We start from the raw sequence: 71,786 nt of genomic DNA, 5'->3' as shown, positions 1-71,786 counted from the left end.
TGGGCCTGAGGTGCAATATATATAAATATAAGTACACCTGACATGTCAATTTCCCCTTTGAGCATCTAAGCTTTTAATACTTCTTCCATGGAAATTTAGAGTATTAAATATATCTTCTGCTTCATAAGCTAAGTACCCAGGAAATAATATTTCCTGGTTCTGATGACTGAAGACCATCCTTATAAATAGTAATTATTTATCCTAGTACTATTACTAATTGATAATAACTCAATATATAATATTATTACTTTTGTGTTCTTAATTCCAATACATTATGCTTTCAGAGCTTTGTATGTAATAATCATAGTTCATTCCTTCACTGTATGGTCCTAGCCTGTGGTTTTGATAACTTTCAGCTTACTGTGTTATAGTTCAATCACCTTAGGTTTTGTTAGCTTCCATCTGCTGTGAATCTGCCGCCTTATTTTGCATATAGCTGTTCTGAGAAATATGAGCATTTCAATCATTCAAACTCTTTTCTTGCCCCACTGACAGTGTTTGTCTTACACTAATGACTTCCTCATTTCCTGAGGTATTTTAATGTCCTGTTAAACCTTTCTTTGTGAATGTTCCTGCAACTTGGGCAACTTGGGGGAGGAGCAAACACTAACATTAGAGGAAATAAGAAGTTTGAACTTCATCCTGAGGAGAGCGGATGAGGTGAGGATGTCCATGGTGGGAAGAAAGGCAAGGGGAAAGGATAAAGTTAGATTTTTTGTAGAATATATCACTCAGTCAGCAGTGGAGGATGGACTGAGGTGGTGGGATCTATGGGTGGAAGACAGGGAAGATAAGTGGTGTAGGGGCAGCAATTCAATTTTAAAGAGCCATAGAATTCAAATATTATCATAAAGAAAATGGACATTTATTGAAGGACGTTTGAGAGGGAGTGGTGTGGTCACATTTATGTTTCCATGGGTCACATTGACTGGGAAGAGGAGGATGAATTCCACATTAGTGTAGGGGTTGTGAAATCCTGGGAACAGGGAGACAGTGAAAGCAAACTTGTAGCTAATCAAGAGGGAAAGAATGCAGATGTAAAGGCAGACAAGGCTGACAGGGATGGAGAGGAGGAAAGGGATTCCAGAAACCTCAGGAAGTGGGGACTGGCTGACTGGATACGTGGGGAAGATTCGGAGATGGCTCCTGCCGTTTGGGTAGATGAAGAGAAGGGTCTTTTTGTTTTTAGAAAAAACCATCTTGACTGGGAACATTCTGAGTCTGAACATTTGATGGAGCCATAGGCACTTGGATAATTGACCAGATCCAGCCTGGTTACCACATCGAAGAGCTGGTCTTTGACATTGCCAGGTCACAACCTCATTGTGGAAGAGGCAAGAAGTAAGCCAAAGTCAGCAGAGATTAGTCCATAAATGAGAATGCCAATCAAATTTCACCAAGAACTACAATGATCAGGTTAAACCACAAGTGTGGATCAGAAAGCACTGAGCATTCTTTAAGGAAAGGGATCCCAGGGCAGGCCTGTTTAACTGAGTAGAGGGGCATAAAGCCTCAGGAGTCGTGAGTGCTCACAATAGTCTAAAATGACACGAGGGTGTCAAAAAATGTGGTGGAACTCAGCAAACTCCAACTGTCTGTGGCCTTGAGGGTTGAGCAACTCTTCACTTCTTGGAAGGCACAGGCAGCGGCAGAGCCTAGAGAGGGATAGGCGAAGCGGAGGGCAGAATGGGAGTTGGCACCATACTTGGACAACCCTCAACTGGATGTGTGAGGGCAGAGAAGGGGAAGGAGACAGAGAGCCTGGGGCTTCTGCTTGGGAGTGTGGATAAAGGGAAGTGGTGCCACCAAGCAGAGTGTAGGGAGAGGAGGGAGAGGAGGGCAGGGATGGGTGAGATGACTCTGCTTGCCTCGAAGTCTCCCTGGAGGCATCCAGAAGGTGGCTGGGCAGGTGGATCACTGGGTCACCAGGCTCTGGGAGGCTTTGGATGCTTATGCTACAGGCAAAGGAGACTCAGGGACAATGGCTGGGGAGAGAAGCCATTTCAGTCAGGAGGGGGCTTGGCCTTTCCTTTGGGGAATGGCTGATGTAAACCAAGAAGTGGCCACAAAGCCTGGCAGTGCCAGGAGGGGCCAGTCAGGGATGGCAGATGGGTGCCCGGGAAGCCCTCAGGGCAGTGCTGCTGAGACAGGCCCACAGGTCAGTGCCCTTTAGCAAACAGTTGATAACTAGCCTGCAGCCAGGTCCGTGCCAAATTCTAAATACGCACTTAGAGATGTTTACAGCAGTATGACAGAGGGATTTTATGACTGTTCAATCGAATAATGAAAAACGGAGGCCTGTGTTTGGTATGACTTCATTTCGCTTTTTCTAGACCTTCATTTGGCAGTAGTTTTAGTAAAGCATTATTTCATGACGGGCTGGAAATTGCACACCCAGGTCTGTTGCCACAGCTTTTTTGCCAAGAAGCAGGACCCTCAAGTCGGGCCATGGTGGGTCTGGGGGGCAGGCACCACATGGCACCTTAGGCACAGGAGGACCAGGCAAAGGCAGAACTGGTCTCCGGAGTCCAGCACAGTAGGGCTTCTTTCCACCACTGTGAATTCAGGTCCCCATCTTTTCCTGGCTAGATTGCTTTAAATGACGGACACCGAATCCATTCCACATTCCCAGGCCTGCCTGGGAGCAGGCAGTAGCTCTTGCTCTTCCCCAGCCGTCAGAACTGGCCATGCTGTCATTCCTTTGGGTCTGGAGGGTTGCGTGTCACTGGAACTCTGCCATGGATGGCCGGATCTTCTCAACACCATGCGCCTGTCCACACCCAACACTGTCCCCTCCCCCTTGGCCCCAGACCAGCAAAATGTGTTGACGTTTAGACAGACAGGCAACAAACACCTTCCACTGCAAAGGGGAAATACCCATTCTCTCAGCTGGTATTTAGGAATCTGAGCTCAGTGGCAGAAGCGGATATTGAGATTTGTTTCTGCAGCTGTGGGGCGGTATAAGAGGAACGGCTGCAGTCACTGGAGATTGTGCCCTTGACACAGCCTCGGTGCTCTCAAGGCTGGGCAGCGGGAGCAACAGCAGAAGTTGGTGGCAATGGGAGACAAGGAAGACCTTGGCAAGTGGGAGTGAGACCTGGAGAGAACTGTCTTCCAGAGCACATGAGAGAAATCCCTGAAATAAGCCCCAAACTATGTAGGAGAAGTGGGGAGAGGACCTGGGGAGCCACCAGAGCTGGTGGAGTTTCAGGAGGAGAAGTAACATTTGTGCTTATTACTGTCACCCTCTTCTCTGTCTGCTGGTGTGGCCTGGGCAACACCGGTTATATTGGGGAGCCTACCTGGGTTGAAACATTTTAAGAAAGTTAGGCTTCACTCCATCCCTGCTCGCCTGCCAGACACAAGGATGTTGCCATGGGAACAGATCTCCCTCTCCTAGGCTGTGAAGGTCTTGGGGGCACCTCTAACAAGGCTTTTAGGATGACTTTACTACGGATACTTGAACTTGGAGAGATGGCTTCTTGGGTACAGGATGCACACAGCAGAGAGAGCAGGGATTATCAGGGTCCCTCTTAGGAGAGAATATCAGTAGGGCTGGGCTGCTCTGGGCTGTTGCTTGGGAGATGCAGGCTTAAGAGTGCGATGTGGGCAGAACGATGCTGCCCCAGAAAGGCCCATGTCCTCATCCCCAAGACCTTGAATATGGTATGTTACACGGACAGGGAGAATTTAGGTTGCAGATGGAATTATGGCTGCTAATCAGCTCACCGTAAATTGGGAAATGAGCCTGGATCATCCAGGAAGGCCAACAGAATCACAAGTGTCCTTAAATGTGGAAGAGGGAGGAGCAGTGCCAGTGTCAGGTGAGGTGATGTGAGAAAGACTCAGCCAGGCAATGTTTGCTTTGCAGATGGAAGGTGGCCAAGAGCCAAGGAACACGGGTGGCCTCCACAAGCTGGAAAAGGCAAGGAAACAGACTCTATCCTAGAGCCTCCAGAAAAGGACAGGGCCCAGCTGACACCTTGATTTTAGCCCAGGGAGATTCGCGTCAGACTTCTGACTCTAGAACTAAGATAATAAATCTGTGTTGTTTTAATAAATCACTTTTATTGATACATATTAATAAAGCATAAATCCATCCGAAGTATGCAATCGATGGCATTCAGTGTAATCTCATGTTTGTACATTTGTCACTTCAGTCATTCTTAGAGCACGTTCATTATTCCAATAATAATAATAAACAAATAAAACTCATCACCTCTCAATCTCTCTATGCTTGCCCTGCCATACATAGCTGCTATTATTTTTCCTTCTCTCAAGTATATTTGTATTTATATTTTGTGAAAGCAGTCTTACATATACAATATCACACATATTTGTATTTTACACGAGGTTCCACTGTTATACAGCCCCATGTTACATTTCTTAGCTTTTCCTCTCATAATATACATGGACTTAGACTTTCCCTTTCAACCACTGTAATACCCATACAATAGTGCTTCTAGTTACAAACACCATGATATGCTTTCACCATTTCTATTCATTTCCAAAGATTTCCAAACAACAATTTTAACCAATTCTGCACAGATTAACCCTCACTTTCCTCCTTCTCTAGCCTCCTTCTATTTTCTTTTTTTTTTTTTTAAAGATTTATTTATTTATTTAATTTCCCCCCCTCCCCTGGTTGTCTGTTCTTGGTGTCTATTTGCTGCGTCTTGTTTCCTTGTCTGCTTCTGTTGTCGTCAGCGGCACGGGAAGTGTGGGCGGCGCCATTCCTGGGCAGGCTGCACTTTCTTTTCACGCTGGGCGGCTTTCCTCATGGGCGCACTCCTTGCGCGTGGGGCTCCCCCACGCGGGGGACACCCTTGCGTGGCACGGCACTCCTTGCACGCATCAGCACTGCGCATGGCCAGCTCCACACGGGTCAAGGAGGCCCGGGGTTTGAACCGCGGACCTCCCATATGGTAGACGGACGCCCTAACCACTGGGCCAAAGTCCGTTTCCCCTATTTTCTATATTCTAATTATTAACTCCATGAGTTTATATATTTAGTTCATAAAAGAACAAGCATAAATCTGTATTGTTTTATTTATTTATTTATTTTTAAAGATTTATTTTTTATTTCTTTCTCTCTCCTTCCCACCCCCCCCCAGTTGTCTGCTTTCTGTGTCCATTCGCTGTGTGTTCTTCTGTGACCACTTCTGTCCTTATCAGTGGCACCGGGAATCTGTATTTCTTTTTGTTGCGTCATCTTGTTGTGTCAGCTCTCCGTGTGTGTGGTGCCATTCTGGGGCAGGCTGCACTTTCTTTAGTGCTGGGCGGCTCTCCTTACAGGTGCACTCCTTGCGCGTGCGGCTCCCATACGCAGGGGACATCCCTTCATGGCAGGGCACTCCTTGTGCGCATCAGCACTGCGCATGGGCCAGCTCCACATGGGTCAAGGAGGCCCGGGGTTTGAACCGCAGACCTCCCATGTTGTAGGCAGACGCCCTATCCATTGGGCCAAGTCTGCTTCCCCTGTATTGTTTTAAACCACAAGTGTGAAGAAGTTTACAGCAGCAATAGAAAAGAACACAAATGAAAACAGCTTAGCTCTGGGTTGGAGGGTTGCATTACTTTTCATAATATTTTATTCATTTTGAAATATTAAATAGTAAAAGGGGCATGGGGTTTTATGTTATCAGAAATTTACAGATGGAGTTGAGGAACACTACTATCTACCCAACTTTGTTTGACTCTGTGTGGCTTGACACAAGTGTGACTGCATCATCTCTTAAGATGCATCAGGAGAGGAAATGTCTCAGAAGCTGGTGTTTAAGATAGGACCTAGAAACACTGAGTTTTGGGGGAAAATCAGAGAGCTTTCACTTGAACCGGAAGGGAGGTCCATAGCAGACTCTTTGTCTAGATGAAGAATCTTAGCTTGTAACAGCTGCTTGGGCAGAACTCCCTGGGAATTGGGCTCATATTCTGTGATGATTTCCCTGATGTGTCAGCTTGGCTAGATTAGTTCCCAGGTATTGAATCAAATGTCAGTCGGGGCGATTCTCTGAAGGGAGCTTGCAGATATAGTCTGTAACCAGCATCTTGGGAGGCTCCTATGAAGAGCATAACAGCTTGCACCAAAGTCCCTGGATTCTCGGGCCCCCATCCCCAAGTCCAGCTGATCCTCATACTTATGCAGGGGCTGCAGCAGCCAAAGCTAAGCTTCGTGTAAGCCAGTTGCAGAACAGACTAAACATATCACTTTCCTGTAGCTAAGACCCCAGCAGGAGACTTAACGCAGAGAGCCCTCTCTTTCTGTAGAGAACAAAAGTCTTCCCGAGCACTCCCTTCAGAAAGAACACTGAGGGTGCTACAGCAGTAGCCCAGAGGTCTCCAGCACCCACAGGTGTCCCTGCTTCCACGTTTTGCTTATGGAGGCACAGGGCCCCAGCCTGCTCATTCCAGTTAAGCCTCCAGTGCAGGGAAGTGGACTTGGCCCAGTGGTTAGGGCGTCCGTCTACCACATGGCAGGTCCACGGTTCAAACCCCGGGCCTCCTTGACCCGTGTGGAGCTGGCCCATGTGCAGTGCTGATGCGCGCAAGGAGTGCCCTGCCATGCAGGGGTGCCCCCCGCATAGGGGAGCCCCAAGCGCAAGGAGTGCGCCCTGTAAGGAGAGCCGCCCAGCGCCCTGCCATGCAGGGGTGCCCCCTGCATAGGGGAGCCCCACACGCAAGGAGTGCGCCTCGTGAGGAGAGCAGCCCAGCGCGAAAGAAAGTGCAGCCTGCCCAGGAATGGCACTGCACACACGGAGAGCTGACGCAGCAAGATGACGCAACAGAAAGAGACACAGATTCCCGTGCCACTGTCAACAACAGAAGAGGTCAAAGATGAACATGCAGCAAATAGACACAGAGAACAGACAACCGGAGTGGAGGGGGGAAGGGGAGAGAAATAAATTTTAAAAATTAAACATTTTTAAAAAAGATTCCAGCGCAGAGACTGTCCTGTGCGCTTTCAAGCTAAGAGCAGCTACTCATCTCCTCAGGGTAAGGCCATTATGCAAATGAGATCCTGACTGACAAGTGGAAGGAAGAATTGGCCCTGCCTTAGCTCATCCTCAAAAAAAGAGAACTTTCCAAATTGGGGTGACACCAGTGGGGTTGGCAGAATCCTAAGACGGTCCCTGAGATTTCTACCCCCTGATATACAGGCCCTGATTTAATCCCTCCCCTTGAGTGCAGGTGGAAACCTGTGACTATGAAGTGATATCACTGCAGTGGTTGGGTTACTAATCAACTGACTTTGACTTAATTGAAAGGGAGGATATCCTGGTGGACCTGACCTAATCAGAGGAGCCTGCAAATGAACTTCTCCTGCAGGCCCAGAAGAAAGTAAACAGCTCTGTTAACCGGCTGTGGGGCCACGGGGCAGGAATTGGGGGTGGTCCCTAGGAGCTGCGAGTGACTCCTGGCTGACAGCCAACAAGGAAAAAGGGACCTCAGTCGTAAAGCCACAAGGAAATGAATTCCACCCAGGGAGCTTGGAAGAGGGACCCCAGCCTGAGTGGAGAGTCTCAGGCCCAGCCAATGCCTTGATTCCAGCCTGGTTTTGTCCAGGGCAGAGGACCCAGCTTGCCTGTCACTGCACTGCTGACCCTCCTCCTCCTTGACGTTGGCATGGCCCTTTTCCTTCAAGACGCCAGATCAGAACTGAAACCCTTGGCCCAGGACATTTGAGCAGCTTTGCAATAATGGAGTTAGTTTTCCCAACTCTCTCCTAGGATCCATGGAATGCAAAAGAAGCCCTTCATTCGTGGATGCTGTTGGGAAGTGGCCAGGTAGTAAGGAAAGAATTTTGCTTTTCCACAGTAGCACCTACTCCCTGCATACCTCTGGGATACCAGTGGCCCCACGTAATTTACAGAGGCCTGGAAAAATCGCTCTTGTCAAGGAATCATCATTCCTCAGCTTGACCCAGGGGCTGTAGAGATTTCATCAGTTGCTTCCACATTAATCTAATAACCTGACATAGACATGAAGGGAAACAGACAACCTGAAACAGTCCAGACCCCCACTCACACCCTGCATTATATGATGAGATCTAGCAGGAATGTCTGTGATCTCCCAGGATTTATCTCCAATTCTTTAAAGTTCACTGACAGCTGAAAGCTCTTTCCTTCACGGATCAGCAGCCATAGGTTGCTAGTAATAACCCGCCCCAGCTAATCTCACATGCAGAAGACCCCACCACCTTCTTTCCCGGCAGACTGGTGCATCTTGCGTTCACGGATATTGTCCACAAGACGGTCTCATTCTGGCCATTAAAGGTATAGAAAGAACCCTGTGAACGCTGCAATCTTGCCAGCCTTCTTCCTGCTATCTTATTTCCACCATGGGAGACACGCAGGGACAGAGTGTTGGAAATGCTCCCAGCAGTTCTTTTTTTTTTCCCCCCAAATTCTACTCAATTTATTCATTTTTTAAAAAGATATTACATTAAAAAAATATGAGGTCCCCATTCGCCCCCACCGCCCCCACCCCACCACTCCCCTCCCCAATAACACTCTCCCCCATCATCATGTCACATCCATTGCATCTGGTGAGTACATCTCCGGCCATCTCCCAGCAGTTCTTTAACATAAATCATTCATCTCCAGCAATCAAGTCCAAAAAAGCCCATGGTCATTTCAGATGATAGGGCACTCCTCCCCTATCCACACCCACAGCCCATTCGTGCAGAGAAAAAACTTGGTACTAGCCAGAAAACGCCTCCCCAGCCTTTCCTTCTACTAAGTGGGTTCTGTGCCTCCCAGGCCAGGCTATCAGGATGCAAATGTTTGGATTTCACAGAATCCAGGAGGAGGGAAGACGGTCTGGGCTGGTTGCCTCCGTCACTCCCCTCTGCTGGGAGACTGTTGCATCGCAGATATGCGTGGAGAGCCCAGTGAAACGTGCAGTACCAGGCGGCCGCTGGCCACAGGTGCTGGGACGGGACAGAGGCGTCCGTTCCCGTAGGACCCCACACAACCACCGTGCACCCCGACTCCTTGTCTGACCCACACCAGTGGGGCCCAAGACAAGGGCTGTATCCAGCACTTCAATGCAAGTAATTCTGGAACCAGGGGGAACCTAAGGCTTTCCATCGAAAGTTATTCTGCTGTAACCATTACGTTCTAAAACGGTCTTTAGAAGGAACGTTTGTTGTCGGTGGAGAATGCCCTGCCTGACAGCTTCAGCAGATGTCCAAAGAGAACTCTAGGCAAGAAGCCAGAGAAGTGGATGAAGGTCCTTGCCGGAACCTGGAATCCCGACCTGAAATTCCAACCAGCCCGGGGACTTCCTAAGGCCAATGTCACCCACCTCGGCCTCTCTGCATTAGGCGGCCAGACCCACCCAAGAGTTTCTAGCAAGGACTGGTGTGAGGAATGTGCTGGCGGTGGGGTAAAGGCAGACTTCCGTTCTGGGGAACGTGGCGTTAGGGAAGGAAGCAAGTCGTGGATTTTGGTGCAGGGACAGGAGACAAGGGCCCTGCAGGGAGCAGCAGGAACAAGGCTCCCCCGGGCCTGGGAACAAATCAAGCACCTGGCCTCTGAGACCAGAGAGGGCCTGAGCCAGGGTGCAGTTGACAAGGAAAGAGCAGCAGTCCCTGGGCTGAGTCAGGCCCCCTGGCTTCCTACCTCTCCTCTCCCACTCCTAGTCGTCTGCCTTCAGGCCTGTCGCCCTGAGCCTTGCTCAGTTCCTTTGTAAAATAGAGGAGTTCACTGAAGTCGGTGAGTTTCAGTCTCTGGAGCCGCCGGCTACCAAGAAGCCGAGCTGCTCACGCTCGAAGGTGCACTGGCGTCCCGCGGCGGGCTGGTAAAAGGCAGGTTCTGATTGGGCGGGTCTGGAGAGCGGCCTCCTGTCTGCCTGGCAACGGGCACCCAGGTGACGCTGAGGCGCTGGGTCACCCTCGCAGCAGCCGCGAGCGAGCAGAGGACCTTGGACGTGGCTCGGCGCCGCCCTCTGCTGGCCAAGGCGGCAAGCAGGACGCAGGGCGAGTTCCGCCCGGGAACGCCCGCTGCAACCAGAGCCGCTCTCCATCCACTTGTTTTACACTTTGCGGGTTCCCAGTGTGACTTCATTAGAAAACCAGAGTTCCTGTTTTATAAAGCAGAGCTTGAAAACCATTGGATCAGAGTCCTTCTTGGGGGGATATTTTAACCAATTTTTATTAGGAAACTTGGACACACGACAACTTGGAACGGAAAGTATCACAACCCCCATGTACCACCAGCCACCTTCAGTAAGCGTCACCTTCTTGTCAGTCTCCAACGTGAACATAAGGGTTGTCTTTGGACTCAAACTCGGCGAGTCACAGTTCTTGCCACTCCAAGTGAGCTCGGCTCCGAGCCTCACCTGGCTGGGAGGAGCCTGCACGTGGGGCATCTGTGGGCCAGCCCTGTAGTCACCAGGAAGCGGGGACAGGAAACAAAGCAAAGCATCCAAAGGCCTCCTCCTGGGCAGCTCACGGGAGGGGACGGAGCGGGGCAGGGACAGCCGAGCTCCTGTTGAGTTGTCCTCGAAGAGGAACTGGTGAAGAGAGCCAGCCCCGAGGGCTTCGCTCCTGTGGCTGCAGGAGGCCCGAGGTCCAGGCACTCAAGGATGCAGAACATTTCCCGCCAAGCCGGCAACCAGCAGAGGGAGGTGTGAGCTCCAGGGTGGCTCGCTGTGGATTGAAGCCCCCGCACAACCGTTCCTGATTGAAATCCTTGAGATCATGGGAAGGCTGAAAAAAATACAGATGTGGGGCGCGGATGTAGCTTCAGTGGTTGAGCGCCTGCTTCCCATGTAGGAGGTCCTGGGTTCAATCCTGGTATCTACTAAAAAAGAAAAAAGGCTGATGGATAGAATTCCCCCCTATCTGCATTGGCTTTTAGTTTTCCATCACGTTCTTTCTCTTCGCCCTTCGGCGTCTGCTACCTCCTCTCTGCAAGGCAAATGACAGATGGAGAAGGTGAGTCAAAGCTTAATGAACGGCAGGCGCGGGTTCTCTGGGAGGAGCGCGCTCCGGGCGGTGACCCTGCTCCGCTCCGCTCCCACAGCAGCTGCATTTCCGGAGCCCTTCCCCGGCGCCAGGCACTCGAACCGGCGAGGTCGCCTTCCGTCTTCGCATCAGCCTGGGACGAGGCTGTTAACTGTCCCAATTTGGCCCGCTCTGAGGCAGAGGCTGAGAGAGCTGGAGTGAAACTCCCACAGGCCTTCCTAAGCGGCAGAGCGGCCAGATTTAACTAGAAAGTTGTCGCCCTTGGCACGGACACAGGCTGCTTGTTGGTTTCCCCGAGAAGGACCAGGCCAGTCTGAACAGCTGCTAATAAAGCCAATAGCTAGTCAAGCCTGGTACTTGTTCCCCGGCCTCTCCCACAGGCCGGGGCCGGCTAAGTGTTCATTGCTGCGCCTTATTCCAGTGATTGCTCAGAGAACCTTTGGGACCGCCCACTTTTGGGAAGGCAGAAAGTGAAGCTGAGAGAGCGAGGGACGAGGCTCGTCACCCAGCCTTAGGCGGCAGCTCCAGGATTCCAGGCCAGCTGGTCCCGCCTGCCCTGCCAGCCCTGGCAGCCCCGCGCCGGGCTGCAACGACGGCACTGACCATCCGCCCTAGTTACTGGTGCTCAGAGAAGAGCCTCGTGCCCGCCGCCTGCTCTGCTCCCCACGCAGGTTGGCGCATCACCGTGGCACGCGGGCGGGAGTTGGCAGCACAGAACTGGTTCACCGGTTCTTATTTGCTGGAGCTCTTGCACCTCGTATAACTTGTGAAAGACTATATATCTCGTCCTCGTGGTTTATTACATTTACAGAAAGCTACTTTTGTCTAAACTGGGGGAAGAGCTCATTTCGCCAGCGCCAGGCTGTTCTGTGCCAAGGAGGATCGCGCCACCTACTGGCCCTCGTTTGAACTACATCAGAAAGCCCCGGGAGAGTGTTGCTCGTCTGGGAGACACTCAGGAAGGCACCGCAGGTTCTGATAAAGGGGGAGAGGGAAGGCCACGCGGCCGTGGGACACGGGAACGAGGGCGTGTCGGTGTGGTGCTCCTGTTCAAGTACTTTGTCCTGTTTTTGTTGTTGAGTTGTAAGAGTTTTTCATTTAGTCTGTACACTATATGCTTTACAGAGATAGGATTTGCAAATATTTGCCTCCGTTCTGTAGGTTGTCTTTACAGTTTCTTGGGTGCAATCAAAAGTTTCGAATTTTGATTAAGTCCAATTTACTTTTGTTGCTTGTGCTTTTAGTGTCATATGAAGGAGAGACCAGGCGGAGATCAGTAACCATCTTGCTTCAACATGTGGTAACTGACTTTGGTGAGAAAACAACCCTGAGTTGGACTCTTTAGAGTCTTGTAATTATAAGCTTTTACCCCAAATAAATACCCTTTATAAAGGCCAGCAGATTTTTGTTACTTTGCATCAGCACCCCTTTGACAGACTAATACAATGGCTCATATTTTTTAAAATCCTTTCTATCAGTCTATGTCATTTGATTGGGGTGTTCAAGCCATTATAATTCAATGTTTTTACTGTAAAGTCTTTACTTAGTTCATCCATTTTACCCTTTGGCATTCCGTTGCCATATCTTACTATTGGCTATCTTTTTAACCTTTAGGTTACCCTTCCTAATCATTTCTACACTTTTCCAAGTCTCTTGCCCTTGTTTTTTCCTTTCAGGCAGTAGCACTCCCTTTAGTATCTCTTGTAATGCTTGTCTTTTGGTAACATAATCTCTCAGTTTTTGTTTGTCTGTGAAGACTTTGAACTCACCCTCATTTTTGAAGGATGGTTTTGCTGGATACAGAATACTTGGCTGGCAGTTTTTCCCTTTTATTACATCATACCACTGTTTTCTCACCTCCATGTTTTCTGATGAGAGGGTGGCACTTAATCTTATCAAGATACCCTTGAACATGATGCTTTGTATTTCTCTTGTTGTCTTCAGAATTCTCTATCACTGATATTTGTCATTCTGAATAGTAGGTGTCTCAGAGTAGGTCTATTTGGATTTATTCTGTTTGTGGTTCATGGTCCTTCTTGGATATTGAAATTTATGTCTTTCATAAGGTGGTGAAGTTTGATATTATTGATAAATTCCAAAAAGAAATATTGGATTATGTTTGTAAACTGATCTTTTCCTCTGGGCATATGATATTATATTGGATTCAGAGGTTTATTTGATTAAGTAATCAAGTAAACCTCTTGTGTCAGTAGGGCATTGAATCCCCACCCTTTGGGGGATGGGGACTCACGAATAAAAGACATGGCAAAAGACAGAGTTGGGGAAACGGACTTTGGCCCAGTGGTTAGGGCGTCCGTCTACCATATGGGAGGTCCGCGGTTCAAACCCCGGGCCTCCTTGACCCATGTGGAGCTGGCCATGCGCAGTGCTGATGCGCGCAAGGAGTGCCTTGCCACGCAAGGGTGTCCCCCGCGTGGGGGAGCCCCACGCGCAAGGAGTGCGCCCGTGAGGAAAGCCGCCCAGCATGAAAAGAAAGAGCAAAGCCGCCCAGCGTGAAAAGAAAGTGCAGCCTGCCCAGGAATGGTGCCGCCCACACTTCCCGTGCCGCTGACGACAACAGAAACGGATAAAGAAACAAGACGCAGCAAATAGACACCAAGAACAGACAACCAGGGGAGGGGGGGAATTAAATAAAATAAATAAATCTTTAAAAAAAAAAAAGACAGAGTTGGAAGGTTTGTAATATTGGAGTTTTGATGTTGGAGTTTGATGCTCAAGTCTTAAGCTGGAGCCCTGCAGAGAGAGACAGAGTCATTTGTCTGATAGTCTACAGCTGACCTTGTGGAGAAAACAAAGGAGCTGAGCCCAGAGGAACCCAGGAAGCCTGAACCCTCATAGACGTCAGCAGCCATCATGCTCCAACACGTGAAAATAGACTTTGGTGAGGGAAGTAACTTATACTTTATGACCTTGTATCTTTAAGCTCCTACCCAAAATAAATACCCTTTATAAAAACCAACCAAATTCTGGTATTTTGCATCAGCACCCCTTTGGCTGATTAATACATAAGAGTTCGGAAGTTTTTGGTCGTTTTGTCCTCAGATATTCTTTCTGCCCCTTTTCCATTACCTTCTCCTTTTGGGACACTGACAATGTCCTTCCAGGACACTGATAATGCATATGTTTGTGTGTTTTGCATTGTCATTCAGTTCCCTAAGACCCTGATCCATTTTTTTCCCATTCTTTTTCCTTTCTGCTATCCTGTGCTTTCCAGTTCAGTTGTTCTGTCCTTGAAATCACTAATTCTGTTTTTGAGCAATTCAAATCTGCTGTTATGTGTCTCTGATGTATTTTTAATCTTACCCATTATGTCTTTCATTCCCATAAGCTCTGTCACTTTTCGTTGCAGGCTTTCAAATTGTTCTTTATGCTCACCTAGTTTCTTCTTCATATCCTTTATCTCTTTACTCATATTTCCCTTCAATTCTTTGAATTGATTTAGATTTGTGTGATTATCATTGATTAGTTGTCTTAAATCCTCTATTTCTTTAGGATATTTGGTTTGCTCTTTTGTCTGGGCCATCTCTTCTAGTTTCCTTGTATGAGTAATAATTTTTTGCTGATATCTCGGCATCTGAATATGTGGGCAAATTTACTCTGACGGTCAATTTCTCTATCTTGCCTATTGTTTTTTTCTCAAAACTCTTCTTTGATTTTGGTTCAACTTATTCTCAGTCTTTAAAATCGCCCAGCTTAAATTATCAAAATTGGGCCAGGGACTCACTAATGGGTCACAGATTTTTCTCCCAGTTATTAGGGCTAAAGAAAAACCAAAAAGCAGTGTTTCTCTTTGCAGTTTCCCAGTGGCCAGCAGATGGAGCTTCTTGGTGAACCTTTTCAGGGAGGTGTTTTTTCAACCTCCACTTTCCTGTGTTTCTGGTCTGGCCAGTGCTCAGATTCAAAGCAGGCTCTGCTGCCCGAATTCACTGAAGAGAAACCTCTCTTTGCCCCTCCCTCTTCCCTTATTACAGTTGACAGGGAGGAAGACATCTGTTCCCCTCTCAGTTGGCTGCAGTGAGCCAAGGGTTTATGCTGGCTTAATGTCTTAAGGGTGGGGGACAGGACCCTTCCCAGCTACCATGGGGGTTTAGTAACTTCTTGTTTCAAGTTCTCATATCTTTGTCTATCACTCTCCTGGGGATTGCACAGCACTGACCCTGAAGCAGTTCCCTCAGACAGCTTTTGGCCCTTTCTCCATTTTATTGTGGAAGAATTGAGCCCTGCTTGTCTACTCCAATGCCATTTTCCTGGAACTCCTAGACCATTCATGTTTAAAATGATTATTGACATGGATTAATATCTACCTTGTTTATAACTGTTTTCTATTTGTTGCATTTGCTCTTCCCCTTCATTTTTTGCCTTCCCTCATTTAAAGAACATTTTATATGATTCCATTTTCTCTTTTAGAATATCAATCCCTACTTTTAAAGATTTTTAGTGGCTACCATAAAGTTAACAATATATATTTTTTAACTACCCTAAGTCCACCTTCATTTTTTTTTAAAAGATTTATTTATTTATTTATTTAATCCCCCCCTCCCCCGGTTGTCTGTTCTCTGTGTCTATTTGCTGCGTCTTGTTTCTTTGTCCGCTTCTGTTGTCGGCACGGGAAGTGTGGGCGGCGCCATTCCTGGGCAGGCTGCACTTTCTTTTCACGTTGGGCGGCTCCCCTTATGGGTGCACTCCTTGCGCGTGGGGCTCCCCTACACGGGGGACACCCCTGCGTGGCATGGCACTCCTTGCGCACATCAGCACTGCGCATGGGCCAGCTCCACATGGGTCAAGGAGGCCCGGGGTTTGAGCCGTGGACCTCCCATGTGGTAGATGGACGCCCTAACCACTGGGCCAAGTCCGTTTCCCAGTCCACCTTCAAATAACACTCTTTCACTTCATGTACACCACAGATGCCTTACTTATATCAATGTATTCCCAGCTCCTTTTTCCCATCCCTTAAGACATTGCTGTCAATTCACTTATCCATATGCCCTAACTATCCAATATATAATTACTGTTATTTCTTTAAACAAATGGTTTTCTTTCAGATCAATTCATAAAAATAAAAATAAAATGTTTTATTTTACCTTCATTTATTCCTTGTCCAATATTCTTTCTTTCTTTATGTAGATCCAGGTTTCTGACCTTTATCATTTCCCTTATACCTGAAGAAAAAAAATTTTTTTAACATTTCTTGCAGGGCAGGGCTGCTGGCAATGAATTCTCTCAGTTTGTGTTCCTCTGATAAAGTCTTTATATTTCTCTTTCACTTTGAAGGATGATATCACTGGATACAGAATTCCAGATTGGTGGTTTCTTTTTTCCTTCAACACTTTAAATATTTCATACCACTCTCTTCTTGCTTGCAAGGTTTATGAGAAGCACGCTTTAATTCCTATCCTTGTTCCTCTTTAGGTAAAGTGTTCTTTTCCTCTTGCTTCTTTAAGAGTTTCTCTTTGTCTTTGGTTTTCTCCGGTTGACTATGATATGATGAAATATGTGTTTGATATTTATCCTACTTGAGTTCTCTGAGCTTCCTGGATCTGTGGTTTAGTGTATGTCCTTAATTTTGGAAAGTTCATGGCCATTATTACTTCAAATACTACTTCTTCTACTCCATAGCTATTTCTTCTCTTTCTGGTATTCTAATTGCATATATGTTATACCTTCTGAAATTTTCCTACCATTCCCATATGTTCTGTTCTGCTTTTTTATTCTTTTTTTCTTTTTATTTAAGTTTGGAAAATTTGCATGACCTATCTTCAAGTTCTCTCATTCTTTCTCCAGCTATGTGCAGTCTACTAATAAACCCATCAAGGTAATCTTCATTTCTTTTAGTGTTTTTGATTTCTAGCATTCCCTTTTGATTCTTTTTTATAGTTTCCATCTCTCTGCTTGTTGTCCTTCTGTTACTGAATGCTGTCTACTTTTTCCCTTAGAGACCATAGCATTCATCATAGTTATGTTTCCTGTCTGATCATTTCAATATCTGTGTTATAGCTAAGTCTTGTTCTGATGCTTGCATTGTCTCTTGAGACTGTATTTTACTCTATTTTTGAATATCTTCTAATTTTTGGTTGAAAGCCATATATGCTGTAGCGGTAGCAGCAACTGTGATTTTTAAAAAAAGGTCTTGAGCATGAGGATTTATGTTAATATGGCTAGGATTTGGGCTTTGTTTCATGTTTGCTGTAGGTGTAAGTACCAGTGGCTTCAAATTCCTCTAGTGTCTTTGTTTTTGTTTCCCCTCTTGACTTTGGGTGTCCCTACATACTCCTTTTTAGAGAGACTCTGCATCTAGCAGCTCTTTTCGGAGGTAATCCACTGCTACTATACTGGAGCGCTGATAATATCATCATAATTTGTAGAGAAGGGCTAGCATTCTAAAATCAAATGAGTAAATCTGTCTTTTGGTGGGTCTACATCTGGGCTCTTTATAAAGATATTTCTTCAGAGGTCTAGCTTTTCCCATCCTTTGGTGAGACAGGGAGGCTAGAGAAGCTGGAGTGGGAGCAATATGCTTCCCTAAATAGATAAGGCTCTGGTAAAGCCCTTTCACCTGGAGAGTAGGCCTTTGTTCTGGAGAACACTTAAGGCCCAAGTCATAAATTTCCCCCTCCCAGCTTCAGAGCCACTGTGGGGGGTGAAGGGGTCTTTCTTAGTTCTTCACTGTGAGATCCTGATGGTGTTCCTGGAGGGGGAAACCCAGGGAAGTGTGAGAGTCCCCCTAAGACTGCAGAGCTAGGAGTTTCTCACTCTCCTGCAAATCCACACTCTGCCTCCTGCAATTCGTCACACTCACTGCTCTGGATTTCCTCAGCTTCTGGATCCTAGAGTTTTCCTGTTTTATTTTGAAGGTGCATACCATTTGAAAATATTTTAAAAATACTTTATCCATTGTTTTGGTGGGCTTGGAAAAGAGGGTAAGGAAAGAATGGGTTGGGGGGAATTTCAGGGTGACTTCAAGCTATTCTGACCGAAAGTCACTCCCTTTTACTCGCTGTCAGACACATTTCATTTTCCCTTTTCAAACAAATCACTCCCACTAGTTGAAAAGAGAAGAACAAGTGTTCTATATGCATATAAAAACAAATTAATCCTGACATGTATTCAAAGAAATGCAAACTAAAAGAGCAAAATAAGCTACTTCAAAGAGATTCAAAAACCAGTTGTGGTGGCGGACTTGGCCCAGTGGTTAGGGCGTCCGTCTACCACATGGGAGGTCCGTGGTTCAAACCCTGGGCGTCCTTGACCCATGTGCAGCTGGCCCATGTGCAGTGCTGATGCGCGCAGAGTGCTGTGCCACGCAGGGGTGTCCCCACGTAGAGGAGCCCCATGAACAAGGAATGCGTCCCATAAGGAGAGCCAGCCGCCCAGCATGAAAGAAAGTGCAGCCTGCCCAGGAATGGCGCTGCACACACGGAGAGCTGACACAACAAGATGACGCAACAAAAAGAAACACAGATTCCCGTGCCGCTGACAACAACAGAAGCGGACAAAGAAGAAGGCGCAGCAAATAGACACAGAGAACAGACAACCGGGGTGGGGGGGGGGAGGGGAGAGAAATAAATAAATAAATAAATAAATAAATTTTTAAAAACCAGTTATGAGCCTAAGGGACAGGTTATGTGTAAAAGGGGAGAAAGGGAAGGGTCAATTTCTTTAACCTAGGAGACTGGGATATGGAATTTAACTCAAACCATAAAATGGGGATGATGAGGAAGGAAATGATGTGAGGAAGCAATGGGTAAAATTAAAGATATGCTGATCTTGAAGGGACAAAAATGCATCAGCTTGAGACATTTAAAGGTGGCAACAAATTAGGAAAAATCTGTTGTGACTCAGAATTGTCCCTCTGGTCTCAATGGCCTTCCTGACTGCAGTGAGGAGAGTAACTTGGTATCACCATTCTGGATGGCAGGCTTAGCCATGTGCAATTCCTTAATCTATATTCCTAGAAGTGGGAATGCTGGGCCAAAGGATAGGCACATTTTAGGGCGTTTGATACTCTGTCAAATGGCCTGCCATCCAGGATGTCATGTGTCAATGCAACATTTATAAAAACAAATAAAAAACATTGAAATAGAAAACCAAATTTCAACAACCAAAAGAACAACCCCTCCCAAACAAACAAAGAAAAACTAAAGCAAACAACTGGGAATGTCACTTGCATGTCCAGGTGACAAGGTCCTACTATTTGTGCAAGGGAATAGTAGGCAGTGTTGGATGTAGAAAAATACTTTGGCAAGATAAACTTAAAGGGGAAACAGGTTTCATATTAGTATTTCCCTAATTTTATATATAATATGTGTGTGTGTGCACAGAAATGAAAACTCATCCCAAAACTGAACAGTTTACTTTGTGGGTGAGCTGGGATGGTATTTTGCATGATTTGTATTTTCCTCATTTTCTAAATGAATTGGCTCTAGTGCCCATGGGCCTGCCTGCTCGGGAGCTCTTGTGTTCTCTCCTGCCTCCTTGCTTAGGTCCCAGTCAGTGCCCAGAGGTGGCAGGGAGGGAGGCAGAAGACAGGTAGGCCCATCTCCACATGACTCCCGCTGCTCCCTTGAGGAGCCCATTTTGAGGAGGATCCAGGGTCCCAGGCCCAGGCGCCTTCCTCAGCCTTAGATTTCTCATGTTTCCTGGCCCCCACCCAGAGTGGACAGGGTCTTTAGCTTTTGTCATCCCACCACCCCTCCAGCCTGATTCTCTGTCCCTCCAGGGAGGTATTGGGGCCCCCTGGACAGAGCTTCTGCTTGTTGTTCCATTGCAGGAACTGGCTCCCATCCTATTGCTCTGTAAAAGGGGATGGCGGTTGGTGGTGGGGATTGTGATGACCTGAGGGACAGAGCACCTAGCACAGTGCCTCGCAGGCTCTCAGCAGGCATCCTCCTTTTCTCCTGGTAAGGAGGCTGCCCTAGGGGAGCCCTGATGATAAAGGATAGACAGTCTCACATGTCCCACCCACAACCACCCTGAAGGGTCTTTCTTTTAAAAACTCAAGGCTTGCCTGGGGCCCCCCAGGAGTAAGTGGAAGAGCTGGGCTCAGGGTCCGGGTCTGGTCTCCCAGGCGCTGCTCTTGAGCAGAGCAGGAGGTGCCTGCTGCCTGCTCCCTTCATCGCCATGCCTTGGGCAGCAGCTCTGATCTGATCCTCTCCCGTCTTGGCTGTGTGGGGCTGTGCCCCATCAGGCGCTGACCAGGCTCATCATGGACAAGGGAGGAAGCTGACCAGGGCCTAGAACCATCCGTCCTGTGAAGGCCGATGCCACAGGGCCTCGCCACCATTGCTGTTGGAGGGGTCCTTCTTGTCAAGGTGCTCTGACCCCCAGGGGCTCCTGGTAGCAGGTGATGGGTGTACCCAGGGCCCCTCCCTCCAGGCTGGGCTTCTCAGATTGACCATAACCGTGTCCTCAGGAAGCCTCCCTCCTGGGCCCCCACCTCCTAGGGCCCTGTGGGCCTTCCCCTAGAGTGCCCCCTGCCCTCTCTCCCAGCCTTCTGCCCACTTGCCGAGAAGCTACACCCGAGTCCCTGGCCAGGCTGCTTTCGGTTGCCACTGATGGGGTTCTGACGGGCAGAGCTTGGGTCTATGGTGGAGGGAAGGAAACCGAGTTCCCAGGTCCTGGTGTTTTGTCTTCTCTCCAAGGCCATGGTTTCTTCACCACCTGCTCCTGCAGAGGGGTCTGTGGGCTACAGCAAATGATCTGCACACCATCTGTTCCACTTCACTTTGCTCTAGCGCACGCTCAGCCATGAACCAAATTAAGCACTTTTTAACACCAGGCTCTGAACTGTTGTTTGAACAAAGGTTGTGAGTGGGACCAATTTCCACCATAGGCCAGGCCTGTGCTGCTCTCTTCTCCTGCTCCCTGTCAGGGATCCCCTGCCCATCGGGCACAGCCCTCTGAGGGATCCCCTCCCCGCCTCCTGGCTATCAGAGGCCCCTCACCGCTGCCCCCCTCTCTCCCTCAACACCATCGTGTCCCACCAGGCCTAGTTTTTGCTTCATTTTATTCAACTCAAGGGCTTTTTTTTAACTTAGACAACAAGATTTGACAACACCAGAAACGAGAACATTTCTCTGACCAGTCCAGAGTTAACACAAACAGAAAAGTAAAAGCCATCTTGTTCAGCATGATGTCTCTGAAACTGTAGATCTGCCACCCAGGAAACAGATCGCAAATAAATAAAGTGCATCGAGAGCCTGTCACGCAGCAAGGGCCGTGGGGGAGAGAAAGCAGAAAGGGAAGCAGAAGTGCGACAACTAGGCAAGTCCAAAATGGTAAGAAAAGCAGGGGCAGGAAACAGTGCTATGGGCATGGCCCTGTCCCCTGCCCTAGTTGACAGCCACAGCACAGCACAGGACGCACAGCAGGCTCCGAGCCCTGGGCACAGGGGCGGGGCTTCCCTGGGGGGTGGTCTCTGAGGGCTGAGGGCACAGACCCCGGAGGCTCTGGCACACATTTCACCTGCAAGGCAGAGAGCCTCCAGCCCAGGCACTCCAGCAAGGCCCCTGGCACAGGACGGCTCCGGCACCCAGCACAGCGCATTCAGCTCAGCCACTCCCACACACTCCCACTCACAAATACGCACGCTCGTACAACACGCACACACACTACACTAACACACACACCGCATACTAGCTCACACATACACTAACCCACTCCATGCTCTAACTCACACTCACACCACACACTCACACACCACATACTCTAACTCACAGACAACACCACATACACTAACACACTCACATACCACACACATTAACACTCATACACCACTCACTCATATTCTCACATACACTAGCACACATAGTCACACAACACATACACTAACCCACACATTCTCAAACACACCATATACATTCACAAACACCACACACTTACACTACACTCACTTACCACATCCACTCTTGCCACATACACTCACACACATCACCTTCAGCCACCTTCAAACTCACACCATACACAAGCACACACACCCCTCACATCTCATATACTCACATACTCACACCACATACATTCACACACATGCTGTCATGCCACATACATTTATTCCCACAGGCTCATACCATATACCCTCACTTCACATACACTCACACTCACCCCCACACACTCACATATACTTGTACATACCACATACACTCACTCACAGCATATACACTGAAATCATATACTCACAAATACCACACACTCACACCCCCTCACACTCACACACACCATATACATACTCCTCATATATCCCACTCACACATGACACACACACAGTCGCACCACATATACACTCACCACATTCACTCGACACACAGCTTTCAGCGAAGAGCCTCCCACGTGCCACTGTCAGGACCCACCTCCCCTCTTGGCTGGCCCAGCACGAGGCTGGAGCTGACATCCAGTCACCCAGAGGGTGAGACCCGGGTCTGAGAGGGGCGCAACTTGTGTCAGATCAGGCGAGGCTGCGCGTTCTTCTGTTCTGCTCTCACCCAGCCCCGTGTCAGTTTTCTCTCACAGAGGCTACCCTCAGAGATCGGGGGATGGAGTCAGCAGGGGGACAAGCTCCCAGAAGTGGTCCTGGGCGGAGAGGGTTGGGGAGGATGAGAAGGGCCTCCAGGATGGGGCTCCCAGTAGACTTGGCACATAGGAAGCCATCAGGCCCTGGCTGTGGGAAACTGCAGGGGCCTGCGGCAGCCACCATCCAGCCTGGGTCCCTGGTTCCAGCTGGACGGCTGAGGGAAGATGGTATGAGACTGGACCGCTCTGTCGCTGGGGGGGCCCAAATGCTGCCGTTTTCAGTCCCGGGGGAGACGTGGGTGCGTGGAGGGTGGCGAGGCCCAGAGCCTCTCCTGGCCCCGCTCGGGACCGCTCCTGGCCACTTCGGTTCCCCAGTCAGCGGCACACCCAGCACCTCCAGGGCGGGATCAAGCCCACCTGGGTGAGGGTCTCCAGTGTGATCCTGGGGATGTGGGTGCCAAACCTGGGGACAGAGAGATAGGCGTAAGCCTGGGGTCCCAGTTCCCAAGCATCCCAGAGTTTAACCCTCCACTCTCCTGGTTACATTACATCCCCAGGAACCACAGCCCCCACGCCCACTCCACCACCAGAGCTGGGAGGCGTGTGCCACTCAACTGCTGAGGAGCCCTCGGTCAAGTGCAGGGTGGCAAGGCGAGGCCCATGGGTGAGGTCCTTGGCTTCCCAGGGGCTCTGGGACTCATCTCTCGTCCCCCACCTTGGCTCAGACTGTCCTCCCAGTCTTCTCTGTGACCATCCGTAGCACCCCAGATTCCCTACCCCCCTGGACCCCCTCCCCAGGTCCCCTGGGAGCCCTGTGCCCCCTCTTCCATTCCCAGTGCCAGGTCTTGGAGAAGCCTGAAGAGGCGGGGGCAGTGGGGGAGTGCGGGCCCGGGGCAGACTCAGCACTGCCACTGCTCAGCTGTGTGACCAGGGACTTGGCCCTCCCCCCCCCCAGGTTCCTCAGTCCTAAGGTGGGGAGAATGCATCTCCCTCACAGTGTCCTTGTCACTTGCATGCCCAGGTGACAAGGCCCTGCCCTTCCCATGCCAGAACCAGATCCCTGGGCCACCCCACTCCCTGGCCTCTGCCCACGCTGTGCCTCAGCCTGGATGCCCTTCCTCTCCTCCTGCCAGGCCCTCCCCGCAGCTCTGGGGCCCCCTCGGCAGGGATCTGGCTCACTTGACAAGGCCAGAGAAGGGGTGGGTCACCACCTGCAAACACCAAGTCCTGAAATAGAGAGAAGCTGGAGACTTGAGGACTGCCTTCTCACTCAGGGAGCTGTGTTTCCCCTTCCTCCACCTGCCTCTCCTCTGCTCCCCCCCTCCCCACCCTGAGGACAGCTGCCTTCTCAGGGACAGCCGCATTTCCCTGAGTCTTCAGGTGCACAGGGACATCTCAAGGCGTCCACCGCTGGAGAAGGGACTCTGTGGCACTGGGAGCAGCTGTGGGGAGCATCTGTTGCGAGTCCAGCACAGAGCAAGACTGGGGGAGAAGGAAAGGGAGGAACGCCTCTTCCCAGCTCTTCTCTGTCTCCAAGGACACAGCTTTGGGGGATGCGAAGGCGAGGCAGGAGGGGGGAGCCAAGGGGGCAGCTGGGGCAGGCAGCGTGGGGAGCTGCAGAGCGCCCCAGGGGCCTGGGGGCTGAGAAGGGGCAGACCTGGAGTTTGGCCAAAACCGGAACCCTCCTTCCTCTCTGCCTGCCCCTGAGCGCTGTGGAGGAGGAGGGTGGGGCGCCTTTCCTCCTCCAGGACCCCCTGGGGCCTCCACCTAGTGCAGGGGACACCGTCAGGGCCTCCTGGGAAGGGCGGGGGGCCTGGGCCGTGGGCGGGAGGGAAGGGTCCCTGTGGGTAAACGGGCGGCCCTCCCAGGTGCTAGCGCCGCAGTGACCCCCATCGTAGCGCCGCTGGCCGGGAGTGGGGGGCACCTGGGTCTGCCCCGCCTTTCCTCGGCTCCGCTGCTCTTCGGGCCGCTTTAGCCGGGACCTGCCCTACTGCCCCCCAAACCACCAAGGGGCCTTGCGGTCTAGATTTCAAGCAACCGCCTCCCTTCACCCCCCAACTCCAATCTCTCCGCTGCTACCTTTTGGGACGGGGCCAGTCGGGACACCTTGCAGCTGCAGAATTTCTCCAAAAGGGGGCGGGTTTGCTCTGCTTCCCGATGCGAGGCAACAGGTCGGGCGGCCTGAAAGAATCGTCCCGAGCTCGCGGCAAAGCGCCCGCCTTGGGAGGTCCGGTGCGATCCGTCACGGCCGGGCCCGGGGCCGTCCCTCTGTCCTTCCTCGCGCGCAGAACTACAGCCGAGAGGCCCCGAGCGCGCGGCCTGCTCCCGGCGCCGCGGCGCCGCCGTCCTCCATGCCGGCGCCCGGGCCGCGCCGCCGGACGCCTCACTCGATCCGCACCTGCAGGCGGACGTTCAGCATCACCGACGCCACCACGTAGAAGTAGGGGAAGTTCATGCGCAGCCGCCAGGCCAGGTCGAAGAAGGTGAGCAGCGTGCGCGTGAGCCCCTTGCAGAAGGCGCCATAGGAGCCGCGCACCGCGGCCGAGCGCGACAGTCGCACCACCAGGCCCGACAGGGCCGCAGCCGCCGCCGCCGACAGAGCCGCCGACGCCGCCATGGGCCCGGTAGGGCCGACAGCCGCCTGAACCCACGCCACAGGCCTAGCGCGACAGCGGCCTGCCGGGCGTCCCGCCCTCCGTCCCTCGGTCCCTCCCCCCTCCGTCCCTCCGTCCCTCCCCGCCCTCAGCCGCTGCTCCTCCCCCTCGTCCCCGGGCTCCGCAGCCCCGGACCTGTCAGCCCGCCAGAGAGAGCCGCCCCGAGCCCCGCCCCTCACTGACGCAACCCCAGGCGGAGCCCCGCCCCCAAGGCCCTTCAGAGAGCCGCCCCGAGCCCCGCCCCTCACTGACGCAACCCCAGGCGGAGCCCCGCCCCCAGGACGCCTCAGAGAGCCGCCCCCGAGCCCCGCCCCTCACCTGACGCAACCAGCAGACGGAACCCCGCCCCCGGGACACCTCAGAGAGCCCGCCCCAGAAGCCCGTCCCCCTCGCTGGCGCAGGCATAGCCCGGCTCCTGCCGGGAGCCTCTCAGAGGCCGTCGCAGAACTAGCCCCGCCCCCACGGATCCCGCACCACGGGACGAGCCCCGCAGACGCAGGCCCGCCCACCCCACTTGTGACCATCAAATAGAACCCTACTCCCAAGACCCGCCCGAGCTCAGTCCCGTTCTCCAAGACCACGGCCCCGCCCACCTATGCGGAACCCGCCCCAGTGCCAGTCCAGCCAGCACTTGCTCGCCCACAGTACGTGACGTGACCCACAGAAACAACTCCTCCCCCAGAACCCGCCACACAGGCACAGCTCCGCCCCCTTCCCGACGCCACTTCTCAAGCACAGCCCCGCCCACTTCCACAGAAACCGCCCCTCTGGCACAGGCCCCCTCCCTTCTCGGAACCCTCCAGGTCGGCAGATCCTCGCCCCTTGTGGGTGCTGGTGTACCTCTGTCCCTGCCACGAGCCTCCCAAGGCTCAGGCCGGACCCCTATGTGACTCTTCTTGCAGGAACGGCCCGGCCAGTCTCCCGGGAATCCCGCCCTGCCAACACAGGCCCACCCCGAAGTATCCGCCTCTCAGGCACAATGAGAACACCCAAGTGACGCAACCCTCAGGTGCAGGCCCAAGGCCACTAGACCCGCCCCGGCAGGCACTGTCCCACCCTAAAGGACCCGCCTCGCAGGCACAGCCCCACTCCGCTGACGTAACGTGATCCTCAGGCCCGGGTTAGCCCCGCCCCCACCGGGCCCGCCCCTTGGCTACACCCAGGATCCCAATGGCCCGCTCTTCAAACTCAGCCCCTGCCCCACAGGACCCGCCCCTCAGGCATAGCCCTGCCCCAACTAGGCCCGCCCCTCAGACGCCGCTGGAACCTCCACAGCCCCGCCCTTCAGCACAACCCCGCCCACACCGGACCCGCCCTACGGCTCAGGCCTCTCTTTCACAGCCCCGCCCCCCTTCCTGGTACCAGCACTGCTGTCATAGTCCCAGGGGACGCGCCCTGGAGACACACACAGCTCTGTCCCCTGCTGAGAGCCTTCTGAGGGCCGCTGCAGACACCGCCCCTCCCCCAAGGACCCGCCACTCAGGGTTAACCCAACCCCCTCCCTTCTGCGCCTAAGGGCAATGACCGGGGGTTGTAAGGGGGTGCTCCCCGGGGAATGCTTTTGTGAGCTTCGCAGGAGTGGAGTCAAGGGCCGGAGGGTCAGGACCACTATGCCTGTTTTGTGTAGACTGTCCACCCAGAAGGCTCAGCTCGTTCACCCAGTCCCCCGCCCTGTTTCCCCAGAAAACCGGGCCAGTCAACCCATTGAACCTTCCTTTCATTCGCTTTCTCTAGAAACTCTGCTGGGGAGTTTCACCAGACACACACGTGCATTTTTTCCCTTTCCGGTATATTTGCTGGCGATGTATATTTCCCTGTTGGTGAATTTTGCTGATGTCCTTCCCTTTACACCATAGTGATTTCTAAGCACTCCTCTTAATCCATTGTTCGCCCTGAATACCGCCCAGGCTTTCAGTTGTCCTTGTTTATGACCTTTCTTGCCGGTGTGCTTAACAAGCCCTCCAGTGGTTTTGTAGCTGAGGTTAAGAATTAACAAATAATTATGACTACTGAACCATTATATAGATGCCTTTTCACTTCCAGTATGTTAGAAAATAGTCAAAGGTTAATATACTTGAAATTATTGAAACCAGCTAGAGTAGTTTCACCACTGTTTATAATTACTCTAGACTGGCCTCACCCTTGGGTAAACTTGCTATTGTGATAATAACCACTTCACCATCTCCTGTTTGAATCCATACAAACCCTAAACTCAACAGCGGGGGAGGCAGATTTTGGGCCCTTAGGCCACCGATCTCCTTTCCTGTGTGCAAGCAAACTCTTTGAAACCCTGGAGTCCCAGGTATTGTTCCTTGAACTGCGTTGGGCAGAAAAAGAATACTTTTTTGGTTTGGTGTGAGTTTCATCTACTCTTTATTCTGTGTTAACAAAACATAACCCAACTCACATCCCATCATGTTTTTCAGAACTATTTAAAGATGCAGGAAAATGTTCATGTTTCATTATGGTCATGGCTTTTAAAAAGCTTTCTGCAAGAAGTACGTTCACCACAACCCCACGCATTGCTGGAGAGTTGATCTGGGTATTTGGGCCCTCTCAAAATGCCTGTTCAGTGTCACACTTGAACATCTGTTTGGCACCACATGTAACTGATTAAGGAAACCAGCAGATTGATTTATGCTGAAGCTGACCTCCACAGTCAAGTGAAAAAGGCAAAGCTACAGGAAGGAAACTAAAGAAGGAGATGTGGGGCAGGAGGTATCCCGCTACAGGACTAACTAGCGCTCCATTTCCCACTCACTGCCAAAGACAACTTGTGTAGTCTATAAATGTATTCCCTGGAATGAAGGGGAAATTAAGACATTCTTAGATGAAGGAAATCTGAATTTGTCACCTGCAGGTCTACACTTAAAGAATGGCCAAAGAAAGATCCCTAACCAGGAAGAAAATGATAGTTAGAAGGAGGATGTCACTTCAGGAATGAAAAAGAACAATTGGAATAGCTAAAGATAAGGGCAAATGTAATAGACTATCCTACAAAAGAGTTTTTAAAATCATGTTTATTAAAAGGTCATCTGATGTGGTGCTCAATGTATGTAGAGAAAACACTTAAGACATTCATAATTTATAAATGAGGAGGATAAAAAGGACTTAAACGGAAGTACTGTTTCTATTCCTCACTGGAAGTCGTTTAAAATGTCAAGGCCGGTAGAGAGAGGCATATATTGTAACACCTAGAAGTAACACTAAAAAAACAATACAGAGGGATATATTCAAAACAGTATAGATAAGTCAATATGGAATTAAATGTTCAAATCACCCACTGTAGGCAAGAAAAAGGAAACAGAACAAAAACTAGAATCAAAGGAAAACATACAGTAAAATGGGACACTTAAGCCTTAACATATAAGTAATTACTTGACTATAAATGGTCTAAATATACCAATTAAAAGGCAGATTGGCAGAGCAAATTAAACAACAAAAACCATGACTAATTTTATCCTGTTTGCAAAAAACTCACTTCTATTCTTCTTCTATGGTTTTAAAGAGTTTTTTGTTCTTAAGCATGATCGTATGTTTCTTATAAACAAACCATTTCCCCCCCAAGGATCATACTTAATATTTTACAATGAAAATGAATATTAAAAAATTGGACATATTAGCACAGGAACCTGGAAGTGGGAAAGATCTTTCAGGCCATCTAGTTTAAAAACCCCATCATGGTGAAATATTTTTAGCAGTATTTCTGATCAGTGATCAATTTCTAGCTGGTGCTAGGATGATTAAAATGACAAGAACTTTATTCTTTCTCAAGACCGCCCATTCCTTATTTTGGACAAAGGCAATTTCAATTCACTGGTCTAAATTCTAAACTTTGGAAAACACAGTAGGAGGTTAACCTCTCTTTTGTATGATAGACATTTGTGGTAGGTTGAGGCTTTTATGAACCCCAGAAAAGATCCTAACTTTAGAGGTAATCCATTCCCTGGGTTTAAATCTGTTGTCGGTGGAACCTTCCTTTTGATTAGATTACTTCAGTATGGCATAAGCTGAGGTGGGTCTTAATCCTCTTACTGGAGTACCTTATAAACAGAATGACTATGGAGAGAGGAAGCCACAGAGACAGAGAGAGACACACTGGAGCTCAGAGAGGAAACCACAGAAGCTAAGAGAGAAAGACACAGATGGAGCTGCCAGAAACTAAAAGCAATGGTGCCCAGAGGAGATGGCAGAGAGTGACAGATGCCTCCATCTCCTTCCCATGTGACAGGAGTCCAGGATCACCCACAGCTGGTGTTCAGAGAGAGAGTGCTGCCTGATGATGCCTTGATTTGGACATTTTTCTCAGCCTCAGAACCATAAGCTTGCAAGCCAATAAACCCCCATTGTAAAACCAACCCATTTCTGGCATATCGCTTTTGGCAGCTTTTAGCAAACTAAAACAACCTTCAACTATTTGAAAGAACATGCATGTTTCCTTTGTTCTCTAAACAACAAATTTTTTTCAGTCATTTTTCCCATGACCAGTTCCTTCATTGTCTACATTACCTTCCTCTAGAAACACTACACTTTACCAATGTTCCTTTTAACATGAGATATCTAGAATGGAATACTTACTATATGACATATGGTGGGTACTTGTCTTATTTTTTTCTGTCCAGATGTTGGGCTTCAAAAGAAGCAGATTAGAAAACCCTTATGAACAAACTTCTATTTTTTTTCCCTTTTAAGTAATAGCTTTATTGAGATCTAATTCCCTTACCATAAAATTCAACCATTTAAAATGTACGATTCAATAGTTTTTAGTATAGTCAAAGAGTTCTGCAACCATCACCAGTAATTAATTTTTGAACATTTCATCACCCCAGAAAGAACCTCATACACATTAGCAGTCACACCCACTTCCTCCCTACCCCAGGCCCTGGCAATCACTAATCTACTTTTTGTTGCTATGGATTTGCCTATACTGGGAATTTCATTTAAATAGAAGTGAACAATATATGGTAATTTGCGCTGATTTATTTCATGTAGCATAAGCAAAACACACCCAACGCTAGAAGAAGGGAGATAATAAATATAAGAGAACAAATCAGTGAAATCAAAAGCAGAAAAAGAGTAGAGAAACTCAATGGAACAAAATGCTTTCTCTTTGAAAATACCTATAAAACTGATAAGCCTCTAGCAAGATTGACAAAAGGAAGAGAAAAGACACAAATTACCTATTAGGAATGAAACACTGGCTATCATTAGAGCTCCTGCAGCCATCAAAATGGGACATTTTTCACAGTAAATGCCTACATTAGAAAAGATGAAAGCTCCTTTAAATTTCAAGACATAGACAGGTTAAAGATAATAGGATCAAAAAAGATAGGCCATGGGAAGCGGATTTGGCTCAACCGATAGAGCATCTACCTACTACATGGAGATCCAGGGTTCAAACCCAGGGCCTCCTGACCCATGTGGTGAGCTGGCCCACGTTCAGTGCTGATGCCCATAAGGAGTGCTGTGACATGCAGGGGTGTCCCCTGCGTAGGGGAGCCCCATGCGCAAGGAGTGCACCCTGTAAGGAGAGCTGCCCCAAGAGAAAAAAGTGCAGCCTGCCCAGGAGTGGTGCTGCACACACAGAGAGCTAAGGCAGCAAGGAGACATATAAAAAGAAACACAGATTCCTGGTGCCGCTGACAAGAATGCAAGCGGACACAGAAGAACACACAGCGAATGGACACAAAGAGCAGACAACTAGGATGGTGGAAAGGGGAAATAAATAAATCTTTTAAAAAAAGATATACCACACAAGCACTAATCAAAAGAAAACCGGAGAGTCTAAATTAATAGGAGACAACATAGACATCAGAATAAGGAATATCACCAGGGCCAAAAAAGGATATTTCATAACAATAAAAGACTGAGAGCATTCTTTGTGTGACTTGAATTCATTTCAGTTTAATAAGACTCTTTTTTTGGGGGGCGGGGGGCATGACCTTTACTGGATGCTAAGCTTCTGCAATGCCAGAGAAAGCAGAACTCATCAGAACTTACTTTTCATTCTATGGGACTTTTTATCTATTTGACACCCTCATTTACAGAACTCTTCTTTTTGGTATGTAGTCATATCATTAAAACGCTTCTGTAATAGACTCACATAATAAATTACAAACTGAAACCTCATACGGTGCTACACTGTCTTTAAAAAATTTTAGATACCAACATTTTATTATATTTCCTACTATCAATCTTCATTCTCTACAATGAACTTATTGCCACTAGTTCCAATATTTATGGAAAGAAGTGTGGTAAAATAACAAGCATAAGTAAATTATGAAGTAGAGTAAGCTGAGAGGAAAAAATTCCCCCTGATTTCACCAAATATTAACACAGGTTTTAGAGAGTCAAGTGCAATGGCAGGATGTGCAAAAGGTTCTGGACAAACAGCAAAATATTTGGATTAGAAATGCAAAAACAAATGGTGTTTCTCTAAAACAATAGATACTAGAAAGCATTTGTTAAAGATGTCAGTTTTAGAAAAGCTGAAGAGAGAGAAATATAAACCCGAAATTGCTTCCAAATCACTAACTGGGAGAACAGACATCGAAGTTGAATCAGAATGCAGAGAAGCTGTAGGTACAACCAGGGAAAAGTGGAGAAGTTCCCAGCCTGGCCATTGCCTCTTGTCATCTGGTAAGCCAGCAGATTAGCAACATGTGAGCTACAAATTGGCTGTTGCTTCACTTCCATCATCCAAATCTTCAAAGAAGGCAAGCGGACTTGGCCCAGTGGTTAGGGCGTCCGTCTACCACATGGTTCAAACCCTGGGCCTCCTTGACCCGTTGCAGCTGGCCCATGCGCAGTGCTGATGCGCAAGGAGTGCCGTGCCACGCAGGGGAGCCCCATGCGCAAGGAGTGTGCCCCATAAGGAGAGCCGCCCAGCATGAAAGAAAGTGCAGCCTACCCAAGAATGGTGCCGCACACATGGAGAGCTGACACAACAAGATGATGCAACAAAAAGAAACACAGATTCCCAACAACAGAAGCGGACAAAGAAGAAGATGCAGCAAATAGACACAGAGAACAGACAACCGGGGTGGGGGGGTGGGGGGGAAGGAGAGAGAAATAAATAAATAAATAAATCTTTAAAAATAAACAACAACAAATCTCCAAAGGAATTTCTCTTGTGGACCATGCTAACCAAACATATATAGGAACAGGAATCTTAGGAAATGTAATTGCCTGGCAAGTTGACATATTGCAAAGCTACCACAATCCACCCTTTGTCTACTTGGCACCTATCTACATATCTCCTTAAATCATACTTAAAATTAGTACAAAGACGATAACAAAGTCATGCTTCTGTCTAATATGATACAACTATCCCATGTACAGCTAATCAGACACTAACCATTTCCCCAGAAAAAGATACAAAGTCCCTTTTATTGCCTTTGGATCATGTTCATTCTCCTAGCTGATTCAGATACCTCCTTTGACATCCTGTAACTTAAATACTGTTATAAGTTAGCTATTATTAGCACATTTTATGTTAGATGATAAGAGGATAAGAGAGGTGGGAGAAAACAAATATTTGATATAATATATATATAATATGTGTGTAAACATGTGTCTCTGTATGTTTGTATATGTGTAGAAAGAGAGAGAGAAAGAGAGAGAGAGAGAGAGAGAGAGAGCGAGCGAGCATGAGCAAGAGCAAGAAAGAGAAGTACCTGTAACTATCAAACCTCTTCATTTCTGAAGATGGTTAGGTTGTCATAGTTGGTTATAACTACCTCCTATTACCCATTCCATATTCTTTTCCTGTCAGCAAGTACCTCAGCTAGTTGTGATTCCTTGCCTGGTAGGGTGATCCAAACTTTCATTCCTGATGCATCTGGACTATTATATTAGTATATATATATATATATATATATACTAATAATAATAAATATATATATATATACTGAATTGTTTTTTTGTGGTTTTCCTTTGATTTTAATCACACAACATAGAAGTGCTAAGAAGTGCCCTACAGGATCTACTGAATTCCAGAAATATTCCTTCTTACCCTCACTGTGTAGTAGCAACCCGATTTTGCCTTTTTTGTTTTTGTTTTTTGAGCATTGCCACTAAGCGTGGATTACAGTTTATATCACAGTTTACACTCTGTCCTGCACAATTTTGTAATTTATGACAAAATATATAATGGTTTGTATCCATCATTTCAATGTCATTCAGGACAATTCCAATTTCCCTCTTCCTCCTATCAGAACCTTCGGTGGTGGCTACTGCTTCCACATCAATAATGAAAGTTATTCCGTTGCTAGAATAACAAGTCTATAGTTGAATAACAGTAAGTCTACTTTAGTCCATCGTTCTTTCCTCAGTCCTGAGGATGCTGGGATGGTGGTGCCCACTCTGCTTCTAATTGAGAGAGGACTTAGATCCCATGGGGCTGATGGATGGGAATAAGTTGCTTGCAGATGTAGACTTTCTCTTCTCCTTGGAATGAGCATTTCACATCATAATCTCCTTGTTAGTTGTCCTGGGTGAGTCCAATGAACTGGAGAATAGGTGTTGCAACTCTGTTGATATTCAGGGCCCAACTGGCACACGGACAGCCTAAAGATTTAAGTCTCTTGGACAAGCACCTATCAACTCTGGTACTAACTACAGGTTCATATATAAAGGGCAGAAGACCCATGCTACATTGTCTTGATTACTTTCGCTTTATACTAAGCCTTAATATCAGGTAGTGGAATGCTTTCAACTTTGTTCTTATTTTGGACATTTCTTTGAGTTATTCAAGATTCTTTGAAATTTTGTGTTTTACAACACTTTTGTCAATGTCTACAAAAAGTATTGTTTCATTAGCATCCCACAATTTTGGTGTGTTGTGTTTTCATTTTCTTTTAATACAAAATACTTCCTAATTTCCATTTGGATTTCTTCTTTGACTCAGGTTATTCAATTAGATTGAAATTCTACAAAGCATGCTCTGAGTAAATAACATAATTCAACCTGAAATAGAAACATATCTAAAAAAATCCCAAAGATATTTGGAAATTAAACAACACACTTCAAAATAACCCATGGTCAAAGATGATATCATAAGGAAAATAAGAAAATATTTTAAAACTAAATGAAAAAATAAAAATTGGTGGGATGAAGCTAAACCAGTGCTTGGAGGAAAATGAATAGCTTTAAATGCTTAGATTAGCAGAGACCAAAAGTTTGAAATCTTTGATATAAGATTCCACCTTAAGAAGCTAGAAAACAAATAGCAAAACAAATTCAAATTCAGCATAATGAACAAAATAATAAACATAAGTGCAGAAATTAATGAAATGGAAAATAGAGAAATGGGGAAAATCAGTGAAACCAAAATCTGTGTTCTTAAAAACACAGAACCGGTGAAACTCTGGCTAAATTAGTGAAGATGAAAAAGACAAGACACAAATTGGTAAAATCAGGTTTGAGAAGGAAATAAAGTCATGCAACTGTTAAAAGAATAATAAGAGAATATTATGAACACTTTATGCCAATATATTTGACAACTTAGATTAAATGGAAAAATGTCCTGAAATACATACACAAATTACCAAAACTCTCAAAAAGAAATAGGAAACCTTAATCCATTTAATATATATTAATATACTTATTATCCATTAAAGTAATTAAATCCATAAGTAAAACTCTTCAAACAAATAAAATTCCAAGCAAGATGACTTTGCTGCTGAATTCTAGCACATATTTAAGGCAGAATAATACCAATCCTAAACAAACTCTTCCAGAAAGAAGAAGAAGAAATACTTCCCAGCTCATTTTATGAAGTTGCTATTATTCTAATACCAAAGTCAGAAAAAGACTTTAGGAGAAAACTAGAGGGCAATAGCCTCATGAACATAGGTACAGACATACACATGTAAAATCCTTAGCAAAATATTACCAAATCAAAACCAGTAATGGATACTGTATAAAGGATAATATGTCATGACCAAGTCTGGCTTATCTCATGAATGCAATGTTGGTTTAATATTCAAACATCAATCTATGTAATTCACCATAAAACCATATAATCAAAATAAAGATGCAGGGAAAAAACTCAACAACATCCATCATCCCAGAAAAAAAGAAATGAAGGGCATATGCTTTGGAAAGGATGAGATAATATTGTTTTTATTCACAGACCACAAGGTCATGTACGTAAATAATCTGAAGGAGTCTACAAAAAAAAAAAAACCACAACTATTAGAACTAATAACATTTGCCAAAAACCTACTAGAACTAGTAATTATTTAGCAAAATCACAAGATAAAAAGTGATCATATGAAAATCATTTGTACTTTATATACTTGCAATGGCCAGTTAGAAATCGAAGTTTTAAAATACCATTTTTAATAGCATGAGTAACATGAAATGCTTAAATAAATATTTGACAAAATATATGCAAGAATTGTATAATGAAAAACACAAAGCACTATTGAAAGAAATTTAAGAAGCTCTAAATAAATGGAGAGATTTACCATGTTCAAGGATCAGAAGGCTCAATATTCATAAGATGTCATTTCTCCCCAAATTAATGTGCAGATTCAACACAATCCTAATGAAAATCACAGCCTTCTTCTACTGTATTCCTGGGAAGGACCGTCATTTCAGCTTCACTGGTTATAGAACCCCATCATGGCCAGGATGCAATTAACCAACCCAACAGATGATCAACAGTACTTCAAGTACTCGAGAGAGCACATGGCATCCCAAATCCTGGGTGAGTTCACCCACATATTGAGTTTCACCTGACATGCTCTTGCATCCAGTCATCCTTGCTCTATACCCCATTAGAATCCATTCCACATTCGTTCCCAGGCTCCTGCTCATCCCAGCTGGCAGGGCCCTGTGTCTTGGGAAGCGCATAGATCATTTCCCCTCAAATCAGGCATTGTAAATCTCCCACCAGGCTGTGTCAGGATCCAGTTCTTGTTATAGGCCTGGGGTTGAGGGTGGTGGGACCTGGTCCTGAGGAGAGAGAGCATCCCTTTGTGAGTGAAATGCTCCAGGAGAAGTGATTAGAGAAAAAAGACCTGATACGGGAGAAAGCCGTTTGCCTACGATGGGGGTACAGGTTGTGCTGCAGGAGGAAATGCTTCCGACAGCAAGGACACAACCTCACTTCTGGCTGCCCCAAGTCCAAACCTGATCCCTTCGAGTCTCCCTCCTTTCCCAACAGGGTCCTTTTCTCAGGGAAAGAGACTTGGCAGTGTTGAAGGCTTAACTGATGCAGGGTGTCAAGCAACCATCAATCTTCTGGGCTTGATGCTCTTCCCTGAGCAACAAGAAATAAGAGCTTCCTTCAAAGCTGCCAGGAAAGCTTTTAAAATTCCCAACCCAGGCCTGAGTTAACCATTCAAATCTTTCCTTTGTCCGTGTTCTCTAGGATGGTCTGAGGCTACCTTCCCCCACTGTCAACTTTGTCATCACCCAGTCACCGGAAGGACTTAATGCCACAAACACTTGGTCTCCCAATGTCCCCACCCTTCAACTGGACTGCTTCTCAGGCCACAGCAGATGATAGCTTCAGTAGTCATGATGGAACCCACACCACTAATTAACCATGCCCCACTTTGCCTCCTGCCCAAAGAGGTAGGCAACGCAGGCCCAGAGTCCTCAGATAGGCATGAAACTGTGCCAGAGTCTTTTTTGAGGTCTCTTCTCTGAGGACACTTCCACTGTCAGTTACTGGAATTCTATTACATACCCCTGAGAGAGAAGAGGCATGCTTGAAAAGCCCCAAACTTTCAATAGGGCAGAGAAAAGGGCACAATGGGATCATCAGCAGATGGAATACAGGGGCCTGCGATGCTTTTCACTTGCAGTATAAATTCCTGTAAGTGTAATTTCTAGTTAGGTGGCATTTGACACTTTGAAGGGATTTGACTTGACTGACCTTCAGAAAGCTTGAACCAATTTACACTCCTATTTATGGCCTAAGAAACTGCCCATATCCTCACTGATATGAAGTACTTTCATTCTCTCTAATGTTTAACAATGTAATTGGATGAAAAAGTTATCTTGTGGGTGCTATAATATGTATTTTTTGATTACTAGTGTGGATGAAAGATTTTACATGTCAACTGTGTGACTTAAAATTATAAGTCGTTCACATTTCTCATTGTAATGGGTATTTTAAAATTAATCTCCAAAAAGCTTTCATCATGTTATATTCCCCTTAGGCAGTGCCTGTTTTTCTACATCTTTACTGGTATTATATGTTTCAAAATTCATGGTGGACGATGGGTATGGGGAAAGGCAGGAAGAGATGAGAGGTGGAGGCGTCTTTGGGACATGGAGCTGCCCTGGATGGTGCTTCAGAGGTAATCATCGGACATTGTAAATCCTCACAGGGCCCACTGGATGGAATGGAGAAGAGTATGGGCCATGATGTGAACCATTGTCTATGAGGTGCAGAGGTGCCCAAAGATGTACTTACCAAATCCAATGGATGTGTCATGATGATGGGAATGAGTGTTGTTGGGGGGGGGAGAGGGGGGGCGGGGGGGTGGGGTTGAATGGGACCTCACATATATATTTTTAATGTAATATTATTACAAAGTCAATAAAAAAAAAAGAAATAAAGTCTGAATTAAGAGGGGGGACATTACTACTGACCCTACAGAAATAAAAAGACTCAAACTCTTTCAAAAAAAAATTCAGTAGACATTTTATAGTGAAAAAGCATCTTTCCTTTTCTTTCATCTCCTTATATTCGACTACATAGAGGGTGAGCATAAAGTCTCTCGAATATCAGTCATGTGTAATTTTTCTTTTGTGGATTGTATGATCATGACCTTTGCCCATCTGTTGAATGACGCATCTACATCTGGCAGAGAGGTCACCCTGGCAAGCTGACTTCTTTGAAGACTCAGCCTTCCTCCTTGGAGAAAGACTGAGAAATCCAACAGGCCTCAGGAAGCCCAAAACATACAAAAACAGAAAGGGAGTAAATGCCCATGCAAATGCACACATACACACACACAAGCGCACACAGACACTCACATAGTGCTGTAAGGAAAGTGACGTGATTCTAAACAGTTCTTAAAATGGGGTTTAGTGATGGTAGTCCGCTATCTGCACAGCCGCCTTCAACCACTAGGAATGCCCTCAAGAACCGGCTGACGCATTCCACGGGAAACAGAAGACCCTTCTGTCTCATGGTCTGCATAGTAATTTGACTGTGGATTGGCCCCACTTGAACTAAACAATCTTTTGGATTTTGCTGCAAAAGCTCTGTGACTAAACTCTCTCTCCCTTCCTCCCCCTGGAAAGTCCATCCACCCTTATCACCCAGGTCCAACGAACAACTTTGAACTTGACTCATCCTGTGCAGTTGTCCATAGTCCATTCACTGGGTCCAACACTGTTTGATCTCCTTTCATATTTGTACCTGGTGGACGGAAGGTGACGGAACCAGAATGGAGATTCTGCATTTTGTCCACAGAAGCACCAAGAAGCATATCAGGAAGCTGCATCCAGGGACAGTAAGAGGCAAGCACAGGGCCAGGAGCCGGAGTTTGTACCTTAGTGGTCAGTTCAGGAGCTTGTCTCTGGCAGGCAGGAAGCCAAGCGAAGGCGCCAGGAGGAGGGAATGACCTCTTTGGGAGCATTAGAGGTTCTCGTAATCAGATCTTACGTGGGAAGAGTTAGCTTGTGTCAGCCTTGTTTCAGCACACACTGTCCAGGGCCACATTCGGCTCTTGATGGCTGCTCTAGAGCAGGCTGGCCCACAAGGGTCAATTTGAAAGTGGTTCTCTATTAGAGGGGACCTCTCAGGATGCGGCCTGATGGCTTCCTTGCAGCTATGGCCACTGCTGGGATGGCTGGTATTCTGACCTCTGAAAGGCTACTCATTCCTCTTCAGACTGCTCACGTGGTGAGTTGTGCTCCGGGCACCACAGGGTCATCGCCAACCCCATCTGCTCTCTGGGGCCTAGTTCCCTCTCCTCTGCTTGCGGTCACCCGCCCCACAGGGCCCATCAAGGAGGCTGTGTGCTGACTACTCTTGGCCACCAGTAGAACTTTACCGCCACAGACTGCTCTCGGGCTGCTCTCTACTTCTCCATATTCCTTCTCTGGCAAAGGGGGTGGTTGCCTACCTGAGAGGCATAGTCTTGTAACTTCAGGAGTAGAAGTCTGAAAGGAGCGGAAATGCAAATTGGTCAAAATTCAAGTGAAACTCTGAGTTAAGACCCAAAACACCTGAGGTCTACGGAGCCAAGGGCATGTGAGGAACAAAGGCACGGAGAGGAATGCAAAAACTTCTCAGTTGGTTCATGCTCCAACGTTTGTCTGCATGTGTCAGCAGGATGGATTGTGTGCGTGAGCTGAGCCAAGAAAGCCCAGAACTGATCCTGGAGCACAGAAGGAGAAATGGGATAATTCATGTGTCAGAAATCAATAGTGAAGGGATGGCATATTCAATCAATGATCTCCTGAGAGGATATGCTTGCTGGTTCGAAGAAAATACGCACCCAGTCTAATCTCATACTGTAAGCAGCAAGAAACTACTGATGAATTACATTCAAATCTAAAGAATTAAATGATAAGAGCATGCAATTGATATCATGTGACTGTTTACCCGTCCTCTCAGGAGGGAAATAGCTCTATGGACTTACTGCAAGACCAACAATAAAGGAACACATCAATTGATGAAAGTACATTAAAATTCAGTCATGCTCTTCATGTAGACAAATAAATTGCAAAATGACTTGGAAATGTATTTGTCATATATCTAACAGTGTTTCAGTATTTCCTAAACAGAGTGCATATACACATTTACAAGAAAACACTGAAGCAACAGTAAAAAAAGGAAACTGATTTTTCAACAGATAATTCCATTAAAGTGAAGGACAAATGTACAATTAACATGAAAAAGGCTTAGTATTCATAGTAATCATAAAAGGCAAATGGAAGTAATTATCAGACACCATTTCCCCCAACATTGTGTTATGAAAATTTTCCTCCAACACTTAAACACTATGAAAAAATCTGAGAGCTAAAGAGAACTGTGACCACTTAGTGACTTTGATCAATATTTATTTATACATTAATTAATGAAGAAAAATCAACATAAGGCCCCCTTGCCTACAAAGAGCAAGTCTCCTTCCTTGTCCTTTTCTGGCTTTTAACAAAACTACATATAATTCCTATCTAGTTAGATTTAATGTGAAGGTACTATTTGATGTTTTGGTTTTTTTTTTTTAAAGATTTATTTATTTATTTATTTATTTCTCTCCCTTTTCCCCTCACTGAACCCCCCCCCAACCCAGTTGTCTGTTTTCTGTGTCTATTTGCTGCGTCTTCTTTTTTGTCCACTTCTGTTGTTGTCAGCAGCACCAGGAATCTGTGTTTTTCTTTTTGTTGCGTCATCTTGTTGTGTCAGCTCTCTGCGTGGGCAGCGCCATTCTTAGGCACGCTGCACTTTCTTTTGCACTGGGTGGCTCTCCTTGTGCGTGGGGCTCCCCTACGCGGGGGACACCCCTGCATGGCAGGGCACTCCTTGCATGCATCAGCACTGTGCATGGGCCAGCTCCACAGGGGTCAAGGAGGCCCGGGGTTTGAACTATGGACCTCCCATGTGGTAGACTGACGCCTTAACTGCTGGGCCAAGTCCACTTCCCTCGCACATATATTATTTGTACCAACTAAATAATATCCTTACTGATTGATACATTGTGGTTAATTTCACCATCCTCTGATTGTTAGGCATTGAGTTGTTTGTAAGTTTTTGCTATTACAAGCTGCTTTGTACAAATAACTTATTTTTTTCCTCCGGAATTTTTTATTTTTAACTGTTGATATATCACCAGAAGTGAGAGGCTGGGCCAAGGAATATGATTGCACAATACAATACCAAGTTGTTCTCTGGAAAAAGTGTGCTAATTTACAATGCCATCGGCAGCACATAGCTGTACCTGTTTCCTTACAGTCTTACAAACACTGTGTTTTATTATTTTTGGTAGTTTGATATGTTTGGAGGTGTTTCTTAGAAAAACTTAAATATTTAAGAAATTAATTTTTTTCAAATACTGACTTTCTATTTTAATTTATTTGCCTTGTGAGTGGCTTGCTCATTTCCGTGGAAAACATAGGCCTAAAGTCATTTCAGTAGCAACGCTAAATTCAAGATCTAATCAAAATCATTTAAGGGTGTGGTCCATTTTGGGGCAAAATTCCTCTCTGAGTGAAGATCCTGTGAAACTTAGAAAACAAGGTATCTGCCTCCAATACACAATGGTGGGCCAGGCATGGGATAGAAGTTCCCATTCTACAGGGAAGAAACTGAAAGGAAAACCCGAGTCAGTGATCCCAAATAAGCTCTAAACCCAGCAGGGAAAACTCCACTAGATTTCAAGGTCTGAGAGCCATCGATAATTTGACCTCCTGGCCTGCTGGAGTGGCAGCCTCACCCTTTCCAAGTGCTTATATAGCCCCAAATGCTCGGATGGAGGTTGCAAACTCTCTGAGAACTCGGCTGGTGGCCAGGCTCTCTGTGAATATCGGGACACAGACCCCACCATCATCTCCAAGCAATGGGGTGGTAGCACTCTCCACAAATGTTGCGGTGCAAGGCCTGCTGTGAGACAATAAATTCCTGTACCTTAAGATAACTGGTCTGTAGTACTTTTCTAAAGAAGCCCTGGCAAACTAAGACAGTCACTGCACTCCAAAAGAACTGTGTGAATTTTCCAATTTATACAGACAGAAATCTGGGGAATATATGTAAAAGGGGATGGTAAGGGTGAAGGGTAGTGGTGGAAGGATCCAAAGGATTTAGGAAATTCTTGGAGGGTGGATAGTACAGACTTCAGAGCACAGAAACAAAGATGCATACAAGGGAAGTGCCCCTCCCCCCAAATCCTCAGTAACCAGAGGGACATGCTGGTAGGGGGCTATGTCAAGTGATCTGCTTGGAAGGAGGTAAGCAGATCTCTAACTGTTGGCATTATTGGCGGGGCACTCTGGGAACCAGAGAACGAATAAATTGGGGCCTGCTGAGGTTGGGAAGGCATCTGTCGCCAAGGAGTGGGCATCAGGGCCAGGGCTTCAGAGAGGGGATCACAGGTGGGTGAGTGCTTCCCCCTCCCGCTCCCCCCCACCCTGACCACAGGAAACCTCCCAGGGACCAGAGACTTCCTCTGTCCAGGGTTTCCAAGAAAGAGCCTAGCGTGTGTCCAAGGGGGTGCGAATGAGAGCAAGGCCGGGTGCTGGGAGCCGGGGATGGAGACGTGGGAGGGAAGCCTTGGAGCCAGGCAGCCGCCTGGATGTAGGTGGCTGCTGTTGAGAACAAGGGGCAGAAGGCTGATTCGGGTGTCTGTCCCCAGAACACGGAGAGCCCTTGAGAGGCCAAGGTCGCTTTGAAAGGGTAACACTCACTGAATGACCTGTTTTGGGGTGTTGACAAAGCAGGTGCCCTGCTTCTAACAGCATTCCACGGGCTTGGGGCACGTTGGAGTTACTTGGGTCCTCCTTCAGGCATTGTCGCGCAAATGGCCTCGAGTGTGACGTGGACATGGGGATTCAAAAAGATGCATAAAAGTTTTAGAAACAGATTTTCAGTGAGTGACACGTTAAAGCCAGCCTACATCTTCATGGAATATTTTTAATGTGCTAATGTATGTATTTGGAAGGTTGAAGACACCAAAGAAAGAGAAATGATGTAACCCATACTCCCTGCACAGTGCTGCATCACCTGAATCCACCCACCTAGCCATCCTCATCTCCAGATCAATTTGATGAATCATACTTAAAAACGGCACTGAGGTCCATAACGAGTGCTTTGCTATCAAGCCACAACTTCCAAGAAGAGCTGGACCCAGCCTGTGTGTGTGTGTGTGTGTGTGTGTGTGTGTTTACCACAAGATATTTAAATACACAAGGTAATGGACTACAGAGGAATCCTTTCCTAGGGTTAAAAAATCCTTTGATAAGAGAAATTAATCTGCTGCTGTAGGGACAGCTGCAAGTTGACTGTTTCTGGGGAGAGAAAAATCAAGACGCACAGGCACCAGGCTTGTTTAAAAACCATCCATCAGAACTTAGCCTGAATGGTTAGTTGGAAGTGCAGCTAAGTTACTGACTGTAAAAATGGCAATTCCATATACTTGTTAGGTTTTTTTAGGTCCTTCACTGTTCCCATGGCTGTAATAACGGAGAGTGGATCAGACCAAGGTGAAGTGCAACCCCAATCAAGTCCGAGTGACACGCCATCTAGTGCTGTGGTACTAGGAAGCTCTGCACACCCTAGCTCGGTAAGGACTCGGCCGGCAGAGCCCAAGACGCGGCGGGTCATCATCGACTGGGCTCTTTAGGGCTCTGCCGACTCCACTGCGGAAAGGTACGTGAAGAGGTTCCCAAGCTCTGTCACGTGAACATCGTCAGTGCGGCATGTTCTGGCTTTCTCGGTTCTTGATGAAGTCCCAGAGCTGCCCTGAATTAAAGAACCTCACAGTGCCTTCAGAACTGAGATGTTTCTGTGGTTTTTCAGGCTGTGCTACCTGCTCATCAGGGTTAGCATGGCAGTAGAGGCATTTGCTTCCAAAAGGGCAGGTCCCCTTGCCCTGCTCAAAATATTTACAAGCTCCTCCCCCCATTTCCTGTTCGAAAGCTTCAAACAACTCATTCTTTTTGTTCTGATCCTCTGCTGAGTACACACTTGGAATTACAAACTCTGATATCACATGGCATTCTGGACAAGACTTAAGGATTGGGTTCTCAAGCTGCTTGGCACGCCTCCAATGTTGAATGCAAGACAAGCAGTAAGTGTGATTGCCATTGGAGAGAATCCCAAATCTCTCCGAAGCAGATGCCTCCTGGAGGATCACTTCCTTGCAAACACTGCACACTTTGTCCTGACTTGCCTGGAAGGCAAAGGTCTTTCCCATCTCATTTTCAAATGCCGACATGCAGATCTCTGCATATGCTTTCCTTTGGTCTGAATTGAAGGGATGCAGGACCTGCAATCTATAGATTTCACACATTTCACCCTGCAGGTAGAAACAAGCATCTCCAAAATGACTGTCTCCAGCAGCTGCATAGGGGCAGAACTGCTGCTCGGTGTTGTAGAAGCTGCTGGCTTCTAAATCATCAAGGCCACTCCTGATTGCTTCTCGGTAAGAATGCGGCTTCATCTCAGGGTTATTCTGGAAGTCACTGTAGCCTCCTTGGTTACTTACCATGCAGGGGCGAGTCTTTTCTTCAGACATGCCACAGAGATTTACGTCTCTAGGTACCAATGTTCTCTTTTCACATTTTCCCAGGTTCGTGTAAGTTTGTTTGCATAATAGATGCAGTCAGGTCGGAAGAAGGGTGAGGGCCGTGGAAACCCGAGGAGGGCACACTGTGGGGCTTGGTGCCCACGGCATGCCCTGCAGCAGAGGGCCTCATATGATCGTATCTACAATGGGTTCATTGGCCCAATAACCCTTCTGATATTATTTGCAGATGGTGGATGGCCTGTTGTTTGCTAAGTCATGTGAAAGAGGCACTGGTTTCCTTCCTGACACACTGAGCATAAAATACCTGCAAGTGGCCTGCTAGGTGCTCACAGTGGTTGGGCTGGGGGGCCTTGGTCATGCTGCCACCTCTTGTTCTTGCCACCACCACCACTCTGTCTTGGCCCTGCCCATCCCACAATGGGTGTGTGTTTTTTTAACTTTTGATTTTTAAATAATGCCAAACTTACAAGAAAGTTGCAAAAGTAGTACAGAGAACTCCAATATACCCTCTACCCAGATTTAACAACTTTAAACATTTTGCCACTTTGTTACATCATTCTATTTATCTTCTAAACATTTATAAGTAGGTTGCATACATCATGCTCCTTTACAACTTAAACATATTTCCACGTGTTTTTACTAAGAACAATCAGCCCGTGTTGGGCCAGGTAGATGTGAAAGCTGGGCCTTTCCACAGCCTATGGTAGCATCTGACACTATACAGAAACCCTTTGCTTAGGGCTGACCACTGAACCCTGTGTGCAGGGGAGGAGGGCGTCACGAGACAAAGGAGAGAAAAGGACTCAGATGCAGGGGGGAATGGGGGCTACACAACTGGGAGCCGGAACCTGGAACAGTCTCCTGTCTCAAGGCAGGCTGCTGCTCCACCTTCTAGGTAGGACTCCAGGGGCTCCCTGAAGCCCCGCAGACAAGACACCCTACACTCTAACAGGAACTCAGGAGTCAAATACGAACGATTCCGGACAGCCACCGCGTTTCCTCCCTCGTCTGTGGTGGGAGGAGCCATGACTTCCAGCGCACCAGCCCCCGCACCTCAGTGGCCGCTGTCCTGAGGTTGCTGCACTCCCATTGGGTGGTATGTCAGGAGGCGGGCACAAGGGCGGGCACACATTAGGGGGCGGGAATTTGAGGGCCGCCGACTAGCGGTTGGCCCGCCTAGAGAAGGGGGCGTGGCCCCTGAGCGGCCGCTGTGATTGGAGCGTGAAGGGAAAGCGGACGCCTTAGCAGAGAAAGTTCTAGTGCCTGGGTCGCGCGTTGCCTAGGCAGGCGCTGACCGTTGTACCATGTTTCGATGCATTGTCCGGGCGCTGACCTTCTGGAGGAGGGAAGGTCGCAGGGAAGAGGATTCGGAGCTGGAACTGGGGCTCTTGGAAGGTACCCACCCCTAGGGCGTTCCCCTCCATCACCTGTCCCAGGCCTCTGAGGCTCGGAAGGTCTTTGTCGCCCAGAGCGGCGCCATTTTGTGGTACTGTGGGGGCCGCCGCCAGTCCCCGAGTCCCCAAGAACTGGGCTATGGGCCCACGCCTCCAACTCTCCTGCGCTGTTGGTGTCGCAGAGAAGGTCCCTGGGGCCTCTGCCCCACTCCTGCACTACCCCAGCTACCGTCGCGCTTTGTGCGAAGCCTTCCTTTTTATGTTTCAAGTAGTGGTGACTTTCCCTGAGGTGAGGGTGGGTTTGATTTTGTTGCGAAATGGGCAGGTCTTTTGAAGCCAAGCGGTTGAGTTATCCCAAGTGGCTGGTCACCTGTAAGAAGGCTGGGGCTCTGCGTTAACTTCACTTTTGTGTCTGAATCCCACCCTAGCGTCTGGCACAGAGCAGATGCTCAGTGGCTGCCTTTGAAGGTCCGCATTTAGTTGGCGGGAGTCCTTCAAATGCTGACGTGGTTTTCTCAGAATGGTCGGATCCCTGCTGTGACGAGCACTTACGTCTTCTGTGTATTGAGTACTTGGATATGCTAAGGGCCTTAAGGTTATTGGTGACATTTAATCCTCACCACAAAAGCCAAGGAGGGATGGAGTAGTACGGTTAAGTTCATTTTACAGTAGAACAAGGGAGACAGAGATGGGAAACGAGGGCAGTATGTGGCTCCTACCACCTCATACTGGAATGTGACTGAGCGGAATTCACGCCCAGGCCGTCGGGTGCAGCATCCACGTTCTTAACCTCTCTGCTTCCCTAGCCTCTGGAGGCAAGTCCTCCTGTGACCATAGGAATGGCACGTTTCCGATAGAAGGGCCCACCTAATCCGGCGCCACCAGGAACAACAGGTCTCTCAGTGAGAAGGTGATTTATTGCGAGTGCACTAGCAAGGAACTGAGGCAATCTTCCCCAGATGAGTTCCAAGTGAGGATGGGAGTTCGGGTTTTTATGGGCAAAGGAAAGGGGGAGGGGAAAAGAAAAATAAGCGATGCCAGGGGTCTTGTGAGGAGTGTATGTGCAGTTTGTCAGTTCTGTGTTGTCGCAAGCACATCAGACTTGTCTTTGGTTTCAGCAGCTAACAAACCACAGTTTAGATATTGTTGTGCAGGTGCAAGGCCTTTGTGGCTCCTTTCTCAGCCATCCACTCAAGGTTATCAAGCTGTATGTCTTTGAGAAAAGCTAAAGATTTATACCATTCTGTCTGGTTTTGCTTGAGATGCTATCTTATTCCTGTAAGCAAAACTGAGAGGGTCTGGTTAATATCGTTCAGGGAACTAAGTACAAAGAGTAAACTTCTAAAATTAGATGAATAGAAAACCAGGTCAATTAATATGTTAGAATTTTCAGAACTGCTTAAGTGAAGAAATTTTGGAAACCACATTTTCCAACTATCATTCCCAGGAGAGTCACAGCATCTTTAGGATGTTACTTTGCAAGAGGCAACTCTGCAGTCAACATTGTTCTCTTAGAAGGGACATCTGCCCTCCTGCTTGACTCTCCCTGCAGCTTCTCTGCCAGCTTCAAATCCGCCCAGAGGTGGCTCAGTCTTAGCACACCTTTGCCTTAAAGGGTATTTCTTAAGTTTTAGCTGAAATCTCTCATTGTAGCGCCCACTAATCAGTATTATTTTTACCAACAGGGCCACATGGTAGAGTCTTTGACAGATTTTCATGCCCTTGAGTGGCAGTTGTCTTCCATGTCACTTCCACTATCTTATATGATATGATTCAAACTAACAAATTTGACCTAGTTTTTTTTCAATTTGATCAGATTTTCTTGCGTTATGATTCTGTAATCCAGTAAAACAAGATTTCTCCCAGCCGTCCGGTCAATTCACCTGTTTTGGCATATGTGGCTGCGATGTTGAGGTTCAGAGTGTGGGCTTTGCAGACAGACTCCTGCTTTCAGAGCCCAGTCTATTGCGTACTAACTGTGCTAGTTCAGGAAAAAAACCAAACGAACAATATCCGCACACCTCCTCCAGGTGATCTGAATACATTTTGGAACTAGACTTAAGGCCCAAAATCTTTTTTAGTCTGGTGAGATGTTTTAAAATTTCCAGTTGCTGCTGCTTTTGCGCTTGATGACAGTGGTGAGGTTATGTAATAATAATGGATGCTTGAAGACTCTCTGGGTGTAGATATGTTAACAACTATCATTTCCTCTCAAACCTGTGCTAAGTACTTGTTCTAAGCAGTTACATGTATGTGTCAGTTACTTCTCATAACAACCCTTAGGCACACATTATTTTTGTCCTGGTTTTACAGATGAAAACAGGGTCAGAGAGGTTAAGAAATGTGGCGAGCTTACGCATTTGGTAAGTGGAAGAGCTGTGACTGAAAACCAGGCAATCTGGTTCCAGGTTCAGTGCTCTTAACCCCTGCACTCCACTGCCTGGAGCCTGGAGCCACTGTGCTATACAGAGAAACTGTGGGACCAGGATTTGAACCTGGTTCTCCTTCCAGAATCCTGCACAATGCTCTCTACTGGCACTGTCATATATATATCAAATCTCCCATTGTATTTCTAGATTTGGATCATTGTCCATCAAACCTTCCTCTGGTAGGGTTCATCTGTAATGCATGCTTGCTTTTGAGATTGATTAAAGTAACATTCTGTTTACCCATCTCATAGGTGGCAGCGATTTGAAAACTGTGCATGGGGTTGTCACAAGATTCTGTAGTGATTATGGATTGATTAATGAGTTGATCTACTTTAGTAGTGATGCCGTGACAGGAAACGTGCACCTGAAAGTTGGACAAAAAGTGACTGCACTCGTGGAAGAAGTTACAATGCCTCATGGATTGAAAGCAGTCAAAGTAAGATTTGCATGAATTTGGAGACAGTGTCTATTTCTGGTATCTTCCAAACTTTCTTCTTGTTATTCAGCCTGTCTGAGTTTGACCTGGTGTAGTAGATGTATTAATTTCTGTAATTTGAAGTCCCCTCCCCCTCAGTGGATTGTGTGGGACTTTTGGTGTTATCTTTGTAGTGGTTTCTGTTTATAAAAGTATAAATTGTATATTCTTCTAACATTTAAAATATGATGAATAATGGTAATTATTGGACTCTATACCATCCTACAAGTTCCTTTTATCAGGTAAGAATCCGTTTTCTGTAATATGCATTCATAAAAGTAAAATTGCTAGGTCAAAGGATATGCATTTTTTGCACAGCTTTATTTAGGTATTTTCATATTACAAATTTCATCCCTTTTAAGAGTACAATTCAATGAATTTTTTAAAAAATGACAGAATCGTGCAACATAACTTTAATCCAGTTATTTATCATTTTAATGAGAATCATCAAATTATCCTTCAGCTCTTTTGTGCTCATGTATACTGTTAGCAGCAGTGTAACATTTTGTCAGTATTGGCAAGGATGGATGTGTTATCAGTCTTTGAAATCTTTGCTCCTCAGAGATGTGAAAAGCAGCCTCATAATTTTATTTTGCATTTCTTTAAGTATGAGTGAGAGTAGAGCAACTTTTCCTAGAGCTGTTTCTATATTAGGGGCATTAGATCTGTTTGTATATTAGGGAAATCAAAACTTTGTTGGGGAGCAGATGTAGCTCAGTCGTTGAGTACCTGCTTCCCATGTACAAGGTCCTAGGTTCAATACCTGGTATCTCCTACGAAAAACTTTGTTAGGAAAATTATCATATGAAAGTTGCGCAACTATTTTCTCTAAGACTTTCTTTTTGTTTTATGGAGTTGAATTTTCATATACAGTAAATGTGTCCATCTTGTCCAGGTAGCTTTTGGTTTCGGGAAAAGTCCTCACAGAGGCTTTTTTCAATTCATAATTCACACAAGTATTCTCGTAGGTTCTCCTCTGAAAGTTTCTTTATTACATCTAAACATTCAGTCTTATCTAGCATTGATTTAGGCATAGAGACTTGAGAATAGGATCCAGATCTTGTTTTGCTAATGGCTACTCTGTTGCCCCCATACCTTTAATTGAATGATCAAATGCTTAAATTTAAATAACTAAATAAATAATTCCACTACTGAAGTGAAATGCCACTTGTATCATACACTGTATTCCCATAGGTGTTTGAAACTCTTGACACGTGCCATTGCATTCATTTGATTGTGTTGTCTTAGCCTGGTCGTATGATCAAATTGTTTGAATTGCCAAAAGCATTATAATGCATTCCAATATTTGGTAGCCTAGTTTCCCTCTCAAAACTTAAAAATAAATTTCCCTGGATATTCCCATCTGTTGGTTTTTCTGTACAAATTTTAAAATCATTCTGTGTAGCCCACCAACTCCCAACAACGACAGTAAAACTTACTGAGATTTTTAAATTAGGATGACATTGAATGTATAGATTTAATTCAGGGAGAATTGACAGAGTCATAGTTTTTTTCACTAACAAAGCATGTCTTCCCTCTTACATGTATCTAAACTGTTTTATGGTTTTCATTGAATAGATTGTGTATGTTTCCTGCTAAGATTTTTTCCAAGATTTTAAATATTTTGTTCCTTTTCAATATATATTTTTATTTAAATTGTTTAACTTTAAAAAATAAATTTTTAATTAAAATTTTCATGTCATTATTAATATATCTCTATATTATATTTTCAAACTGAATTTTTCTTCCTATATGGTAAAGTATTGACTTTTGTTCCATAATTTGGTAGATGGTAAAGTTCCTGCATTCTTCTGGTTGCTTTTCTATACTTTATTAGAATGATTAAGAGCGCATCTGTAGTTCTTTTCTGTTTTCTGGAGCTTTGAGAAAGTTGTTTCTGCGAGTTCTTGTTTGTTCAAAGACTCTGTGGTGAGACAGAGTCCTGAAGCATTTTTACTGTACCATCTTTATTGCAATGGGTTCTTTTGTCTTCTTATAGTTTTTTTCCTTCTAGTTTTTAATATGGAGAAAAATATGAATAATTTTTCTAATATTGAGCTACCCTTACATTATGGGAATGATCCCCATTTGGTTATGATGTAAAATTCTTAAAATATACTGCTAGATTTGTTGCTTATTTTATGTTGAATATTTTTGCACCTCCATAAATGAAATTCGTCAATAACTGTTTCTCTTTATGCTAGTTTTCTCAGTTTATGTAATCAGTATGATACTGGATTTATTAAAAAATTGGACATAACATTCCTTCTTTATATTTCTGCACTATTTAAATCAGGATTATATATTCTATGAGATTAAAAAGAAGACACATATCAAATTGGGGTAGCTTTTCATTTTCTTCCAAAGTTAGTAGTTTTTTGGTCTTTTTATTTTTTTTAAGTTTTAAAGAAGATTTAGATTACATAAATGTTACATAAAAAATATAGAGGATTCCCATATGCCCCCCTCCTCTTCCACACTTTCCCCCATTAACAACATCTTTCATTAGTGTGGTACATTTGTTACAATTTATGAACACATATTGAAACATTGCTACTAACCATGATCTATAGTTTACACTCACCCCCACACAATTTTATAGGTTATGCCAAAATATATAATGGCCTGTATCCATCATTGCAGTGTCATGCAGGACAATTCCAATGTCTTGAAAATGCCCCCATGTTACACCTATTTTTCCTTCTTCCTCCCCTCAGAACCTCTGGTGGCCACTGCCTTTACATCAATGATAAAAGTTCTTCCATTGCTAGAATTATAATAAGTCCATAATAGAATATAATAAGTCGGCTTTAGTCCATTGTTCATTCCACATTCTTGAGGATTTTGGGATGGTGATGCCCACTCTGTTTCTAATTGAGGGGGACCTTAGACCCATGGGGCGGATGGATGGCACTATCTTGCTTGCAGTTGCACCTTCCAATAGCTCAGTTGGTAGAGCAGACAATGGTAGACTGCATATTTGGACATCCTTCGTTGGTCTTTTCTTGTTGTTTGTTTAATAACAAAACCTGCAAATCTACCTACACTCATCTATCCTCCCTCCTCCCATCCTATTAGAACGGAAAAAGTGTTCCTGCAACAAAGTGCAGTCTCCACATCTGTGGTTTATATCCCTTTCCCTTTGTCTTCTCAGAATCCTTACTTATACTGTTGAGTGTTTCTGCTCTTGTCTTTTTAGACTTTCCCTCTTTAAAGACCAGTATCCATCACCATTTAAACATACATAGATCTTAGCTCAGAAAAATGTCTGGCCCTCAATACTGCTTTTTTCTTTCATCTTTCCCCTTTCTTTCATAGGCAGGAACAATGGAATTTTTTCCTTTGGTTCCAGCCACATGTCATCACACCGATGTCTGATTTCCCCATCTACCTATCTACCATGAACCTCAAAATACCCTTGCCCACGTATGCAGAAATTTGTCTGGGAATGGGAAAGTCTAGTTTCCTGCTTTGCCTATTTTCATCCCACTACAGCTCTTTACACAGAAGAGCCCTCTTACTGCTGCTCCTCAGTCTACTCGGAAGGCTTGTTTTCCTGTGTCTATGTCAAATCAAAACTCTTAATCTGAGTATGTGATATTTCAACATATTTTAAGATGCATATTTGAGGGACAGAAAGATGGTCGAAGATTCTGGAGCTTGGTGAGGTAGAGGGAGAGTGGCAGAAGATGAGGAGAGAGGAAGAGATCGCACAGGGCCTTGTCGCCTTGTAGATTGTAAATTTTACCCGAAGTTTAGTTGAAAATCCATTAGAAGATTTTAACCAAAGAAAAGACAGATTTCAAGTACCTGTAAAATGGCCATGGGTTGCTGTGTGGATAATTGGTGATAGTGAGCAAAGAGGGAAGCAGGTGGGTAAAGGGAGAAAGTTTGCAGTATTGTGGGTGTTAAGTGATATTGGCTTGGACTAGATAGTTGGAGTAAAGGTGACAAGAAGTGGTTGGACTCCAAGATATGTTTTGAAGCTATCGATAGGATTTGCTGATGGATTGGATGGGAGAGTGAAAGAAAGGGAGAAGATTGAGGGTTATGCCAGGGGTTTTGTGTTGGCCCATTAGATGAACTGAGTAAAAAACTTCCTGAGATGGAGAAGATGGGGAGAGATTAGCTTATAGTATGTGGGATGGTCTAGACATGTTAAATTTTGGACATGATAAGCTTAAGATGCCTATGGGACACCCATGTCTTAACTCAGTATATACGTGAAAATCAGTCATGGGCATTTAGACCCAAGAGACTGGTGTGTAAAGAGGTCCAGGGACAGGAGAAGGATCTAGGAAAGGATGCTGAGATGCATTCTCTCCAGGAGAGGGTGGTGACACAGAAGCCAGGCAAAGTATTTCAGGAAGTAAGGCGTGACGAACCGGGTTAAATCCTAAGAGGTTGAGTGATGAATGCATAAAGAATGGCCATTGGATTTGGCAACCTGAAGGGTTACTGGTGATCTTAAGAGCATGTTGGGATGAAAGCCTGATTGGAGTGGGTACAGAGTTCGTGTTGGAAGATTTCAGAGCTGGTTAAGGAATAAGATATGACCACTAGATGGGAGTAATACACAAGCTCTTTACTGGGGCTGTGCTTTGACAGGTTATATGAGAAGGGAAATCCCTCACAGCAGGACACCTTCAAAGACAGTGGTGCAGGGGACCCATAAGGGAAAGCAGGGTAAGGAAAAATGCCAGAGGAGAACTCTTACTAGGAACAATCGGATGTGTAAGAATTTGAGTTTGGCCCTGGTGGCCCTTTTCTAGAAGTGGGGGAGGCTAACAGGCCCAGGCTGTTGTGAAGTAGAGCATACACAGGACCAATATACTGAGGCCATCTTTAGCTCATTTGTATAACAGTGGGTGAGGAGGGAATGGGAAGTGAGGAAGTGAGTCTAGATGTTTCTTTCAGTATCTTTGGCTGGCAGGGAGCAAAGAAATGAAGCCAAGGGAAATTTGTCTTTTTTTACACTAGGAAATTCTAGAGCATGTTGAGCCATTAGAGAGAAAATTGATGTAGAAGGAAGAGAAGCAGTAACTATAGGAGTCAAGGCCTCCAGGAGGGGAGAGAGAATGGTACTGTGTGCATAGCAGGGGTCAGCCCGGAGGAAGGGCTTGGATGTTGCCCACTGTTAGGAAGGAAGACAGAGGATGCCAGGACAGATGCCAGGAGGTTGATACAGGAACTCCTGTCCAACAACCATTATTTTCTCAGAGAAGTAACAGGCAAGTCCTGCTTATCTGTGTGTTACTCTTTCATTAATGAACATAAAATATCTCTAATTTAAAAAACCAAAATAGTGGTGATTAATTCTTGAAGAATGTATGGATAGTCTGAGGTTTGTGGAAAGGCACATCTGCTAGGGAAATAGAGTAAGATTATTGGGCAGCATTGAGTGCTCATGTGAGAATTGTGTCCATCACTGTAAAATAGGTCTAAAACCCTTAAATGGTTTGGTTTTTTTTTTGTGGAGAGTTCAATTGCTTGGGCAAAGGAGGAGAATAGCTGGCTAGTTAGGCTTTCCTGGGCTTGGCTTTTACCAGCCGAGAATGACAAAGCAGGTGAAATTCAAGAGTTGAATGTGCGTATTCTTGTCTTTCATTAAATTTGGAAAATTTTCTACCATTATTTCTTTGAAGAATCCTTCTGCCCCTTTCTCTGTTTCTTCTCCTTCTGGAGCTACCAGAACACTTATTTTGGTATGCTTGATGATGTTTCACAGGTCTTAGATCCTTGTGAAATTGGAATGGTAAATGATTTTACTAACCGTTTTGATTTGCTTGAGCTTCCATTTTATTCAGGGGATACAAAGAAGAAGTGGAGGAAAACTGAAGCAGGCTGACATACCAGTGATCCTTTGTGGTGCTGTTAAAGACAGCCCCTGCCGGGAAGGAAGAATTGTAACAAAGAAATCAGGCTGACACCAGCAAAGTGCTGATCTTCACCAGATGGCCACAATCTTACTCCAACACCCTGGCTGCTAATTAACAAACTGGGCCTCAAGGACACCCTGCCCAGACAGTCCACCTCCATAGTCCATGTAGTTCACAGCATCCTCGTAGCTCACGCAGTTCAGTTCACGTACTCACCATCATTCATGTCTCCCTCATCCCTCCCCATTCCCACACATCTTCTCTTTGTTTCAAGCAGCCATGTAAGCTGCTTTCCCCAGCTCAGCCCTGTGAGCAGAAACTTCTTTTGGTACTGCTCCTGCATTAGTGCAACTTTAACCCAGTAAACTTGGTCTATTCCCCCTTTTTAAGTCTGTTTATTTTATTTTCAGCACAACATCCTGTTTGCTGTTTCTTATTCTTTTTATTTTCTGCTTTTCAGCCTGAATTATTTCAATTGTCTTGTGTTTGAAATCACTGGGTTTTTCTTCTGCAATCTCCAATCTGCTGTTGAAACCCTCTAAGGAATTTTTCATTTCAGTTATTGTGCTCTTCAACTCCAGTAGTTACTTTTTTAAAAATCATCTTTTATTGAGATTCTCATATTGGTCATTAATTGTTTTCCTTATATCCTTTAGTTCTTTCCATGTTTTCCTTTGTCTCATGGAGCATACTGAGGATCAATTTTTCAGACTTTGTCTGGTATATCCAAAGTCTGGTCCTTTTTGTTGATGGTTTCTGGATTTTTATCTTGTTCCTTTGGATGGGCATTCCTTTCCTAGTTCTTTATTTGTCTTTTATAATCTTTCTTTGTGCAATGCACATTTTAATATTGTAAAGTGTTAACCCTGAGATTTAGTCCCTGAGCTATCTGTTGCTTAACTTTTGTTTCTAGCTACTGATATGAGAGATTTCCTTGAGTGCCAGGTACAAACAAAAACAAACAAACCAAAGTAAAAAAGCCTCTTTTACAGCCTTTGCGAATTGGCTCTGCTTTAGCTAGTAGTCTTCAGAGCTTAGCTCTCTGGTATCAAGCAGATCATCCCAACATAGTCTGTCTAACTTACCAGAGTTCAAATTGACCCCACTTTTTCTCCTGGGGTACTTGCTTGTGGCATTAGGAGTTCCCAGTGTACAGGAATTCGATGCCCCCTCTTCTGCCTTTGAAAGAGGCATTCAACCCTTCTTGGGTGCACTGTTATATGACTTAATTCAGGTATTCCTTTGCCATAGTTCACTTCAACTTAATTATTTCTTTCACTGCTTTAGTTTCTGCAGGGTGCTACTTTGCCCCCAGGACAAATTCTCAGAGGGGGTGCCTGAGACCAGTTTCTACCTGATAGATTGGCACTGACATGCAGGCACCCCAATATGTACACAGGGGTTTCTCTGCTCCCTCTGGACCAGGGCCAGGGACCCACAGTGGGAGCACAGTCTCGTTCCACCCTGTGTCAATGAAGGGGTGGGGAAGGGACTAGCAAGGGCCCTATGACCTTCACCTACTGTTTTCCAAGCTGCTTTTTCTTGATTGGACACTTGTCCAGTTACTGCACACCTTTGACGATTTGCCAGAGTTTTAAGGAAGATGGCTTGGCCAATTTTTGCTTGTTGTTCAAAGATTCTGTGGTGGGGCGTTACCCTGGAGCATCTTATGCTGCCATCTTGGTCGACCAGATGGGGAAGAATTATTGGATGTGGAAGAGTGGGGGATACCATATGGAACTTGGAAAAGGTTCCTTTTCGCATGTGCTTGTGAGTGCAGGTGGAGCCAGGGAACAGAAAGGTCACAGTGTCTTATGGATCATCCACCTGTATAATGTTGAAGTGGTGGTGGAGTGAGGGGAGCCTGGGACTGAAGCCCTCAGTGAAAATGAAATGACAGTGAGATTGGCGAAGAAAGCTGGAAAGACATCAAGAAAGAAATGGGAATGCCGTGATTTAGACAATTGAAATACTAGGCTATTCATGATCTAGGCGATTCAAAAAAGAAACATAAAAAAAGAATTTCTGCCTCAGTGGACCAAGTTGCCATCAGGAATCTCTGAACAGGAAATTCCACTCCTAGGAGTTTATCCTGCAGAAATAAATCAGGAACATAGACAGTGGGCCAACGTACATGCTAAATGTACAACAATGTGGAATTAAGACAATTAATTATGGCACATCCATTCAGTGGGATGGCATATTATCCATTAAAATAATATTTTGGGAAGCGGACTTCGCCCAGTGGATAGGGCATCCGTCTACCACATGGGAGGTCCGCAGTTCAAACCCCGGGCCTCCTTGACCCGTGTGGAGCTGGCCCACGTGCAGTGCTGATGTGCGCAAGGAGTGCCATGCCATGCAGGGGTGTCCCCCACGTAGGGGAGCCCCACGCACAAGGAGTGCGCCCTGTAAAGAGAGCCGCCCAGTGCAAAAGAAAGTGCAGCCTGCCCAGGAATGGTGCCGCACACACGGAGAGGTGACACAACAAGATGATGCAACAAAAAGAAACACAGATTTCCATGCCACTGACAACAACAGAAGCGGACAAAGAAGATGATGCAGCAAATAGACACAGAGAACAAACAATGGGGGGGGGGTGGGAACGGGGAGAGAAATCAATCAATCAATAAATCTTTAAAAAACAATTTTTGAAAAAAACAAATAAAAAAATAAGTCTTAAAAAATAATACTTCAACAATTTGTTGCCATTTCTGTAATCTTTTGGTGATACTTTAATAAAATTTATAATAAATTTTCCTTCATAATGTTGTATATATATTTATACATAATAAAAACATTTGGTGCAGAATAAGTACCAGAATGTGGTCAGTGGTTATCTCTAGATAGTAGTAGAAATATGGATTTCGAGTGATTGTTTCATGCTTTTTGCACATCTGCACTTTCTCCTTTTTATATCATGATATGAATTTTATTTTTATTTATTTATTTTTTATTGACTTTGTAATAATATTACATCAAAAATATATATGTGAGGTCCCATTCAACCCCGCTCCCACCCCACCCCCCCCCTCTCCCCCCCCAACAACACTCGTTCCCATCATCATGACACATCCATTGGATTTAGTAAGTACATCTTTGGGCACCTCTGCACCTCATAGTCAATGGTCCACATCATGGCCCATACTCTCCTCCATTCCATCCAGTGGGCCCTGTGAGGATTTACAATGTCCGGTGATTGCCTCTGAAGCACCATCCAGGGCAGCTCCATGTCCCAAAGACACCTCCACCTCTCATCTCTTCCTGCCTTTCCCCATACCCATCGTCCACCATGTCCACTTTTCTCAATCCAATACCACCTCTTCTATGTGGACATTGGATTGGTTGTGTCCATTGCACCTCTGTGTCAAGAGGAGGCTCAAATTTCACATGGATGCTGGATGCAATCCTCCCATTTTCAGTTGTAATCACTCTAGGCTCCATGGTGTGGTGATTGTCCTTCTTCAACTCCATCTTAGCTGAGTGTGGTAAGTCCAATAAATCAGATTGTAGGTGCTGGAGTCTGTTGAGGCTCAGGACCTGGCTATCACATTGTCAGTCCAGAGATTCAAATCCCCTAAATATATCTTAAATCCCAACGTTAACTGCACCTCCAGCACATTAGCATGAAAGTCTTATGAAGGGAGATCCCATCTGAGTCCAGATTCATCACACATAAACACCATTTCCAAAGAGGGGCCATCTGTCCTGGTAGTTAACCCCATCGGCCATGGCCATAACTCTCATGGGTCTCTTTAGCCTTCAAAGGAACCAATATCTGGGGGTTGTATCTGCTTTATCATGATATGAATTTTAAAAATCAAAATATAAGGCCATTTCACTTCAAATAAACAAAAAGTTTTGGATGCCTCTCTACTGTAGATAGATTAAAGCCCTGGTTTGATTTGACCTTTGTAGAGCCTTTCCCACTTCGAGGTTATTTTTCTGAATTTATTGCATCCTGTGTCCTCACAGGTGTCCCAGTCTTGAATCTTACAGCTTTCTTCCCTATTCCCTAACTTGATTTGTGTTTTTCTGCTACTTTACTGTTTCCTAGTCCTGTTCCCAAACTGCTTCTCTCCCACATGGCAGGTTAACTCTCTTCTTTTACAACCCAGGTCAAATCCAACTTTCTTCAAGGAACTGCCCTCTCTTCTCTCAGTCTAAAATGCTCCCCCTCCTGGGAATTCCCAAAATTCAATATTTGAACTTGTTTTATATTATTTATCATAAATTGCTTTGAATTGTTTATTTTTGTCTTTTACTCCCATTTGATCATGAAGTCCTGGAGAGCAGGAACAGCATATCTTTTATCTTTGACTCTAATACCATCAAAACATTAATTAATTCTTTTTGGTGGGTATGCAAATGATGGGTTTAGATGCACTATAAAAATATATGAAGATAAGGCATTATTTTTACCATCATCTCATGTCTATCACATATTAGCTGAAATATAGTCAACACTGTTTATAATAGTTGGTTAAACCATTTCTTGAACAATGATGATTTAAGCATATGTTTCCAATTTTTCATCTTTTGTTATGTTTGAACTGTTCCTTTATTATACAGGTATATTCTTCCTGTGATAATTCCCATGATGATGGACTGTCACACTCCAATATCAGAGTTTTAATTGGGCGTGTTACCTCTGTAATGGAAAATGCTGGCTACATTAATCACACAACTTACTTCTCTCTAGACGTTGTATGTCAAGGTATGATTTTTATATATATATATATATATATATATATATATATATATATATATATATATATATTTTGGCTATGTAAAGGTATTTTTTTTATTTAAAAGTAGGTTTTTCCTGTTTTTAATTTTTTTTCACTTTTTAAAATCTTTTTTTTAAAGATACATAGATCACACAGAATGTTACCTTAAAAAATATAAGAGGTTCCCATATACCCCTCTCCCCACACCCCCCTCTCCTCCCACATTGACAACTTTTTTTATTAGTGTGGTACATTCATTGCATTGTACATTTTGGAGCATTTTGTACATTTGGTACATTTTGGAGTACATTTTGGAGCATGAATTATAGTTTATATTGTAGTTTACTACACAGTATGAATTATAGTTTATATTGTAGTTTACATGCATCTTCTGTCACTTTTACTGTTTTTAAAATTGTATAGCTTGGATTTAGAGATGGTGACAGGAATCATTTTGAGAGTTAAATTTAGAACATGCTTAATTTGTTGAGAGAATTTTAGTACTAGAAATATTTCTCCAGTGTACTTGTTTCCAGTCAGTGGCTCTTTAATGTTTTAGCTGGACCTTTGGAGTTAAAGTTGGTGTAAAGCATAGGTTCAGATATGTAATGTTTTTGAACACACATGCCATCATTTTTTGCATGTTCCTTTATCAAATAGTCACTAATATCTGTGTAATTTTTCCATTAGTATGAGTATTGGATTTCTAATATAACTAAAAAGTATTACCAGTGATCAAGGATGCTATTTACTTTTAAAGTGAGGTTTGAAGACAGCATTTTACCTTTATATGTGTGTGTGTGTGTGTACATTGTTGACTGCTATTTGTAATGAACAGATAAAACATTTTGGTTTCTTTTTTATCCCAAAAGCAATGGTTTTTAAATTTGCTTATGGTATTTGCATTTAATTCAGCCACTATTTGTCGAGTACCTCTTATGCTCACAATTGAGTGCTAGATTTTGGAGAGACAAAGATGAATAAGACTTTATCAAGCCCTGCCTAGAGTGAGCTGACAGATGGTTTTATTGTTGACCCTTTTCAAATAGTCATATAATGTAGTCACATGTCTGGGGATAGACAAACATGTGGGCACATATAATAACGTGAGAACATCCTTAACTAGGCAGAGCTGAGAAAATGATTGATGGCCATCATCATTTATAGGGAAAGCTGGGTAGATGAGGTGCTCTCTGAACTGGACCCTATACCCCCTGCCATCCCTGCTGGGCTGGGTTTCAAAAGACAAAAGGAAGCAAAAATGTACCTGTTGAAGCCCAGTCAGCTGCCTTTTAGCTTGGGACAAAAGGGGAAGTTAGCTCAGCCTCACCGGGCAGCTTGCTGTTTTCCTTTTCATGGACGTAAACTTAGTTGCCAACCCTGGTGTTCCCCAAAATGACACTGTCAGGTGGCCAGCTGGGATTTTAAGATCCTTTGGATCAGACATCCTAAATTTGGGGAGAAGTGGCCCCAGTGATTGCTCGGCTCCAAAGGGAATTTCTCAATCCCTATTACCACACCAACAGGAAGGCAATCAGTGGTAGCCCTCCCCAGGAGAATACTTCTCAAGATGCGAAAGACTAACATGTTTATAATGGCAGAGGGATGGATTGTAGGTGCAGAAGTGGTCAGGAAGCACTGCTGGTATGAGATCTCTGAGGCGTAAGAAAGGACGGGACCCAAAGCTCTGGTGGAGTGATTGATTGCTGCCGAATAAATGAAGGGAACCAAAGTAAAGAGCTCTCCAGGGTGGGAGAGAGAAGATAAAAAGGAAGTCAAGACCCCAAAAGCCTTAGTTAGAATTGTCTGATAGCTGCTGTTATTCTCATTATGAAACCCAATGAAAATGGCAAAAAAAAACAAAACAAAAACAGTTCCAATTTAAAACCTAAAGGAATCTTGAAAAAGGGGAAAAACAGAAAAATGGCATTTTTTGTCCCACTTGAGGGGGAGTCAGTATCTGCTGATTCCCTGTTGATTTTCATTCAGCAGCTCTTTGAGGGCACCACTGTTCTTGGCACTGTTTTCATAACATTTGCATTCTAACAGGGTAGATTACAGACAATCAGCAAGTAAACCAAAGAATAATTGCAGATTGTTTTCTGCTGGGAAGGATTTAAACAAAGGATGACTGGTAGTAAACTGGGGGTTGGGGTGGCTTTGGGTTCACTGGAGATAGCAGGCTAGGGAAGGCTTCTCTGAGGAGGTGACGCTGGAGCTGACCCTGAAGGATGAGAAGGAGGCAGCCAGGGAAGGTGTTCCAAGCCAGAGTAGAAGAGCCAGCATTGAAAGTCCCAAGGTGGAAAAATCTTGGCGTGTTCTAGGAACTGAGAGGAGGACAGGCTGGCGGGAGTGTGGTGAGTGACTGATATGACATATATGGGATGGCAGCAGCCGAGATTGTCAAGATCAGTAGGTGGTGTAGAGCCTGGCCCTGTCTTACGTGCATTATTTCTACCATCCAGCTGATTCCAGCCTCAGAACCTCCTGAGGTAACCTTGGTGGGGTCAGTTTCAGTTGTGTGGTAGAGATGAAAAAAACAGTTGTCGGAGATTGAGGACTGTGAGAAAGGTGATTATGCCTGTGTGAGAGGAGTCTGAGAGATGGAGGGGTTGAGTGCGTGTGTGGTGTTCATGTCTGCACAGCACCAGTACGTTCACAGATCAGTGGGAGGGGGCCTCATTGGTGCTTTGGGGCCCAATCGGGCCATGGTGGTGATCATCAGTCCCGTTTTGCAGACAACATTTGTGTTCCATCAGCATAACTCATGGGAAATGTTAACATCGATGATGTGTGCATCTTGGATTGTTCTTTTATATGTGACAAAAACAATACTTCTCTCTATTTAGTTTATTTTTTTAATGTTACATTCAAAAAATATAAGAGGTCCCCATATATCCCCCACCCCCCTCACCCCACTCCTCCCACATCAACACTCTCTTTCATCGTCATGGGACATTCATTGTATTTGGTGAATACATTTTGGAGCACTGCTGCCCCACATAGATAATGGTCTACAGTGTAGTTTACGCTTTCCCCCTGTCCACCCAATGGGCCAGGACAGGACATATAATGTCCAGCACCTGTCCCTGCAGTTCCCCCCAGGACAACTCCAAGTCCTGAAAATGCCCCCACATCACACCTCTTCTTCCCTCTCCCTACCTTCAGCAGCTACCACGGCCACTTTCTCCATATCAATGATACACTTTCTTCCATTACTAATCACAATAGTTCGATAATAGAATACCAATAAGTCCTCTCTAATCCATACTCTATTCCTCCATCCTGTGGACCCTAGGATGGTTATGTCCACTCCACCTCTATATCGAGAGGGGGCTTAGATTCCATATGGATGATGGATGCAATTCTCCTGCTTGCAGTTGTAGGCACTCTTGATTCCCTGGTGTGGTGGTTGACCTTATTCACCTTGCCATTAGCTGGCCGGGGTAAGTCCAATAAACCAGAGGAGTTGCAAGTCTGCTGAGGCTCAGGACCTGGCTGTCACATGGACAGTCCAGACATTCAGGTCTCCTGAGTATACGCCAACCCCAGTTCCAACCATAGGTCCAGTAAAAGTGACAGAAGAGGCATGTGTAGAAAGCTTACATCTCAGTCCAACTCCATCACACTTAGGAACACAAACTGCAAAGTAGGGCCAACTGACATGGCACTGAACACCAGAGCCATCTGCCATGACCATAGAACCTATGGGTCTCTGTAGCCCTCAGGAGCACCACTACCTGGGGTTTTATCTACTTTGGCTGTCTCTGGGACCCTGCTGAGGCATGTGTAAGCGGGACCCCACTGATGACCTCCTGACTCTTTTTGAGACTCATAGCCATATGAACTCATTTGTCCTTTCCATTTCTCTCTTTTAGTCAAAGTCAAAAAGCAGTTTTTAACACCTGATATTACATGAAGGCTGAGATATTCTGCTGGTCTAAGTTGACCCTTTTATTCAAGGTCTTTTTCTAGTTACGTCATCATTTTTAACCATTTTGGTGAAGGATGCGAAGATGGAATTGGGCATTCCACCTAAAGTGTGGGGGATCTGCACTCAGTGCACAATGTGGTTATTTATTTCCTTTTTATTTTTCAGGTGATACACTAGTACAGCTCTGTAACATCCTATATTTCCTTAGTAAACAGTGTGACCTAAGTTAAATATTTAAGTAAGGTTATTTTTTTTTAGAATGAATTGGCTTGAGTACTCACTTGCAAGATTAAAAGGAAGTCCATGTAGCCTTCGTATCCCTTTTGAGACTCCCCTTAGGCCTTGAATTGGCCAACAGTCCAGCCTCTTTCTCAGTTCAGAGGTGGCAGCCTCTTTACTTTCATTATCTCTTTTTATTTTTTTCCCCACCAATACTTCATTTATTTTTAAATTTTTAAAAATATGTTTTTATTTTTTAAAAGATATTTAGATTAAATAAATGTTACCTTAAAAATACAGGGATTCCCATATGCCCCATTCCCCATACCTCCCTGCATAAACAACATCATTCATTAGTGTACATTCATTGCAATTGATAAACGCATTTTGGGGCATTGCCACTGAGCCTGGATTATAGTTTACATTGTAGTTTACACTCTCTCACACACAATTCTGTAGGTTATGGGAAGCTATATAATATTGTGCCTCTTTAATGACTGATGAATTCATGAAAGGGCCCTGCTTGTTGGCAGCTGATATTCTTTTGGCTGGATTTAGCCAGTGAGAAGACAAGTAGGAGACAGGAGGGGGGACCAAGGACCAAAATCCTGTAGGGCTGCATCAGCTCTACCTGGGGTATGCGCTAGTGTCCAACCTGGGATATTTGTGAGACTAAACAATGGTGTTACAATGAAAATTGAATCAGTTTTTGAAATATTTATTTAACAGATTGGCTTAAAATAGCATTATTCACAAATTTTTCAAAGATAAAAGTATAACAATCGCGTGTGTATGTATTAATGGGGATTTTTAAGACTTCTGAATGTTTCATCAAATTGGGATCCAGCTGCAAATTCATAGAGTTCCTCAATTTCCTTCCATTCTGTTATAGAATACAAATGTACCCAATTTAAAATAAGACCTACATTACTAGTCTTACCACAAGCTGAGAAGTTCCCAAGTCCAGCCATCTTATTTCAAAAGTATTTATTTTTCACCATTTGATCTCTGATGTTTTAATTTGTTTGCTGCCTCCAATGCTTGTAAGGATAAATTTCAAAATCTTCCTCTTCACAAACTTCCTATCATTAATGGTAATACTCCAAAAGCTTCAAAACCTGAAGTGTTTTGGCAGTATGTTGAATTTTCCGATTGAAGACTCCTATCATTGTAAACAAAATTTAGAGGTTTAATTTCAAAAATAAAAATCACAGCCATGGTAGAACAGTTGGGTTGATTTACATGGCAGTTCTTTAAAGGTTCATGCATCCCTAAAGTCTGATTGATGGGGGCACCAAAAAGCGAAAACTGATGTGGCCATGCTGGCTCAGTATTATTTTATATATTCAGTATCATCTCTTTGTCCCAGAAATTTTGTAGTTCAGTTATTTTGAATAAAAAAAATAGGTACCTATGGCTTTTACATTTTGAGTCCTACAGTGTGGTTTCAATTGGTCGTACATCATAGCATGTTTGAATGTGGTGATGAATTATGTCTACACCATAGTTCCAAGTACATTTCTACTCCATCAGTTTCTTAATTATTAAGAACCTTATGTTTATTATGATTGCCATTTTTGAGATGAGAAGATTGAGAAGAACAAAATTGGGTGCATGACAACAATAGCAAGAGCTCATCTTTAGAAATGTTAAATTTGAGTAGGCAATTGGATATGTGAATCTGAGGTTTTTTAGGGCTGGAGGTATATACATTTTGGAATTATCAGCCTATGGATCTTATGTAAAGCCACAGCAAAGAAAAGTGTATAGGTAAAAAGAGAGAGAGAAGATGTCCAAGGCCTTGGGTCATTCTAAAATATAGTTGTAATAAAAATTCGGCCTGTGAAGGAACTAGGAAATGCTGGATCAGAGGGTAAATGAATGTTTAACTTCAGTAGATAATGCCAGTTTTCTGCAATAGATGTAACAATTCATACTCCCAATAGCAGTGTTTTAGAGTTGCAATTGCTCCATATCTTCCCTGGTACCTTTATATCCTGTAACTTACTTTTAACTTAAGATGAAAATCTGGAACTATTTGTTTATAACTATAAAATATTATATATATATACACACACACACACACATATATTGATACTAGAGTTCAACACCTGCCTAAAAAACCTGGGAAAATTGCTTCATTCTCACTGTAGCAGTATTTTCTTCTGTCAGAGTTTATTTGGTGCTGTTCCTGTCCTATGAGTTGTACATATCTTGATTAATTGTCTCTGAAACTCTTTTTGGTAAGTACCATTATTACGCTCCTCATTTTTAGATGAAGAAACTGAGACACAGAGGAATTAAGTGCCTTGACCAAGGTTGCAAACTACTTTGCCCTATCAAGATTTGCCTGCGAGCAGCCAAGTTCAAACTTGCACTCTTATCTGTGTGCTTTACTGCCTCTCCCGAAGGAGTTGTGAATGTTTTATAAACCCTGTGCTGCTCCCCAAAAGATTAGCCTCTGAATGCACAATTGAGGCTGTTCTCCACTTGACTCTGTGGAGTCAGTAGAGAAGAATCAATTTACCATTGCCAAAAATAAGCAATAACTACAGCCTGATTTTTCTCTGTGGCGATTTTAGGTTTTGAACCTTATCAAGGTGACTGGGTAGAAGCTAAGGTTTCCATCCATCCATCCACCTACAACAGAAAGGCACTCTCAGTGAAGCCTCTGAGATACAAGCATGTGCACGAGGTAGTTTGTTTGCATGATGATGTTGTCATTTGTTTCTGCTAACCCTTCCCTTAGTGATCATTTCTGCTTCTCAGGATTCTACTGAGTGTTCTGGGAAATCTTAAAAAATAATAGAAAATACATTCTTTTCTCAAGAGGTGTCAATTTTCTTACTGAAAAGGCTCTACTTCTGAAAGGAAATAATTAGAGAACAATGTAGAGCTTATGTATTATTAAGTTCTAAATTATATAGCTTATTTAAGAAGTGTTAGAACGTTCTGAGAAGAAGAATAGATAAAATTTGTGTGCCAGAGAATTGTTGGAGAAGATTGGAGTGGGACTTGAGCTAGCAGTACAAGCTGGGTATTATTTGGGTAGTGGGCAGCTGAGTGGAAAGTGAGTTGGAAATTCAGGTTGCACAAAGATATGGATGAGAGAATGAGCTTGGAATGTGACAGAGGAAGTAGGGGGAAAATGATAGCCAGCTAACACCACATTCCGTTCTTAGCCCTTTTCATTCTCGCAACCTTAACTCTAGGGGTCAGTGTATATTTTATGTAATATTCAGAGCTATTTTTCTCATCTGAGACCCAGGCACCATCCCCAGAGGTTCTGATTTAATGGGTCTAAGATAGGGTGTTGGACTGGGTATTTTACAAAGTGCCCCGCTCTTTCAAATGTGCCAGTGAGGCTGGGAATCACTGATGTTGTATGATCTAATTTGGAGTGAGTGAGGAGGTGCAGATGCTGTTACAGTGTATGCTTTTAAATGGCCTTTTCATTTCTTATATTTCCAGGTCTGCATCACTAGTCTCTGTGGAAGAAATGGGGTGATAGATGATAGTATCTTTTTTACCTTGGATTCTCTGAAACTTCCTGATGGATACATACCTCAGGGATCGGATACCGTAAATGCAGTTGCGGTGGAGAACACACAGTTCTGCTATCTTTGGAGAGCGATTTCTATGACCCTAGTGAAAAGGTGGCAATAAGAAAACAACATTGTTATGCCCTATGCAGCATTTCTTATCTTGGCAGGAAAGGGCCTGGTTTAAATATGTTTAGAAAAAAAAATAGCTTAGTAAACCTCAGCATTTTATTTCAAATACAAATTTTAAAATCCAGAGTAGGCTGGCTAAATGGATGTATCTTCTGGAGAGTGTTCAGCAGTTTTCATGGCTGATTAAAGAGAATTTCATCACAATCCTTTGTAATAATCTTATATTCTTGTGTTTTTCCTTGTAGTAGATCTGTTGTGTTTTTTAAAATTAATCTGCATTCTTTGTTTTTCCCTTCATCCTTTTACTTTTTATTTTTAGAACACATTGCACTTCAGTTTTTAAAAAAATATTCTGAGTTTGCTTTACAGGTCCAATGGGACCTTTCAAACCTCTTGTGGTTAGTTCCCCACCTTTTGGGTATCTGGTAGGAGTGAATATCCAGTAGAGTTTAGGTGTTCACTCATGGATTCACTCCACAAATACTTGCCTTTTATGTGCCAGGCGCTGTTCTTGGCACTGGGCATATAAAGCCTTGAAGAAAAAAGACAGAAATCCCTGCCATAATGGAACTTGCATTCTGTTGATCCCCGCCTTGGCTGTCTGATCTATGTAGTAGCAGCTAGTAAGATGGAAAGTGGTGGAACTCCAGGTCCCTGGGAAAGTACTCATTCAAAAGCAGCACCTCATTCCTGTGGGACTTAATGGAGTTGTCTGCCTGTAGACTTGAAAGATGTATGGGCCATGGATTCTGCCACCTCTCCATTTAATTCTCCAGTTTGGTTGTGATGGAAGAGTGTTCTTTGAGAATACCAGTAGATTACCATAAACGTAGTCAGATGGGGATTTCAATCACAGTTGCTCTTTCACATATAGCCTCCCTGGACTGAGTGAATCACTTCAGTGTCTACTATGCACCTGTTGTGCTGGTGAATATTTTTCCTTCATCCTTTTAAATGGCAAACTCCAGAATGAGTTGGATTTCACAGGAGCAACCCAGCAGCAGTATGCCTGAACGTTTTGCCTCAAGGATTTGTCAACTCTGAGACTCTTTGCCATATTTTAGAATGCAGAGTCCTTGAGCATCTTACCTTCATTAGGGAATTGCCCTAGTTTTCCTAAGTGGATGACACCATGGTGTTGGGACTGGGGTTGCAGGAAGTAGCAAGCAAGTTAGAAACAAGTTTTTCTGAAGGTGGGAAATATTGCAAGCAAATACACGTGAACCTACAGCCATGAGTTTCTGGGGCTCCAGGGTTGTATGGTGTTGCTTCCCAACTGGTGTGCTGTGAGTTCTACATTCGCTGAGATACAGATTCCCATCAGCTCATTTATGGATAAATGCAGTTAAGTAAAGGGATTAAGACAATGATCTTGAGCAGAAGCTGGCAAACTACACCTCTTGGGCCAAATCTGGCCTGCCATGTATGTTTGTTTGTTTTTAAAAACCAGCTTTATTGGGAGATAAATCATATGACATTTAAGGTGTTAAATGGTCAACTGTGGTGTGAGAACTGAAATTACTGTTTATGTGCTGCCTTGCCATCTGGAGCAAACCAGAGGGGCCTTGAATAGACTAACCACTTGTTCCCCTGCCCACTCTGCTCCCTGGGATAAGGACTCCTAGCCTAACAACCAGGGCATAGGGACCAGGCAAAGTGGCTGCTCATCCCTAATTAGTGGTCTTCAGTTTCCATCCATTCCTCAGAATTATTCCAACAGTAACATCTTCCTGTGGGAATCAGTGAGCACCCTGCCCTCTTGTCACTACAAAACCTGCCTATGGTAGCCCATGCTTCTTTGCTCTGGGACCCAGTGCAAGCCCTACGATGAGAATTCCTTCCTCACCAAGGGGTGAAGAGGAGGTGAATGAAAACAATTTGATATTTTTAAAGTACATTTACAAAGTTGTGCAGGCATCACCACAATCTTAATTTTAGAACATTTTTGTCCCTTTAAAAAAATCCTTATAATAGGAATAAAAATCAGATTCCACATTTTACCTTTTTGATAGAAAAACAAACACATTCATTCCTCTTCTGCCTTTTAAAGTGGGTCTGACATCTCTAAGCATTGAGACCACTGCATTCAATTCACACATATTTCATTTCAGAAGACACTTGTGGTGTGAATGTCAAATCTCCATTCCCACCCAGGAGTGCTAACTAAGCTCCCTAAACATGTGACCAGTTGCCCACTGCAATCTCTTGAAATCAAACTCATCTGTCTTCCAACAAGTTTTCACCTTCCCGCTTTGGCAGGGGTTCTTAACCTTTTTTGTTCCATGGACCCTGTATTAGTCAGGGTTCTCTAGGGAAACAGAATCAACAAGAGATATCTGTCAATAGTATGTGATTTTATGAGTCTCTCATGTGACTGTGGGGATGTACAAGTCCAGGTTTTGCAGGCAGGCTGCAACCAGGGGCTCCAATAAAAATCCAGTGAAGGTTCTTGATGAGTTCTGGGAGACGTTGGCTGTCCAAAGACAAACTGGGAAATTCTCACGCAATGCTGGAATCAGTTCCCCTTATAAGGCATTCAACTGATTGGATAAAGCGTCACTCATTAATGATGGCAATCTCGCTGATTGATGTAATTCTAATCACCTATCTATGATTTACCACTGCAGTAAAGTCAACGGTGACTAAAGTCCATAAATGCCCTTGTATTTCAGTTAGCCCAGTGCTTGCTTGACCAAACAACTGGGCACAATTACCTGGCCGAGGTGACACAATAGCCTAAAGATCCCAGTCCACCCCTTGTCAACTCAGCAACCATACACATTACCTTAAACCATACTTAGTCTCTAAGTAAAAACATTAACAAACATCCATATATATGTATTTCTCCTAATAATGTTGAACTCTCCTGCATACAACTGGAAACACATTAATTCCATACAGAATAGGGTGCAAGTTCTTGGATAATATTGACTCTCAAACTTGGCATCCTCAACTATTATGACATGAAACTAATACAACTTGTTATATGATAAGGAAAAAGTTTGGGAAAGAAGAAAAATTCATTTTGTGTACATATACAAACATCATAATGAAACAAGGGAGAAAGATTCATGACCATTATAGTCCTTGTTTCTGTAACTGGTCATGTGGTCGAATTTCATATTTATCGCTGACTTCTTCCACTACCCATTCTATGTTTCCATTACCTTCAGCAAGCATTTCAGCTGGCCATGGTTCTTTGCCTGGTAGGGTGACCCAGACTTTGATTCCTGAAGATTCTGGGCCATCGTTAGTCCTGCTTGGATTGGGTTGTTGCAGGTTTCCATTGACTTTTAATCATAAGACATGGCAGTACAAGGAGATGCCCCAGAGGGTCTCCTGTATTCCAGGCAAATTTTTCTTTGCCCCAATTATGTAGATGCAGTCCTATTTCCCCTTGATATTATCAATCACCTCAGCCAGTACAGTAATTCCCTTCTTTGTTGATTCAAAGTTAAGAGGAGCCCAAAGTGGCCAGGTGGCAGTTTAACTTCCAGTTCCATGGAATCATTGTTGTGTTCCCTGGTACTCCTTTGGGGACTAAAACCTGTAGACCTGCAGAGTTTGAGGTTGCAGGGACAGGAAGCAAAAATTTTCCTAGTGGGTCACTAGGGCTAATAGTGAGTGGTACCACTCCCATTTCCACCCCTTGATTCCTGGACCCATGGATCCTGGTTATGGGAGAAACAGCACCATAGAGTGGATGCTGATTTAGAGCATACATAGCCTCCTGGAGAACCTTGCCCCAGCCCTGCAAGGTATTGCCACCTAGTTGGTGCTGTAACTGAGTCTTCAAAAGACCATTCCACCATTCTATCAGTCCAGCTGCTTCAGAGTGATGGGGAACATGGTAAGACCAGTGAATTCCATGGGCATGTGCCCATTCTTGCACATCATTTTCTGTGAAATGGGTTCCTTGATTGGAAGCAATGCTGTGTGGAATGCCATAGCAGTAGATAAGACATTTGGTAAGTCCACAAATGGTAGTTTTGGAAGAAGCATTGTGTTCAGGAAATGCAAACCCATATCCAGAATATGTGTCTATTCCAGTTTAAACAAATCACTGCCCCTTCCATTGTGGAGGTGGTCCAGTATAGTCAACCTGCCACCAAGTAGCATGCTGGTCACCTCGAGGAATGTGCCATATCAAGGGCTGAGTGTGGGTCTCTGCTGCTGGTAGATTGGGCACTCAGCAGTGGCTGTAGCCAAGTCAGCCTTGGTGAGGGGAAGTCTGTATTGCTGAGCCTATGCTTAACCTCCATCCCTACCTCCATGGCCACTTTGTTCATGAGCCCACTGGGTAATGACAGGAGTGGCTGGGGAAAGAGGCTGAGCATTAGCCACAGAGCAGGTCATCTTTTCCACTTGATTATTAAAATCTGCCTCTGCTGAAGTCACCCTCTGGTGAGCATTCACATGGGATACAAATATTTTCATGTTTTTTGCCCACTTAAAAATATCAATCCACATACCTCTTCCTCAGACCTCTTTGTCACCAATTTTACAATCATGTTCCTTCAAATTTCCTGACCATCCAGCCAAACCATTGGCATCAGCCCATGAATCAGTGTACAAACACACCTCTGGCCATTTCTTCTTCCAAGCAAAATGAACAACAAGGTGCACTTCTCAAAGCTCTGCCCACTGTGAGGATTTGCTCTCACCACTGTCCTTCAGGGATGTCCCAGA

General features: G+C 45.0%; 2 protein-coding genes and 1 pseudogene across 2 annotated transcripts; 1 reads left to right on the top strand and 2 right to left on the bottom strand.

Annotated features, from left to right (window-relative positions):
• Positions 1-20,976: 20,976 nt before the first annotated feature.
• On the bottom strand, positions 20,977-25,314 carry LOC101435083 (small integral membrane protein 10-like protein 2A). The gene is made up of 2 exons (XM_004483120.5): positions 24,572-25,314; positions 20,977-22,955 (listed from the first exon to the last, which is right to left on the bottom strand). The coding sequence occupies exon 1, from the start codon at positions 25,107-25,109 to the stop codon at positions 24,876-24,878; it is 234 nt and encodes a 77-aa protein (XP_004483177.1). The 5' UTR covers positions 25,110-25,314; the 3' UTR covers positions 20,977-22,955; positions 24,572-24,875.
• An 18,139-nt stretch (positions 25,315-43,453) lies between these two features.
• LOC131277136 (E3 ubiquitin-protein ligase makorin-2 pseudogene) lies at positions 43,454-44,351 on the bottom strand (annotated as a pseudogene).
• Positions 44,352-45,622: 1,271 nt separating this feature from the next.
• Positions 45,623-67,289, top strand: LOC101438059 (cancer/testis antigen 55-like). The gene is made up of 5 exons (XM_058291470.1): positions 45,623-45,758; positions 48,438-48,622; positions 59,113-59,257; positions 66,006-66,118; positions 66,895-67,289. The coding sequence occupies exons 1-5, from the start codon at positions 45,668-45,670 to the stop codon at positions 67,087-67,089; spliced, it is 729 nt and encodes a 242-aa protein (XP_058147453.1). The 5' UTR covers positions 45,623-45,667; the 3' UTR covers positions 67,090-67,289.
• Positions 67,290-71,786: the final 4,497 nt, after the last annotated feature.

This window comes from Dasypus novemcinctus, chromosome X (genome assembly GCF_030445035.2).
Source record: "Dasypus novemcinctus isolate mDasNov1 chromosome X, mDasNov1.1.hap2, whole genome shotgun sequence".
NCBI lineage: Eukaryota > Metazoa > Chordata > Mammalia > Cingulata > Dasypodidae > Dasypus > Dasypus novemcinctus.
This window is presented reverse-complemented; position numbering and strand designations above follow the sequence as displayed.

Coding starts and splice junctions, on each gene's coding strand:
- LOC101438059 (XM_058291470.1), top strand. CDS start 45,668: ATGTTTCGATGCATTGTCCGGGCGCTGACCTTCTGGAGGAGGGAAGGT. Junction 48,623..59,112: donor ATGGATTGAAAGCAGTCAAA/GTAAGATTTGCA, acceptor TTTATTATACAG/GTATATTCTTCCTGTGATAA. Junction 59,258..66,005: donor TCTAGACGTTGTATGTCAAG/GTATGATTTTTA, acceptor TGGCGATTTTAG/GTTTTGAACCTTATCAAGGT.
- LOC101435083 (XM_004483120.5), bottom strand. CDS start 25,109: ATGGCGGCGTCGGCGGCTCTGTCGGCGGCGGCGGCTGCGGCCCTGTCG.